The sequence below is a fragment of the Helianthus annuus genome, chromosome 6 (assembly GCF_002127325.2).
Source record: "Helianthus annuus cultivar XRQ/B chromosome 6, HanXRQr2.0-SUNRISE, whole genome shotgun sequence".
Lineage (NCBI taxonomy): Eukaryota > Viridiplantae > Streptophyta > Magnoliopsida > Asterales > Asteraceae > Helianthus > Helianthus annuus.
Window position 1 is genome coordinate 13,714,708 of NC_035438.2, and position 72,089 is coordinate 13,786,796.

Sequence of the window (72,089 nt, forward strand, 5' to 3'; positions counted from 1 at the left end):
GGACCAAGAAGTCCTTTGATCGTCTGATTCTTGATGTCCAAATGCCCCCTGAATATGGGGCCTTTTACCCATCGGAGGGTGACACCGGTGCCGATGCTCCGGCCGGTTATGTGACCATGTGGGCAGACTTTTTTGGTGACTGTAATCTCCGGTTACCTTTGACTGTTTTTGTTGTTGAGGTTTTGGAGTGGTACAAGGTCCACATTTCTCAACTGAGTCCGTTTGGTATGATCCGGATTCGAAATTTTGAATCAACCTTTCGTGCTCTTAGCAGAGAGCCTACCGTTGGAGATTTCCGATGGTTTTATCAAATGACGGTGTCCTTGGGTTCTTTTCTTTCCGTCAACGAGAGGGTAGTCCCAAACTGATGACTCCTCCCAAGGGGATGACGAAGTGGAAAATGAAGTTCTTTTACATCAAGGCTGCTACGATTGTTGCAAATATGACGTTCCGGAATGTGACCGAGACGATCATATCAGAGACCATTGCAGTCCCTAGCATGAAGTCGGTGGAGTGGTTTCCGCAGTTGCAGACCATTGAGTCGGTGAAGCTGAGCAACACACAGTTGTGGGTGTTGCGCATGATGGTGACAAGGAGGAACAAGAAGTCAAAGCCCGTGGTGCGGGAGAAAAGTGGTGGTACGTACTTTTCATTTGTTTAACTTTCTTATCCCCGTATGCGTTACTGACTTGTGCGTTTGCCCCGGATTTCCAGGGTCAGGTTGAAATAGTTGTTTGTGCGGATGGCGAGGAGGAGTTTAATGTTATCATTCGAGATAACTTCCGGGTGCCTACTGAGGCCGCATTGGCAGTTGAGTTGCCGCGGGGCAAAGGTATATTTAGGAATCCTTTTTTCTTGTGATAACAATAATGGTTGCACTGACTCACCTCTTGGATGGTTTTCATGCAGGTGATCTTGGGGCCTTAGGGGACCCTGACGCGAAGGGTGTGCCTAAGAGGCAAACGGTGAAAGGCGTGCGCTTTCGCCAGAAGAAAATATCGGAGGTCACTGTTGTGCCTCATCTGGTGCCGCAGGCGGCAGGTATCTCTCACTCTTCTTTCCGTAGATACTTGGATTATGTGATAGTATCTGATACCCTTGAGGGTTTGGGTACAGCTGCGGGCTCGCAGTCTGGTGCTGGGAAGAGGCAAGTAGAAGAGACGGCCGCTGGTGCCGGTGGGCCGAAACGTTGGAGGTTGCAGTCTAAGAGGACTGGTCCAACACCAAAGAAACCTGCGGATACTGTTGGTAAGTGTTGTATAGCTTGTCTCAAGTGTTATGTACAACTTGTGTTTTGATAGCTATTTGACTTTGTTTTGCAGAGCTTCAAGATAAAGATTTTTCTATCTTTGATGCTCCGGCGTCACCCCCGCATGCCACGGGTGCGGGTGTAACTGAGGAACCTTCGACACCTCCTGTAGAGGTGGTGCCTGAGTCAACCGTGCGAACGGAGGGTACCGCGGAGAAGGTTGCGACCCAGATTTTCGATACCGTTGATTCCTCCAACAATCTAATCTTTCCCAAAGAAGGTGATAATTTGGATCTACGGTTTTCGGATTCTGTGAGACAAAAGTCTGATGCGGAGGCGCAGAAGACTGATGATGAGCCGCAGAAGTCTTCTGCTGGTGTGAAGGTTACCGGTTCGGGTACCGGTGGTGCGGGTTATGATGGGCCTCTGATTCAGCCTGGGGAGTCTGAATTGGAGTATTATTACCGTATACCCAGGGTCGAAGTACTGTGTATCACCGACCCCCCTGGACTGTTATGCAGGGGGATGATATTTCCAATGACCCTTCTGCGTGTAAGGAGATTCTGGGTGGTCTGGGCACCCCCTTTGAAGTTGAACGTGCCCGTTCTGCACCCCGTGAGTTGCGGATCAACCAACTTTCTACCATGCTAGTAGGAAATTCCATAGTGGCGAACGCCATTTTGGAAGACTACAAGGTGTTAGGCCGCAGGGAGGAGGAAGCTGCTCGCTTGCGGGCCGAAGCGGAAGAGTTGGTCAAGGCTGCTCGTGCAGGTGCGAAACAGCTTGAGAAGGATAGAGCTGCTTTTGAGAAGCAGAAACAGACCTCGGAGTGGGCTGCCACTGCTCAGCTGAAACAGGTTCGTACTCTTGCCAAACTTCTTTCTGATGAACGCAAGAGTTGGAATGAAAAGTATTCCAATGAGCGCAAGAAGTGGAATGAATCTTGGGCGAAGCAGAATGACAATCTGTTTCGTGCTCGTCGGGAGTTGACGAATGCCAAGGCAGCGAACGTTGCCTTGGGCAAAGAGAAAGTTGCAGCTGAGGCGATTGCAGTTAGAGCGCAGCAGGCAGAGGCCGAGGCCGTAAAGGCGCTTGCAGAGGCCAAGGAAGCGGGGGCGCGTGCTGCGAAGGCCCTTGAGGAGGCTAGAGAGAGGGAGAGCCACTCTTCTAAGGCTCTTGACGAGGCGAATGCTGAGCGCACCCGTTTGGATAAAGTTGTTGCCAGCCTTCAGGTATGATTCGTTACCTCTGTTGTATATTTTTCCGCCTTTTGAGAATGTTTACTGAGTAAACTGTTTTCTGCTCTTTGGCAGGCTGAAGTTCAGGCCCGGGAGGTTGCGGTTACGGACCTTACAGCCCGCGTGACTGCAGCGGAAGAACGGGCCAATGTTGCCGTTGAGGCCAGAGATGCTCTGACCTCTTCGTTTAACCAACTGGAGGCTGACCGTGAATGGATGCGGAGGCATGGTATCGCGCATGTAAGTATGTTGTGATGTCTGCGCCAAAAGTTGACCATATGCTGACTTTATTATCCTTGTGTTGCAGATTGTTCAGGCCATTATGGATGCTCCTGAAACCGCAGCTAGTTTGGACTTGGTCAAGCAGCGTGCTCGTGACGCTGGTTTTAAGGCTGGTTATAGCCGCTGCATTGGTCATATGAATATTATGTCCAAGGGCGGTTATACTGAAGAGCGGTCTGGGTTCCATGGTGTGGATACCGAGTCGCTTCTTGACGCGGCCGTAGCCTCCTTTTACGATACGTCCCTTTCTTGCGTGGAGGAATTGGACGACTGTTTAGAGGCTGCGGACTATGTAGATCGGCTGCGGATGCTCTATGCCGATGCAGAAGAGGAAGATCCCGCTGGTGGTGCTGGAACCAGTGGTACAAAATAGGGTTTAGGTTGGCTAGTGTGCCCCCTTTTTGTCTTCCTCTTGTATATGATAGGAACTTTATATAAATCCATTAAGCATCGCGTGGGTGCTTGAACTTTTTGAATATAAAGTTTTTTGTTCAATTTGTACAAGTGTTTTTAATTCTTCCATGTTTGAACGTATGTATGCAAATCTCTACCCATTGTGAGTGGGGTCGAGTGTACTCCATACTGTTGCGGTATGAGTACGCGTCAATTCCGTTATTTACCCCGTTAGGGTTTTAGAATTGTGTAAGCTTTGTAAAAACTTATATAACCGGAACTCTACCCATTTGTGAATGGGGTCAAGTATACTCCATACCTTTGTCGTATGAGTACGCGTCAATTCCATTGTTTGCCTTTTTGGGCTCAGGAATTGTGTTAGTGTTAACAAAAACTTGTTTATCCGGCCGGATAAATATGCAAGTGTTTTTGCCTTTTGCTGGCCTATTACAATATTTGTGTGTGGTTACCACTTTGTATGGGTATCGCGAATGAACATTTTGCCAATCTGTTTTTGGGATACCGCAAAGTGGACACGCATTTGTAATAGTAGTAACAAACAATAATGTATAAAATTGCTTATTTATTTATTTGCCAATGGCCTGCGGCCCGATATGTTACATAGAAAATGTAGGAACATGGCTTACATATAACAGCGTCGAAGCTGTTGTGCGTTCCATGTTCGTGCGATAGGTTCGCCTTCTAACGTTTGTAATTTGTATGCGCCTTTCCCTAAGACCTCTTTGATGAGGTAGGGTCCTTCCCACTTGGGGGCAAGTTTGCCTGGGCGCTCAGCATTAGATGCTTCGTTGTCGCGTAGGACGTAGTCTCCTGGATTGAAAGTACAAACGCGGACGCGCGTGTTGTAGTACTTTTCCAGTTTGGATTTGTATTTGGCCTCGTTGATGGCAGCGTTTTCGCGCCTTTCTTCCAAGAGGTCCAAATCAATCCTGCGTTCCGTGTTGTTGTCTAGTTTTTCAATAGCCAACATTCTAGGAGAGGGGAGACCTACTTCCGCGCGGATCACCGCTTCTGAACCATAGACTAGGCTGAAGGGTGTTTCTCCATTGCTCGTTTTTGGGCTTGTACGGTGAGCCCATAAGATACTTGGGAGTTCATCGACCCAGCCACGCCTGGCCGTTCCCAACCGTGCCTTGATGCCTTCGACTATACTTTTATTGATACTCTCGACTTGGCCATTCCCTTGCGGGTGTGCTACTGATGAGAATATGTGCTCAATATGTAGTTCTTCTAGCCATTTTTGGAATTCGTCGGCAGCGAAGTTGGTGCCGTTATCGGTGACAATGCACATTGGTAAACCGAAACGGCAGATGATGTGTTCCCAAATGAATTTTCTTGTTATCATAGCAGTGGTTGAGGCAAGCGGTTTTGCTTCTACCCATTTTGTGAAGTAATCAACCGCTACTATGATAAATTTGACCGCACCCGGAGCGTCAGGGAAAGGTCCCACTTGCCCATTTCTGAAAGAGCCATGCGGTTGTGATGGGGATTAAGTTGTTTTTTGGCCGCAAAGTTTTTGGAGCATGACGTTGACAGTCAATGCATTTGCGCAACTCTTTGACGGCGTCCAGGTGCATGCGGGGCCAGTAATACCCGACATTCATGATTTTGGCCACTACCATGCGTGGTCCGGCATGTATGCCACATATGCCCTCGTGTATCTCTCGGATGAGGTATGTGGCATCTTGCGGGTTGACGCATCGCAGGAGTGGCCCTAGGTATGATTTTCGGTATAAGATACCGTCTCCCATTTGATAGTGACATGCTTTGTGTTGTAACTTGCGTGCCTCTGACTTGCTTTCGGGAGTCACACCTGATTGCAAATATGCGATAATAGGTGTCATCCATGATGTTGTACCGTATTGAATGACGTTGACTTGGCGCAGGGGTACCGAAGGATTTTGCAGAATTTCGATGCGTATCTCCTTTGCCAAGTGTTGGAAGCTGGTGGATGCGAGTTTTGATAGTGCATCCGCTGACTTGTTTTCACTTCGATTAATATGTCGGATATTGAACGAAGCGAATTTGGATGTGAGTTGCAGGGCTTGCTCGAGGTAGAGGATCATGATGTCCCCTTTTGCGGCATAGTCGCGGCGTATTTGTCCTGCAACCAATAAAGAGTCGACGTGTGCTTCCAGGTGTTGCACGCCGAGTTTGACTGCTAAGCGTAGTCCCGCTAACAGGGCCTCATATTCTGCCTCGTTGTTTGTGCTTTTGAAATCGAGGCGGATTGCATATGTAAGCTCTTGGCCGTCAGGGCTGACGAGTCGCAGACCTGCGCCCGCACCTTCCTCGTTGGAGGCACCATCGGTAAATAGTGCCCATGTTTCTGAGGAAGATGGCGTTGGTGCAGGATTTTGTGCTTCTTCGCATTCTTGGATGCGATTCACCGGTACTTCGGCGGCGAAATCAGCTAAGACTTAGCCTTTAATTGCGGGGCGCGGTTTGTAGTGTAGCGTGTGTGCGCCCAGCTCTATTGCCCATTTTGCTAATCTCCCAGAGATGTCCGGTTTGGATAGGATCGGGCCGATCCTGTAATTGGTTAGCACTATGATGACGTGATTTGCGAAGTAGCGTCGCAACCGTCTTGAAGCGTGCACCAATGCTAGCACCAACTTCTCCATTATTGAGTACCTTGTCTCTGGGTCGTTGAGCATCTTGCTGATGTAATAGATGGGTGTTTGAACCCCCTCCCGTTCCACTATCAATACTGCACCCACCGCGTTGTCCGCGGCGGATAGGTATAATATGAGTGGCTCATCCTTGCGTGGTGCGGTTAAAGTTGGGAGTTGTATCAAACACTCCTTCATTTCCCGGAAAGCGTTTTCAGCCTCTGCGGTCCACTGGAATTGTTCTTTCTTTAAACAGTTCCGCAGGGTCTTGATGAAAGGATAAGACTTGGCTGCATGGTTGGCTAAGAATCTGTTGAGTGCTGCTAGCCTGCCGGCTAGTCGTTGCATCTCTTTCATCGATGAAGGCGATGGCATGCGCTCAATCGCCTGAACTTTCTCCAGATTTACCTTGAATCCATCTTTAGTCACGATGAACCCAAGGAATTTGCCTTCTTCCATTCCAAACGAGCATTTCCCTGGATTGAGCTTTATGTTAACGCTTCGCAGAGTCTGGAATGTTCTTTCAATGTCTGTGAGCATGGTATCTTCCTCCATGCTCATGACGACTAGGTCGTCCATGTAGATTTCGACACTTTTGCTTATTTGGCCGCGGAAAGTGTCGTTCATCAGCTTTTGATAAGTTGCGCCCGCGTTGCGCAACCCAAACAGCATTTTTGTATAACAGTAATTCCCGGTGGGAGTGCGGAATGCCGTTTTGTCCTCGTCCTTGACTGCCATTTGTACCTGATGGTACCCTTTGTAGCAATCGAGGAAGCACTTCCATCTGAATGGTGCGAGATTATCGACTTTTTCGTCGATTTCTGGAAGCGCGTAACAATCCTTGGGGCAGGCTTTGTTAAGGTCTTTGTAATCGACGCACATGCGCCAGCCCCCGGACGGTTTTTCTACCATGACTGGGTTGGACAACCAAGTCTGGTATTTAACTTCCCGCAGGATGCCTGCGGAGAGCAGTTCTTCGACCTGCTCTTGCATCGCCTGATTTTTAGCGGACCCAAGGTGGCGTTGACCTTGGATCACCGGCTTGATACCTGGTAAGGTATTCAAGTGATGTTGCGCAATATCACACGGGACCCCTGTCATGTCTGCGGGTGTCCATGCGAAAATGTCTTGGTTCCCGAAGAGAAGCTGCTTCAGGTGCGCTTTTGTGGTCGGGGACAAGGCGTGACCCAATGTAACCTTTTGTTCTGGGTATCTCGCGTTGAGAACCCATTTCTCTGGTTGGTTGTTGGGGGTAGGCCTTGTGACCTTGGTCGGACGTACTTCGTCCGTCACCATGACGTCCCTGCGGGCATAGATTATCGCGACCCCTGATTCGGTTGGGAAACCGACAGCAGAGTGGGGGACGGATGTAATCATATTGAAATCTCCTTGGGATTCCCTCCCAAGGAGTACGTCATATCTGGAGGTGTGAGGTAAAACCATGAAGTTTACCTCTTCTGTTCTTGTGTGCCTTCCGCTGGTAAGACGCACAGGAAAAGTGATCTGGCCTAGGGGAAAGACGGTTTCCCCTGCGAACCCGGCCAATGGATAATCTACTGCTTGCAACCGATCTTTGTCCTCCTGGTCGAACTGGTTGAAACATTGTTCGTAGATTATATCAGAAGTACTGCCCGGGTCGATGAATAGACGCTCGGTGCAGTAGTGTGCCAGTTGGCCTGAAATAACGACGGCGCGCCTATCGCGCGGTCCGCCTCGGACTTTTGGGAAGACGACTTGCTCGTCTTTCCAGTCATTGTCCGGCCTTCTCGCCGCTTTGCGCGGCCTACCTTTGCCTCCGTTGATCATGTGGGTGGAAGCCACGTACATGGTTCTCTTCCCGGAGGAGGTACCTTCGCCATGAGGGGTGATGCGCTTGGTGGGTTTTTGTCCACCTGGCAAAAGATGTTGCAGCTTCCCCTCTTTTAAGGCCCGCTCAATCTCCAGCCGGAGACTGATGCAGTTGTTGGTGGTGTGGCCCGAGTCCTTGTGATACTCACAGTAGAGTGTGAGGTCCTGATTTTTCTTGGACTTCATTGGTTGGGCCGGTCGCAAGAATTGCGGGTCTGTAAGAAGGACCTCGCTTGGCGACATGGTGATCTCGGTCCAGTTACGGTCCCGAGAATCTTTCTTTGGTGCCCGGTTGTCCCGTTGAGGACTGCGTTTCCTCGGGTCAAACGGGTTGGTCCGCGGGACATATGGTTTGGAAATATCGCTATTCCCTACGTCCCGGTTGCATTTATTGTTACGCTTGGACCCTTGGTTGGAAGTTTCGGCCTGTTGTTCTGCCTTTGCCATATGCGGCTCGAGGGACCGCTGTGTCTGGGCATATGTCTTGACTGCGGCCATGACATCTTCCCATTTTTTAGGCAAGCCTTCTTTGCCGGAGATGGTCATAACCATCTGCTTATCTTTCACGGCCTTGATGAAATGGTTCCGTGCCATTTGATCTGCCACGTCGCCTATTTCTAGGCACTCTTTATTGTATCGGACAACGAATGCTTCTAGGGATTCGTTGTCTCTGCGCCAGATATTCATAACGTCCAACGAGTCACGCGCGTGACGTCGTTGCTGGCTGAAATGAGCGAGGAACTTTGCATGAAAGTCCTCGAATGAGGCCAGTGATGCCACTGGCAAAGAATCGAACCAAGCCCTGGCCAGACCCGTAAGGGTCTGGGGGAAAAAATTACACCAAGTGGGTTCGTCCCACTGGCCATTGCACCCTGCGCCTATGAAAATGTTCATGTGGTCGTCCGGGTCGGATGAACCACTGTATTTCCCAACGTTGAATGGGAATTTTGTTGTGGTGACATGGGCGTGGGCTATTCGCGGGGCGAATTTGGAGTTTTCGGCCGCAACCTTTGGTCTGTAGGGTTTATTCTCAGGGCGCTTTGCAGCCCTGAGGTATGTACTGCGGGGGTGAGTGGGAGGAACATAGTTGCGTCCTCCCGGTCTGCTGCAGGTGTCATGCGAATCCCCACAATATGTACGGTCGTCCGGGTCGGTACGACCATACCCTTCGGTGTATGGTTGTGGGCCCAACCGGCTTTGAATTCCAGAGCCATGTCGGGATGTGGATCGTTGCCTGTCCTCGACGTAAGGGCCTAGGCGAGTATGCACTGGTCCCCTGGTGTGGGACCCGTATGCGGAATCGTCCTCGTTGATTGTGTGGACCGAACAGTAGGATGATCCGCGGTCTTCACGTCTGCTTCTCGAAGCTGGACGTGAATGCGCCCTGCCTTTGTATTGTAAAATACGATCGGCAGGGGTGTGCGGTGCTGGGGTCGGCCCAGCTTGTATTTGCGCTTCCGCACAAGCGCGGTTGTATGTTGCGGCCAGTAGGGTGGCCTGTTGGTCATACCAGGCATGGGGGTCCATGTTCGGGGGGATCACAGATGCGTATTGTGATAAGTCGTGTCCGAACGTTAGGGATGGACCCCGTTGCGTTGATGTGCCGACGTGTCCGGGTTGCGATGTTGAGGGATTGACCCTAACCGGACTTAGATTTGTGGGATTTTGGTTATCCCCAGTGTTGTTTTGGTGATCAGTCATGATCGTGAGAGAGGGAAAAGGATGGTTGGAAAAGTGCTAAGAGTAGCGGTGGGCGCCAACGATGAAACAATGGTTAACCGGGCAGGGTTAACACACTGGTCTCGTCAAGAAGGGTTAATCCCTTCCTCTCGAGGATCGCTGGCTGGATCACCGGTGGGTTGATCTCCTGCACAAGGAAACAAACCGTGACTCGTAACAAGGAGGATGGGGTGGGGGGTGCTCCTTGTTACCACTCTCCGGCGTGAGAATCAGTAGTTTGCTTGGGAAGCAAAGTAAGATAGTAGTAGTAGTGAGAGAGTTGTGAAGAGATACCTCAAACCTGGTTTGGGGTTGGTATTTATAGCCGAGGAGTGAAGGAGGAGGTGGAAGGATAGACTGACGGCATGCTGCACCTTTGCAGGTGTGTCAGACATGTCGGCCGGGGAGACGACGCCACGTCAGTCTGTCGCTTACGTAGACCTGACAGGTGACTACCATTGGTTCCACTTGCACTGTGGTGTCAGTCCCACTTGTTGAGCGTATAGGATGCGGTGCTAGCCGCATCGCTGCCTGCGGTAACATCTGATGTTATCGCGTCTCTTGCTTGTGATCAAGAAATACGCGAGATGCGGTGTTGGCCGCATCATCGCCCGTGGTGACTGTTGCTGTTATCCAGCTTCCTTGTATTGATAGAAGTGTTCACTGGACGCGGTGCGAGGCCGCATCGCTGTGAATACTTCCGTTTTCATACATCAGATGTGATGCTATGTCGCATCACTCTACCGTTCTCATGTTCCATGTAAGTCCTCCTTCATCACTAGATAGATTGGATTCAACCCTTGTGTCGACGCGTTCTCGCATGGGCACAAGTAGGTTGTTAGCTGGTGGGGGTTTTGATAAGGGTAATGGTTACTCGCGGTCGATGCTGACGCGAGATCTGGGACCATACCCCTTCACGCATTATCTTCGGAGAAATGGTCTTCCGGTCCTAATGGGTTATAACCTATTGGTTCTTGGACATAATCAGCCGGGTTAAATCGGCCTTGAAAGAAAGGAGTAGGATCGCCATAGGAACGGTGCGAAGCAGATCGCTGGAGAGGTATAAACGAAGGTTGAGGGTTACTGGAATCGTTCTCCGAATTTGGTCCAAAAGAGTGACGGTATGAAGGTGTCGAACTGTGCGAGGTAGAATGTCTTGCAGGCTCAAAGAGGTTTCTTCTACGTCTCTGAGGTTCTTCACTCCTTGTACTGGAAGGAGCTCGCATGTTCGAAGGCCCGGCCTCGTGATCATTATGAGTAGTGATCGGCCCTTTGCCTCTTCCTCCTCTTCCTCTTCTAATTGCTGGTGGCATATTTCCTGCTTTCAAAACTTTAAATCACAATAAAAAATAAAAGACAAACTGGAATAACAATTCGAATTTGTCCTATGTTCTTGTCTACACTCGAATATGTGCAATTGTGTCATTGAGATTAAACACAAAAGACTAGTGTTTAATTCACTCAACGTTGGCTCTGATACCAACCTGTCACACCCCGATTTCCACGTGTATCACCGATGGGCCCGGTAGGGGATTACCGTGACGTAGTTGGCAACAATATAGTCAAACCACACAATATATAAATGCACAGCGGAAGCATACAGATAAATATATTTCAACCTTCGAATATATGTCAAAGTATTACGATTGTTGAAATATAATCCACAGAGGATCAAAATAAAATATAAGTATTGTTCAACAGACGTAGGCATCTTAAGCTTGCGAGACTCTTTATTGATGCTAAGGAGAAATATCCAGCCAATTACGCTTAGAACCTGCATTTAATCTTTTTAGGGAAAATACGTCAGTTTACACTGGTAAATACATTCAACCGACACTTTTGTAAAATGTTTAATAAAATTGATTTTAATGCACAAGGCACAAACTCTTTATAACTTGGGATAATTTATAATTAAATCTTGTAAAAGAATTACATGTTACTATGCGTTCGGTCGCCCGGGTCGTGTCGGGTTTAAGGTTAATAGACACGCCACAAAGCATAAAGTCGTGGCGGGAAAACCAATGGTTATACCTTTAATAATATAGACACATTACGGGTGTACGCCTACACCCGTGTGTCGGGGTCGTGGCCATTTCGTAAAATGATGCCAAGGATATCCGGGACATGGTCATTAAGCTCCCAAAGGCGTAAAGCCAACAAAACAAGTTTTTAAATGGGTCACATTGATAATACCCAACTACTAATGAGTTGGGGTCAATTGCCCGACCAAGCGGTATTTTAAATACCGTAACCCAAGCCCGTATGACGGAAAATAAGTTAAAAGTATTTATCTGAGCAAGTATTAATCCTTAATAAACAATGCAAGTTTCTTTTACTGGTCTCCTATTCTGGAACGAAGGTTTAAATCAACCTATTAGAATCCTAACGGGTCTTTAATTTAGCCTTAGCTTAGACCGGTTAGTTTTTAAAGGATATTTACGGTTTAATCGTGTGAAAGGCGAAAACCGGGAATGGAATGTGATTCAGGCCCGACAAGTTTGAAGACTTGTTTTATGTGGGTAATATAATCACACTCTGGATTTTGAGGTCAAAACAATATGGTTTGACTCGTTTCGGCTTAGTTTATTTAAACTAGTTACATAAGCCGAACCGTGCGCGCAAAAGGCGTAACGGGTAACCGTAAGAGTCCTACACAAATTTCCTAAGTCAATATGCTTTAAAGAAGTTGTGGTATCAGTAGGATACCTTCCATAATGCCCGTAACGAGTTTTAATCCAATATGTGCCCGTAGGGGTATTTCGGTCATTTTAAAGATCATAAAAGAGGTTTCTGAGTTCTACAGGAAATCTGAGTTTTCCGATCAGTTTATAAAGTCCAAAATACTCTATTTATTATTTAAAATCAGTAGCAACTGGAATCGGGTCAAAATACTTTGTAGAACTCAAGTTATGCTCGAAGAGGGTATATTCGGTATTTACCGAACCGATGCCATAACCGCAGGTTATGAGCAGGTTAAAAATCATTAAAAATCTTTAAAAATCTCCAAATATTATTTTACATCAGTGGGTAAAAGGTTTGGTGCCGAAATTTGGGTTTAGATAGGCGTTATGCTAATTGCGCCATTTAATTACTAAAGTTTTCGTAATTGCGCTATTTAGCATAACTCCCATTCTAGACCTCGGATTGACGTGAAATTTTAGGGACATGCTTAGAAATCAGTAACTAAGATTATTGTCCTTTCACATGTCCAAAATTCTCGTTTTAAAGTGAAAAGGGCGTTACAGTCAACTTTGAAGCATTTAAAGGAAATGTGTTAAAGACTTGGACAAACAACGAACCGGTCACAGAGGGTTATACCATCATGTAACCTGGTCCTAAGAGAGTCCTAAGGCATATCTAAATCATACCATAACGGGTCAGAACTGAAGTCAAAGCAAAAGTCAAAGTTTTGCGACTTTCGGTTCCGAACCGGGTCAAAACAGTAAATGGTCGGATCAAACAAACTTAGACTAGTTAATATACTTATTATCATGTTATATGAGTGTTAAAACAGGTTACACACCATCTACATTCCTGATTATGCATAAAATCGTAAAATAGCATTCTGTTGACTTTTTCTAAGCAAGTTTGACTCGACGTTCGGACTAGTTAGAGTGGGAATCAGAGGGTGCCCTTTTAGGGGTTTAAAGCCCACATAATTACCAACATATAACTACCTTTGATTCGACAAACCACTGGACCATTTGTGATTTATCGTAAAGTCAATCGTTAATTACGACGGATTGACTTTTAAGCTAAAACTATGGAGAACTAAGCCACAAAGGGTTAGGCATACTTACAGAAGCTTGGTGCACGGCCAGAGATGTTAGAAGAATGCTTTTGAGCTCCAGAAATGAGCAGATGAGTTGTTTGAAGGTGTGATGAACAAAGGTGCACTACATTGCCTTTTATAGTGAAATTTTGGGCATAAGATCATTACAACTCATCCTATAATTGTTCATGGATGATCAGCAGCTGTCCCTGAGTGTTAGGGGACATGTAGGGGCGCCCATGCTTCAATTAATGCATCCAAGGTCGGTTACAAGCTCAAACAGTGAACCTGTCCCGAATTTCTGCATCTGGCACCTTCACGCGGGCCGCATTAAGGATCAGGCTAGGCTCACGCGGGCCGCCTGAATCCTTATGTCAGGAACCGGATCTTCATATGGCTCGCGGCCCGCATAAGCTTCCTTGATTCTCTAACGCGGGCCGCCTGAGGCATGTAATTCAAGATTTTCAAATCTTTTGCCATTATTAGTCTGACCTTTCGGTTTCGAAGGGGTAACTTTGCGATTTGGGCCTCGATTATTTACGAATAAGGGCCCCTTGACTTTTACCCGCGCCGATAAGTCCCCGGTTAGTTTAATTACTATCCGAAAAGCCTTATCTTTTATTGTTGACGCTTCTAACCCCTTGCATACGGAATTGATCATAACTTTCTCGTTTTAAAACGGAACTTCGCGAAATTTATATCGTATGTTCTAGTGAGCGTAATTTACTGTTACAAGGCCTCGGGTATGTTAAAGGGTCACTCAGAGGTATAACTTAAACATGTTGACACAATTAACCCCTGTAGTTTGTAATCTCTCACTTCCTTCTGCAATTCGTTCCGTACGATCCATGATTTATCCATTTGAAGGTACGAGCATCATTTAGGGTTACTGTACAGTGTATTTATCCCTCGTTGACGTTTTTAACCCTCGAATTTACATACTTTCCATGTTTGTCAACTTTAGTCCTTTATTCTGTATTTAATACCACGTGTAAACTTAAGACAAGTGTCAATACTTTATTGAACGCAAAAATTTTCGAGGTGTTACACATGTGAAATTCGTCTTTTCTTGGTCTTCAGGTGCTATTGGAATTTGAAAATAACCTGAAAAACCATCCAAGAAACAGTAAAATTTATGACCGGATAGTCGTTCTAACATTTGATCAGGGCAAAGGAAAGTGATCTTTCCTCGTTGCTTCATTTAATCGTCTATAGTCTATACAAACTCTCCATCCTGTGACGGTTCTTGTTGGTATTAATTCATTCTTTTCATTAGTTATAACCGTCATACCTCCTTTCTTTGGGACTACTTGGACGGGACTTACCCATGGACTATCGGAGATTGGATAGATTAGTCCGGCGTCAAGTAGTTTGATGACCTCATTTTTAACCACTTCTTGCACATTGGGATTTACTCTACGTTGTGGTTGTATTACTGTTTTGTAGTTATCATTCATTAAAATTTTGTGCGTGCACATGGAAGGACTTATTCCTTTGATATCTACAGCTTCCAAGCGATCGCATTTTTGTGTTTTCTAAGAAGAATGATTAATTTTTATTTTTCTAGGCTACTTAATTTAGATGAAATAATTACAGGTAAATTACCATCTTTGTCTAGAAAAGCATATTCCAAACCTTTCGGGAGTTCTTTGAGCTCAATGGGTGGGTCTTTAGAAGACACCTTATTTTGTGGCTCATCTAGGTCAAGAACTTTAAAGGTTTGTTCTATGGCGACCTCTTCTTCAACAAAGTGGTCAACTTCTTCACTTGTATCGGGTGGCTCATCTTCATCTTTAATTAGGGGGTCATTGTTGCCAAAAGGATATTTCATTGAACGCTCAAGATCTATGCTCCTTTTGAATGCCCGTAACTGAAGAGGTAGATTATTAAATTTCCGGTTTTTCAAAGCTTCATGAGTTTTTACAAAAGGTTTTCCCAAGACTAGAGGAGCGTCATCGAGGATAACGAAGTCGGTTGGAATAACCAATTGATTTGTTTGAACCAAGACGTCCTCAACCACACCGATTGATTTTATTACTTTCCGATTAGATAGAAAAATGGGTATTTGAAGTGGAGAAAAATCACTAATACTTAATTTTTCAAAAATGTAGTTAGGCATTATGTTAACACAAAGATCTTTATCAATGGTGACATTACTAATAAATGAATTTTGAAAGAAACATGGAACCAGTGTAATGTTAATTTCAAAAGGATCTTCTTTTACTAGTGAAGTTTGATCATTAGTTAACTTAACACTTACCATTTCTTCAATTTTAGTGTTAGTGTTTAACTCTTTTAGAAACTTAGCATGAGTGGTTACAAGAGATTAATTTCTTCAAAATTAGACTCTTCTTGAAATTTAACGTTATCGGCCTCACCTTTCTAGTTGTTTAGCTCATGTGTCGGTTTTTCACTTATTTGTTCTTCCATTTTTAATTCCTCAATTATCGTTTCTTCCTTTTTTAATTCTTCTCTTGCGCGGGACTCCTCTTCCCTTGCGCGAGATTCTTTTATGCATCTTTCGATAAATTTGAGTTTTTCTATTATCCTATCGGCTATGTCGGTGATAGAGTAAGAATCGGGATCCTCATTGCTTGAATCCGGTTGTTCGATCCTTGGTTCCTCATAGTACTCATATGAAGTAGATGGTTCATACCATTGTTCTTCATTGTAAGCATATGATGGATAAGGGTCGTAATTTTGTTCTTCATAGTGCTCATATGAGGTGGGTTGTTCACGCCATGATTCCTCATAATAAGTGTATGAAGGTGGTGGCTCATATCTTGATTCTTCAAAGTATGAGTATGAAGGCTCATACCTTGGTTCATCAAAATATAAGTATGAGGGAGGAGGTTCATACTTTGGGTCTTCATAGGATGTGTATGAAGTCGATGGCTCGTACCTGGGTTCCTCATAATGGTTATATGAAGCGGATGGTTGAAATAAGTTACAATATTGTACCGAGTGCGGGTTTCCACAATTAGTGCAATAGTCTCTCATATAATCATCCTCCTCATAGGTGTAGTTGTAGCCTCCTGAGTATTGATCCATAAGAATCACTCAACAGACCACAACTGAGTCTCGGGACCAGAAAACAAAAATAAAGACGGAAACAGAGGCTGGACACGGCCCCGTGTTCAGTGGACACGGCCTCGTGTTCAGGATCTGTATCTAGGCATTTTTAATTAAAGTTACTGGTCTCGTTGGACACGGGGGCGTGTTCAGTGAGCACGGCCCCGTGTTCAGACTCTGTATCTGGGTATCTAACTAAAAATATGCAGCACGGGGGCGTGTTCAGTGAGCACGGCCCCGTGTTCAGGTTACTGTAAATGCAAACTAAACTAAAATGCAGAAAAATGTGCGCGCGTTTTGAAAAGGTTTTGAAAAACTGATTAGGCCATCGATTTTAAGCTTTCTTAAAATCCTTGTGTCCCCAGCAACGGCGCCAAAACCTTGATGTGCGTTGGTGTGTATATATTTTAGATATATATTTTAAGCCCTTTTTACACTTCTTAGCCAAGTTTTAAATTTATAAAACACGATATTTACTAACACTAAACACACATATGGGCAAGTGCACCCATCGTGGACGTAGTATAGTGTTGGTAAGATACCGAGGTCGTCCAAGGACACAAGAGCTTTTAGTACCGGTTTATCCTCAACGTCTAATCAAATCAAAATGTTAGAAAAAAAATTTTAAACTAAGAAAATAAAACTAACTAAATGCTGAAAAATAAAATAAAAATAAAAACAGATAGACAAGATGAATCACTTGGATCCGACTCGTGTGTTAGTATAACCTTTGATTATTTCCGCACTTTTGCACTTATTTAAGAGATTATCTTAGTTATTGTAGTAGGCCCCTCTTTTGAAGGCGACGTTACCCTCAACCCAGTAGTTTGAGTCAGCAAGGATACAATCCTAAAGGGTCGGATTATTGAAAGATAATTAATTAAGTTATTAATGCAAATTATGGTATGCCCCTCTTTTGGAGGTGACGTTACCCTCGACTAAGTAGTCTGAGTCAGCAGGGATACAATCCTAAATAGCCGGGTTATAGTATTAATAGTAGTTAACTTATGAGGGGATCAAAGAGTTTGGACCCCTGCCATCCAATACCTTTGGGTATTGAAGGAGGTCCTACTAAATTTGACCCAGGTCCCTTGCAGGACCTCTAAACGCTAAACAAGGGCAAGACCCTTACCAAACCGTTCCCTTAACCCCCGACCAGGTAGCCAACATACCTCCATATAGACCGTGGAGATATGAATGGTGAAAATATTTTATTTTATATAGACAGTAAAATAATGCCAAGACACCACGGACAAACGATAAGGAAGAATCACCTTCAACAAAAGCAACTAGTTATTAAAGTCATTAATACAAAACCAATTAAGAAGTGCAAAAGATTAAAAATAAAAAGTATTATACTAAACACTTGTCTTCACCAAGTGATGTAAGAGACTTAGGCAAACATGGCCTTGATTGTCAAGAACTCTTACGATCAATCTTGGATCCCGAGACGACTCACACACTCTATGATGGACAATGGATGATGGTGGTGGATGATGGTGTTGTGATGGTGGTGGGTGGTGGATGAAGTGTGAGAGAGGTGGTGTGCCAAGGGATGAGTTGCAATGAATCCAAGCACTCCTATTTATAGGCTGAACAGAGGCCTGGGCACGGCCCCGTGTCCGCTGGGCACGGCCCCGTGCCTGTCTGACACTATCTCTCCTCATTAATTGTAATTCGCAATTACAATTAATGCGCCTGCAGTACTTTGGGCATGCCCCCGTGTTCACTGGGCACGGCCCCGTGGTGAGCAATAGAAGCTTCTACAGGTTTGTCTTTTCTACTGCTTCTTGGGCATGGCCCCGTGCTCGCTGAGCACGAGGCGTGTTCAGCCTTCTGTTTTCCTTGTTTTGCTTGGGAGGATGCTGTCGAGGGGTCGGGCAATCCACTTTTGATACTTTTCTTGTATTTATGTTAGATTTAGCTGTCTTTTTGCTTCTTTTGTTAATTTGAGCTCATTTAATCCTGAAAATACAAAAGGAAGACAAAAACACACTTTTTCCAACATTAGTACTTAAAAAGGGTTAGTTTTATGCCTCATTTGATGTAATTTATATGTTGCATTTTACACACATCAAGAAGCAGTTGTGGTGAGATTTGGGGGGTGGAATTTTGAGGAGATGTAGAAATGGAAATTGATTGTGTGGTGAGGGGTAACCAAGTGTCGGGTGAGGGTGAGATTGGGGTAGAGGTTTGAGAAAGGGATTCATAGGGAAAGATGTGGTCAAGAAAATGGACATGACGGGAAGTGTAGATCCGATGAGTAAGGGTATCAAGGAGATGGAAAGCACTTTGAGAGGATGAGTAGCCGATGAAGATACACGGTTTCGATCAAGACTTGAGTTTATGTTTTGAGTAGGGTCGCAACCAAGGGTATGATAAGCAACCGAAACTATGAAGTTTTTCATAGTTTGGATAGATGTGAAAAAGGCGAAAATAAGGAGAATCATTTTGCAAGGTGGGGGTTGGTAATCTATTTATGAGATAAGTGGCGGTGGTGAAAGCAAAGGGCTAAAATTTGAGAGGCATTTTAGCATGAGAAATTAGAGATAGGCCAGTTTCAACGATGTGGCGATGACGACGTTCGGCATAGCCATTGTGTTTGGGTGTGTGAGGAGGAGAGGTGAGATGAGAAATGCCACAAGAGGCTAGGTGAGAGGATAGTTTGATGTATTCTCCACCATTGTCTGAGAATAATTGCTTAATTTTGGTTTTGAAAAAATTTTCAACAAGTTTTTGAAATCGAATGAAAGTATGAAGAGAATCTGATTTGTGTTTTAATGGATAAATCTAAATGTATTTTGTGAAATAGTCAACAAAAATTATGTAATATTTGTAACCATCAAAGGATGTAATTGGAGAGGATCAAACATCGGAAAATATTAATTCTAGAGGTGTATTAGAGTTTAAAGAAGATGAATGAAAGGGGAGTTTGTGACTTTTATTACTGCAACAAGAATTACAAGATTCATGCTTGCTAGAAATAAAAGGGACAAAGGACGCTAAATGTTGTAAAACACGTGAATGTGGATGTACTAGACGGTGATGCCATGAAGACTTCTTGGTGGTTTGCAAGTGAAAAGCTTGAGGAGACTTGGTTGAGGAGAGCTCGTAGAGATCATGACTAGTGATTCCCCGAAGAATGGTTCGGCGAGTGGGAAAGTCCTTGATGACAAAATAAGAAGAAAAAAATTTGATTAGTATGTTGTTATCAAGACATAAGCGAGAGATGGATATGATGTTACGAGAGATAGAAGGAACACAAAGAACGTTTTTAAGAATAATAGGAACATTAGAAAAATAAAGAGTCATGGTGCCAATATGAGTAATTTTAAGAGACGAACCATCACCGATGATAAGTTCCTCGGTACCATCGTATGGGCTATGCATAGAGAGTGCACTAAGATCATTGGTAATGTGATGAGAAGCACCACTATCCTTCAGCCAGGATAAATCAAAGTCCACGGTTGGGTGTGTTGCCATCATGTGTGCTTGGGGTTTATGTGGGTTATTGGATCGGTTGTAGGTTGGAGGTGTGATTGAGGGATGGACTTTCTTAAATGATGGGCATGAGGTTAATGAATGTCCTTTGGTAAAGCACCATTGGCATTTGCCAAGGAGCGGTCGTTGGCTAGGGGCAGAAGTGGGTGTGGGAAGCAGGCCAGGGGTGTTGGTGGGTGGTCGTGAAGACCACGGTCTAGGTGACTGATGGGTGTGGGCCGCAAAGGCAGTGGCGGGTTGGTGGATTGAGGCGGAATCGGGTGGGTTTTGGGAGATGGAAAGTTCGTGGTTGATGAGTTTTTCATGTAGTTCATGAAAGGAGATGGGATTATCACGAGCGTGGACTGATTCAATCACGGGTTTGTATGTTTTGGGGTCTAGGCCTTGAAGGATAATGTCCGTAACATCCTCGGGATCCATGGGTTTCCCAAGGATGGCTAATTCATCAACAAGTATTTTTATGGATTGCATAAAATTGGTAATGGGTTGTTCAGGAGTTTTAAGGGATTTTTTGAGGCGATGTTGGAGTTGTTTGATGTGTCCTCGAGATGGGGAGGCATAGGTGGATGCCAAGAATTTACAAGCATCAAGGGAAGTTTTGGCATTGGTGATGAGGGGAACAATCTCGGCGGAAAGGCTGTCGACAATGGCACCGAATAGGAGTCGGTCTTGGCGGTACCAGGCGGGATAGTCGACATGTGGGATAGAGGAGCCGTCGATGTTTTTGGTTGGAGAAGGAGCAAGGTGAGAACCATCAACGAATTTGAATAGGTCCAAACCTTGGAGGATGGCTTCTAGTTGGGTTTTCCAACTAAGGTAATTAGTAGAAGTGAGTTTTAGAGATGAAGGGAAATTGACCATGGTGATTGATTGGGTGGTTGTGGTGCCGGTGGTCAAAGTGGTGGTGGTAACGACATTGTCGGCCATGGAGGAGAGAATGGTTGTGTTTAGGTTTTGCAAAACCTGGCTGATGCCATATAAAAGTATCAAACTTATTTGGTAGGAGATTCGGTTTTGACCGAATGTGTTCTAATACTTACAAGCCCTTATCCATTGTAAAGTTGTGTCCTTAGGAGCCCTTAACATCTATGCTCTTTCACAATGGCTTTGTTTTTCTTGGTTTTTGTATGTGGGTAGCCCTGAGGTCGGAGGGTATGGGGGCGCCACTCTTGCCATCTCAGCCTCTATGGCGCCTGGGTGGTGGCGCCACCCCACACCGTTGATTTTAACTTGGGGCGCTATAGGCTCCTCGCCAACATATTAACGTTTTGAAATTGAGAGGATCGAGGTGGGTGGTCAAAGATATCCGTTGCCAACGTTCGTTTTAAAAAAAAAGTTTTTTTTATTCAAATATAAATACAAACCTATCCCAAACTAAAACACACACCAATCACAACTCAAACACACACCAATCACAACTAAAAAATATCATACGATTCTTCGAGCTCTTCATCCAACGGTGTTCTTGACGATATGGTTATCGCAATTACGCAGGAGGCGATTAATTATTTGCGAGAAGAAGCTCAATCCTCTACATCGCGTACCAGACAACCGGCTCTTGAACAAGATCGGTTAGGTGCTCATGAACGTCTAGTGCAAGATTATTTTCGTGAAAATCCGTTGTACGATGATGGTCAGTTTAAGCGTAGGTATCGTATGAGCCGTCGTCTTTTCGTGAAAATTTCTAATGATCTTGCGGGCGAATTCCCTTTTTTCACGCAAAGAGAAAGTGCTAGTCACAAAGTTGGTTTCTTTGGAATACAAAAGTGTACAGCAGCAATTAGGCAACTAGCGTACGACACAGCGAGTGATACGTGGGATGAATATTTAAGGATGTCGTCAAAAATGTGTCGTGATTCTCTTGAAAATTTCTGTGAATGTAATTTTTATTCTTTATTCTTATTGTTATTATTTTATCTACATTGTTATTATTTTTATTTACATTGTTATCATTTTTTTATTAACACTATTTTATTAGGTGTTATCTCTCTGTACAGGAGACGATATTTGAGGATGACAACCGACGCCGACGTTCCACTTCTATACGAGGCCCCTCAGCGCATACACGAGTTTCCTGGGATGTTGGGTAGTCTTGATTGCATGCACTGGGATTGGGCGGCATGTCCAACCGCTTGGAAAGGGCAACACCATCGTGGTGACCATGATGGTCCTACCCTAATATTGCAAGCGGTCGCTTCTCAAGATTTATGGATTTGGCATGCGTACTTTGGCATGGCCGGTGCGAACAATGACATCGCGGTTTTAGTGTCCTCGAATCTTTTCGACGATGTCATAGACGGTGTTGCACCAGATACTTCATTATATGCAAACGACGTGGAGTATAAGTATGGGTACTATCTCACAGACGGTATTTATCCCGAGTGGGCGACGTTGGTAAAAACTCTTTCGTGTCCAGATGACAAAAAAAGATTGTATTTCAAGAAAAAAACAAGAGTCAGCAAGAAAAGATATCGAGCGGGCTTTCGGTGTGTTAAAAAAGAGATGGTCTATCATCGCCTAGCCGTCGAGGATACTTGAAAAAAGTAAAATGAGAAACATCATGTATACGTGCATCATTTTGCATAACATGATATTGGAGGACTCGGGTAGAGCGTTTTGTGGAGAAAGCTATAATGAAAGTAACCAACCGACGAACCCAATACTAACATACGCTGAAAAAGAAGCTATCTGATCGAAGGTACGAGCCAGGAACACACACCATAACCTTCGAGCTGATCTGACCGAGCACCTATGGTTTTATCGTGAACAAGGAGGAGACGACGAAGACGACGACTGACTTTGTATTTTTTTTTTAATTTTAATTATGACATTGTATGGTTTTTATTTAAATTATGGCATTTTATTTATATTATTTCAATTATGTCATTTTATTTTTATTATTTAAATTATGAGTTATAAATTAATATATCAAAATTAAATAATTTTTAAATTCAAAACGAAAATAATTAGGTAATGATGACAGGGCTTTATCCCACACCCTGCAAGTTAAAGGAGGGCGTTATAAAGCCCCCTGGATGACGTGGATCCTAGATGGCGCTGACGTGTCCTGATAAAGCCCCTAGGGGCTCCATCCCACACCCTCTAGCCTAAGTAAAAGGTAAAAATGTTTTTTAAGATGGGTAAGAATATTTGTAGGGTTAGAGATCAAATAAGAATTTTTAAGGATTTGTAAGAATATGATCTGATAAATGGCGTGACATCTAAAGGAGCCTAAAAACGCACATAACATTAAGGATAGACTTACTCAAAACTTTCTTTCTAAGATATCCTTGCCCCATTATATCCATAATATAACTTTGTGTAATAATATTTGACATACTCCATAGAACCCGTTAAAAGGTTGCAATGTAATGAAAAAAAATCAAGTATATGTTCAATGTCAACATACCAATGGGGTGGTGGTCAACTGATAAAGTCAAAACTATTAAATGTCTGGGTTTAGAAGAATGAAATCTTAGGTTCAAGTCCCACAGACGAAATGGATTAAAAGAAATTCCTCGTTCAAAAAAAAAGTTCAATGTCAACATCAACATAGATATAAGTTAGTATGTTAACAATGGCGCAGCTTTGAAGGGGCCGGGAGGGGCGCCCGACCCCCCGAACTTTTCGCCCAGTAGTATTATATATGTAGTTTTCGTATAAAAATTTTTAGGTATGTACGTTTTCAACCCCCCCCCCGGTCGAAAACGTCAAACTTCGCCACTTTATGTTAAGAACCAATCACTCAAGATTCAGGTAAAACTAGGTGAATTTCCACTATAAATGTCATTCTCCCAACTCCCCATTATGAAGACTTAATCTCATCTATATATAGCCCATGTAAACAAAGAAGTCAAGGATCTAAGGCATACAAAAAAAGAATGGGGCAAAGTATTATTTTGGTCACTCTTTGTTTATTTAGAAAACTCAAAATGCTAAGATTGAAGAAACATTGACCTGAACGGTAAGGCTCCGACGAATACTTCAACTCTTGGCGATCCAAACAGCTGGATGCAAAACAGAACACCGTTAGGACTCGTTACAGGAATGGGGTTATTTCTGTAACCACCCTCCAACGTGAGAATAAGTCTCGGTATTTGGGAGTAAGAAAGTATGTAGAAAGATAGAGAGTTGGTAAAAGCAGAACGTTCATACCTTTGATGTTTACCTCTATTTATGGTTTACGATTAGGGTTTCCCGTAAGTTAGGAGATAATCCGGTGAGTTAGGGATTTACATGATCTTCCCAAAATATTGGAGATTCGGTTACTTGGTTTATCCATGCAGAATGGAACATTCTAGAATAAACGTGAATATGATTAATTATTTATAATAAAGTAATAAGTAATGACCGGGTCGGGTTAGTCGGTCCGGGTCATACCTCATCATGTCCCCCTATTCCGAAGTTATGAAATGAAGTTATGAAATGAAATAAATGAGATCGGACTTAGAAGAAGAAAAAAGTCAAAATGCACAATGGGTACATATTTCTCAAGTAGAAGTACAACACTTTTTTGAATATGGCGGTGATGTGAAAAGGTGTGTCAGTTGGTCATCATTTAGATGACACTTGTACACACCCCGAACGGCCACGCGTCGCCATTTCGTTGGTGTTTCCTTTTGAATTTGAAAGGTTGTTTACCTTTTCCATAAATAGTCATCCCATTAGGGATTCGTATCATTTCGTTTCTTTCTTTCACCACCTTCAATTTTTTGATTGTGTGCAATGTCTCCAAAAATCAGCGAATCCTCCAAAGCAGAATCGAGTTCGGATGTTCTTTACTGCAAGTGGGGGACGATATCATTCAATAACCTTCTTCAAGAATATGATATCAAGCCGGAGTGGCATCCGGTGTTGCCGTCGGAGAAAGACACGGCGTTTTCCTTGAAGCGGGGGAAAATCACTCTGTTTAGTGATTTTTTCAAATTTTGCAATTTCCGGCTTCCCATTACCAAGTTCTGTAAGTCCGTTCTTGACGAATATCAGATTCACATCTCCCAGGAGCATCCCCTTGGATTGGTGAAGCTCCGTCACTTTGAGTTTGCCTGCTTAGGGTTGGGTTATATCCCTGAGATCTTGGTTTTTAGGGCCTTTTTCATTCTTGTTTGGAAATCCCCGTTTTTCACCTTCGATCGACGGGATATCGCGTTTCTTTCCTGAGGAGTGTTCCTTCAAGCTCCAGGGATAAAGATTGGAATAAAAAGTTCTTCTATATAGATGTTGGCGTCATCCCCGGGGAAATGCACTAGCGAGAGATGGCTCCTAAGGAGAACTTTAATGATGACAGTCCTCCTGCCGATGCATACATAGAGAATGCCTTGTTCAAGAGGCTTAGTCAGCACCCCTCCGAGTGTCAGGTGATTCCTGGGGGTGCACTCGTGCTAGTTGGAATGAGTTTGCTGTGGCGTGATAGCCGATTATACCCATCCTTTCAGAGGTTTGATAATGGTAAGTGCCAGTTCGCTGTTAGCACATCTACAAGTGATGTTTATTCTGATGTGTTGATTATTTGGGGTGAAAACAGGTGATTGGTCTTTGTTTGACTTTGTGGACCTTCCCAGAATGCTGCTTTGAGGTCCGCTGATCGCGTGGTTGGGGAGCAGGAAGCTAGTGTGCTGAAAATTCATATTGAGAATTTCCTCCTTCCCGCTATCACAGCGGATTCCTCTGCCCAGCTTGTTAGTCCTCCCCCCAGGGGTGGGAGTGAAGCGTCCCTTAGAGGGACCAAGAAAACATCCCGTATAAAGATAACCGGGAAGAAGAGTGCTACCATTGAGGCGACCGCCTCGCCTATTGATCGATGTCGTAAGGTCGGTCAAAAATATAATTAAAAAGTGTCTTGTTCACCTTTTACTATTAAATGGCAAGTAGGGTGTCGAATCCATAGGGAATTAGTGGAAAGTATGAAAGGTCGTTGTCTTAATGATCATCTATTTCTAAACTAATTGCTTTTTTGCAGTTGTGCGAATAATTATGAAAACAAATGTAAACTATGATTGTAAACAATTGTGAGAAGAGGGACCAATCTCCAGGTTTTCAGGTTATGTAGAAAATCGGGTTACTTAGTTACGACCAGTTGGAGTAACTAAGATTGAAGAAACACTAACCTGAACGGTAAGGCTCCGGCGAATACTTCAACTCTTGGCGATCCGAACAGCTCTGGCTGCAAAACAGAACACCGTTAGGACTCGTTACAGGAATGAGGTTATTCCTGTAACCACCCTCCAACATGAGAATAAGTCTCAGTATTTGGGAGTAAGAAAGTATGTAGAGAGAGAGAGAGAGAGAGTTGGTAAGAGCAGAATGTTCATACCTTTGATGTTTACCTCTATTTATAGTTTACGATTAGGGTTTCCCGTAAGTTAGGAGATAATCCGGTGAGTTAGGGATTTGCATGATCTTCCCAAAATATTGGAGATTCGGTTACTTGGTTTATCCATGCAGAATGGAACATTCTAGAATAAACGTGAATATGATTAATTATTTATAATAAAGTAATAGGTAATGACGGGGTCGGGTTAGCCGGTCCGGGTCATACCTCGTCAAAGATCTTCAATGATCATAAGAAGAACTCGGAAAAGATTGTGGAAGATATAAAGACGAGTTATTATGTGTGGATTAACAATAGAGCAAAATTTCAACAACTAGATTAGAGAGATTAGCATACTTTCAACTTTTATTTGTATAATATTATCACTACCTAGCACCTTGCTAGTCTTGTGAATCATTAATAAATTTACCTAGTCGTTAAAAAAACAACGTAAACGTGGAAATACCTTTTATCTTTTCTCGATTTCAACTTCTTATATTTAAAGTAGTTATTATCTTTTAATAACTAAACCTCTTATATTTAAAGTACTTATTACTTTTTAATAACTAAACCTGAAAACTTTTAATAGATGTATGATGCGAATTTATATTAGTAAAACCAAAGGGGTGTTCGCATGATGCGGCGAGGAATATAGACACTGATAATCATGTGACATGTTAATTTTTTTTATGTTAAAAAAAATTGTAGCAATATCGCACTCAGATTAAAGATGATAAAATGTTCATTTTTATTGTGTATTAAAAAAGTATTAATGCATTAAAAACTATGCCCGTTTAAAAGTTATGGGAAGTTAGTTTTAAAGTCAACAATATGTTTAAAATTGTAACTACATGAAATTTTATAATTATGCCTTATTATCCCCTTTATATTTATTATAATACAATATAGGGCGGGTTTGGCTACAAATTGTATTTTGTCTAAAAATTGTAATAACCGATGTGGACCTCTATATTAGAATAACTTATGGACTGTTATGGTTCGAATATGGTGTTTTAATAATCTTCACGCTTGATATGTGGTCGAAAGTCCGGTGTTATACGTATTTAAATTTGTGTTTTTACGCGAATGTGAGTTTTCGAATGATCTACTTTGATGTGATTTGTGTTTTGCAGGTCTCATCGAGTTTAAAGAACAATTGGAAGTTTTACGAAGCATCGGGGTGCGACTAGGACCAACTGAGTGCAAAAAACAAAGAAAACGAGCAACGAAATCTGCTAGCCGCGTCGGTGACGCGACCTTTGGTTGTCGCTGATGCTTGCTGTGTTAGCTGAAACCCACGTAAATAGTCAACATACGCGAAAGCACTGATAGCCGCTTCGTCGACGCGGCGTTGGAATTTCTCGCGTTTTGGAGTTGTGTTTGACCATTTTGACGAGTTTTGGGGTTTTATTATTGTTTTTGAACGTAGATTTTGGGGTACACTTCATACTAGGAGCCAAAAATTGAAACACAGACTCTCTTGATCATCATCCATCAAGACACATCAATTGACCCATCCATATCCATCTTCCTATCATCAATCATTATCATCCATCATCATAACCCTTATTCCAAGTTGTTTGGAACACATCACCAAAACTCTAACCACTCCATCAATCATTCTTTTAAGATCAAGGATTCAATGGGTCGTTCGTTGTGTTCATCATCCGGTGATCAAGCATCACATACCATGAGCGACTAATCTCCTAGGGTTTCACCCTGGTGTGGAGTTTTGCAAGATTCTAGGGTTTTAACAATTGTTTATGATTTTAATTTGTGACTAGTTGTGTGAAATATTTGAAGTTTATATTAATTGTTTTGCATTTGTTACGAATTCATAAATTGCTGAGCGAATTATTAAATTTGACTTTGTGAAATGGATCCAAGAAACTATAATTTATTATAAACCAGGGTTTACATGTTCTAGGTAACGAAGTGCATTTTTGTTCGTTCTCTGTAACGTTGATAACTATCGGCACCTAAGCCTCTTAACACTAAACCCGTTAATAATCAAATGCAACTAAATTAAGTCTAAAATGTGTAGGAACTCTAGGTCTTGCGATTATCGAACCAGGTGTAAACCTTGTTCCAAACTATCGTTTCAATCAAGTAATCAAGTTTTTGTTTTCATAATTAAACAATCGTTTTCATAGTTAGTAGTAATTTGTTGGTTAACTCCGACATCCTTTCAGACCAATTAAACAAACAACTATTATAAAAATAGCAAGCTTCATAATATGTGCCAAAAATCAATAATCATCCGAATCCTGACACAGACCACAAACTCTTCGTGGTTCAACGCCCTGACTGCCACTTATTATCTGTTTGGGGAGTAATTTGGCTATTATAAAGTATCTTTGACCAGACCCTCGACATTCAATCAAATTTTGCTAGTCGTACCCCGATGTTCCGTAAAGCTTTCGAATTGTTCCTTAAACTCCATAAGATCTGCAAAACACAAATCACGTCAAAGTAGATCATTCGAAACTCATATTGCAGTAAAACACACAAATTTAAATACGTCTAACATCGGACTTTCGACAACGAATCAACGCTGTTATCAGTGGGTTTAATTTTTTTGGATGATAAGCTTCTGATTATTAAATGACTGACATTATAGTGTTTTATTTTGAGTATCATTGTGGTGTTATTATATTGATAGTTGTAGGATGTTGTGTTTGAAGTTTTTATGGATTGTTAGGAGTTCGAATATGGTGTTTTGGTAATCTTCACCCTGTTATATGTGTGGGTTTGAGTGTGTTTTATGACTAACATCATGATGTTTTATGGCTTCTCACTCTATTATATGCGATTTTTTTTGTTATGGAATGGAATGGTTGGGTTACGAAAAAAGTTAATATCTTAGTTTGGAAAGCAGAAATGAACCGAAACACAACCCTTTTTGGCGTTGACTAGAAGGAACATTAATGTGGGATTTGTGGTGTGTAAATTTTGTGGTGATTACAAGGAAACAAGTGAGCATTTATTCACTTTATGTCACTTATATTTGGTTACATGGCAATTTATTAGCAATTGGAATGGAGCACCACCTATCTTTGCGTTTTCAGTTCGGGATTTGCTTTTGGTTCATAAGAATATGAAGATGGGTCGAGTAAATAATAAAGCCCTACAAGGTATTATTATGACGACATGTTGGTGCATCTGAAAAGCGAGAAACGAGCTCATATTCTCTAAAATCATTACGATATTTGTGGATGGAAAATATATCTCCTTGCAGTTAAAAAAAGATATAAGAGTGGACAAGTCGTTCCCGTCGAACCCTCCACCCTACCAACCATTTGTTGACATCTCTCCTCCCCTCCATGAACTCGACAAAATGGCAAGTACCGACGCTCGTGTTATCGAAGGTACCCGTCCCCTTGCGTTGTTTCCAAATAAACAAAATACTAATAAGAGTACATTACAAGTTTTGTCCTTTGTGTTTGTCTCAAATTTCAGGCGATGTCCTTTAACTTCAAAATTGACTAGTTTTGGACTTAATGTTAAAAAATCTTACACGTTATGTCCTTTAGGGCAAACCCAGTTAGAATTTTCTGTTAAGTTATGTCACGTGCATTGCACGCGAGGATAGAACTGTCATTTCCCCTCCCCACTTGTGTTTCCCCCCTTTTAAAACCCTGATAACATAACATAAACATAAACATAAACAAACACAACCCAAATACCCAATTCACCAATCAACACACCAATTCATCATATATCATAATAGCTTATTCACAATGAAACAAACCCCAAATCAAATCAAATCAAAACAAAAACATAAAAAAAAACAAAATCAAACCCCCAAATCCCGATGGGCGCACAAAGCTGAAGCAGATTAGGCTGAGACATAAAAATCCGTCTAGCGTCGACGAGGCAAAGCCGCCGGATCTCCGATTCCGATAAGTGCACTTGTTTCCCACCTTTACCATCCAACAATCTTTTAATAATATCATCTAACACACCCTTTTCCATCATACCCTCCATCACGATCATGCCCATTTTATCGTTGTTGTGAATATATGTCTGCAGGATGAAAAGGGGTGAATTAAGATGGATCGGTGTGCTTGATATGATGTGTGGGTGGATGAAGATGGATAAGATATGTGAGGGGTTAAAATGGGGAAATACAAGTGGGGATGAGAAATGACTGTTCTATTCTCGTATGCAATGCATGTAACATAACTTAACAGAAAATTCTAATTGAATTTGCCTAAAGGACATAACCTATAAGGGTGGAGGGTGTAGTCAATCACCCTAGGGTGTTTGAGTGAAATCTTACCCAATAATATTATGCCATGTCAACTCTCAATTCCACTCCACATTTTGCACTCAATCAGGGGGTATGGTCAATCATTCTAGTGTTTGAGTAGGTTAAAAAATAAAAAAATTGTGATTGGTTAAAAGGGGTTGGGACCCACCATTTTCTTAATCACTCTCTCTCAATCACATTCGGTGACTACACACCAATTTTGGTCACCTCTCTCCTACTCACCGAAATAGATCAACACCAGGGTATGGTCACCGAGCGGTGACTACCCCTCCCTGCATGACTCACCAAAGACTATACCCTATACCCTAAATTTTTTTAACATTAAATTTAAAACCAGTCACTTTTAAAGGTAAAGTAAAACGCGGCAACCATAAAAGATTTTGTAATTTACTCTAACAATAATAACAAACAAAAGCAGCAAATGACGTTTTCACGCGCTTTTTACACGCACACATGTTTGCCATTTCGTGCCGACTCATCGTAGTCGTCGTCATCGTTTCGTAACAAACCAAAACCCCCAATTCTCATCATCAAACCTCTTCAATCACTCTGATTCAACATCCATTAATGGCCGAATCATCTAAACTCACCACAACTCTACTTACAGTCGCTCTAATTTTACTAATTTCCGGCGATTATCCTGCACGCGCCGGCGATATAGTTCACCGTGATGATAAAGCCCCTACTAGACCTGGATGTGACAACAATTTCGTTCTGGTAATTCTTAATTTGATCGTTTTTACTCGATAACTTGTTCCGAAGTTCAGAACCTCGTTTTAGGGTTTTTAGGTTTTTGTGATATTATGATTGGGGCGTATTATTAGATTATTAGAATTTGTTAATTAATTGATACCAGAATATGACATGATAGTGCTGAATTGATCTGATAATAGTGTAATTTAGTTAGTCTGATTATACCGAGATATTTTGTAGATTATTTGAGCTGAAATTTTGTGGCTGAAATTAATGTTAGTTTGGTGTACATGTTTGTTTAAAATATAGACATATGGTTATGTTTTGCAAAATGTTATTATTTATTTATTAGAAATTAGAAGTTAATTGATACTAGAAGATAACATGATTTACAGAACTGATCTGCTAATAGTGTAATATAATTAGTATGATTTTACAGACATAATTGGCAGGACTGGAATTCTGGAAATATTTGAAATTTTAGGTTATTTAAGCTGAAATTTTGCAGCTGAAATAATATGCGAAATAGTTGTTAGTTTGGTGTACATGTTTGTTTTAAATATTCACATATAGTTATATTTTGCAAAATGTTAACATGATTATTACTTGTAGGTACAGAATTTTGTGAAATATGATAGTATAGAATTGATCTGTTAATGGTCTAATTCAATTAGTCTGATTATACTGACATAGTTGACAGGATTGGAATTTTGGAAATACTTGAAAATCATAGATTATTTAAGCTGAATTTTTATACCTGAATTGAAACAATATGTGAATTAATGGTCAGTTTGATGTACATATTTGTTTAAAATATAAACATAGTGAATTAATGACATATAGTTATGTTTTGCAAAATGTTGACATGATTATTTCTTGTAGGTATAGAATTTGATTCAAGCCCTGACTTGTTAGAACTTCTTTATCAAGTTATTAAAGCTTTTGATAGAACTTGCATTGTTTTATTATGTAACAGGTAAAAGTTCAAACATGGATTAATGATCGAGAAGAAGCTGAATTCGTAGGTGTTGGTGCGCGGTTTGGTCTCACTTTGGAATCGAAGGAGAAGGATGCTCATAAAGACAGGATTGCTCTTGCAGACCCTCCTGATTGTTGTACAACACCTAAAAATAAGGTTTACTCTTTTTTTTTTTTGTTTATATGTTTTACCATCTTTTGGAAACAGTTTAATGACTACTGCATTTATATGTAGCTTACGGGTGAAATTATCCTTGTGCATCGAGGGAACTGTAGTTTTACAACCAAGGCAAATGTCGCTGAGGCTGCTGGTGCTTCAGCAATCCTTATTATTAATAATCGCACAGGTACATTATTAACGTATGTTTTGTGAGAAAGTTTAAAATACAAAAGTCCCTTAACGTGTGAAGCATACGTGACCGCCAAATAACGTGTGTAGTTATGCATATAACATGCGTAATTAGGTTTTACTCATGCGTGAATTGTGTGACCACATGCGTAATTAGGGGTTTCTCATGCTTGATTTTTGCATTTTGTTCATGCGTGATTAGGGTTTGAGTTTTATAACGTGTGTGATTTACAAATCAACATGCGTAATTAAGCCGCCTACCCTTCGCATGTTAAGGGGCTATTGTACATTAACCTTCCCCTATGTTTTGTATCTGAAACGGGTCACATAGATCCAATATATATACTAGCCTATAAGGAAAAGGGTCAAGTGGTCTGTTTTAACATAGAACACAAGTTTTAACTGTTTTTTGATTCAAACCTGTTTTGACCCGTTACCCGACATGAGCTCCCCGCTCTGTACTTTGCCACTTTAGGTTATTATGATGGTTATACAAATATAATAATCTTTATTTTTTTACAGAACTATTCAAGATGGTGTGTGAAGCAGATGAACCCGACGTTAATATTGGCATCCCTGTAGTCATGCTTCCACAAGATGCCGGTGAAAGTTTGAAACAGTCTCTCCAGGAAAAAATAAATGGCACGGTTCACTGAACGCTTTATTGAAATTATTAATTAAGATTTAAGAAGAACGAACCTTGAATTAATTGGAAATTCCCATGTTTTCCCACAGTTTCTGTGCAGCTATACTCTCCAAAACGCCCATTGGTTGATGTTGCTGAGGTGTTTTTATGGCTTATGGCTGTTGGTACCATTCTGTGTGCGTCTTACTGGTCTGCTTGGAGTGCCAGAGAAGCAGCTATTGAGCAGGACAAACTTTTAAAGGTAGCGATTTCGACCCATTTTACTTGTGAACGGGTTGATTTGGGTTATATTTTTTCGGTGGGTCTAATGGTTAAATATATAAGATAGCTAAAAGTGTATTTTATTTCATACATCTATTTATCATTCCTTAAGTTCATAAGAGTAAATTGTAAATTATTGATTAATATTGAAATTCACAGGATGCTTCTGATGAATATCTGAGTACGGAGGCTTCTTACTCCAGTGGTGTCGTTGAGATCACCACCACATCAGCGATTGTGTTTATTGTGGTTGCATCATGTTTCTTAGTTTTGCTTTACAAAAAAATGTCATACGTGTTCATCGAGGTTTTGGTTGTCCTATTCGCCATAGGTGGGGCCGAGGTATGTAATCATCCACATAAGAAAATAAAGTATTTTCTTTGATTTGATTGCCTTTAATGAATTAAGTGAGCTCTTTTTCCTTTTTCTTTTTCTTTTTCTCTTTCTCAGGGTCTGCAAACGTGCTTGGTTGCTTTATTAGCATGGTATATATGTATCACATATTAGCGATAGATCAGAATACAATTTATATATTAGTCCTCAACTAATAATTTCAATAAATGTAGTTTCAGATCGTTTGAAAATGTTGCAAAATCATTTATCAAGGTCCCGTTTTTAGGAGGTGTGTCGTATCTGACACTTGGGGTTTCTCCATTTTGCGTGTTATGTGCTGTTTTATGGGCTGTTTACCGCCGGCACCACTTTGCTTGGATCGGCCAAGATATACTTGTAAGATTCAATTTATAATCGGTTTTGAGTTGGACGAGATGAAATAACGGCACTCTATAAATTTTAACCTTTTGTTTTCTATGGTAAATCAGGGTGTTGCATTGATAATCACAGTAATCCAGATAATTCAAGTGCCTAATCTTAAGGTAATCATGGTTCATTTCAGTTGGATTCTAGTAGTCAAATGCTGAATAACATACTTATTTAATATCTCGATTTTTTTCGCTTCAGTTACTTTTATTGGATTTTCATTATCCAATGAGTAAATTACTATTTTGGCCCCTGCGGTTTAGCCAGTTTAACCCTTTCAGCCTAAAAAGGAATATTTTGTTTTGACATATCAGATCCTGAGGTTACATTTTGTAATGGTTTTTTCCCCTATCACTAACTTTTTAACCCTTTCTTTTCAGTTAAGTGTAAGGGTATGTTGGTCCTTTTATACCTTAGGGGCTGTTTATGTAAATTACCAAGTTCTTTTAGTATTTAAGAACTTTGTAATTTACATAAATGGCCCCTAAGATGTAAAAGGACCAAAATACGCTTACACTTGACTAAAAAAATTAACGGAGTTAGTGTGAGGGGCCAAAACCATTACAAAATACAACCTCAGGGTCTGATATGTCAAAAGATTCATTTTTGGGCTGAAAGGGTTAAACTGGCTAAACCACAGGGGCCAAAATAGCAATTTACTCTTATGGAATAGTCGATCCAAGACTTCTTAAAAAAAACATACAAAATCTTCACATAAGTATGAACTTTTTAAACCTTAAATCTCCCATCGTTTTATTTACTCATGTAACCTGAATATGATAACCTAACAGTCACAGAATTAACTTAACCTTCTGCTATTCAGTTTTTATTTTATTTGATCGTCTTAGGTGGGAACAGTTCTCCTGAGTTGTGCGTTCTTGTACGACATTTTCTGGGTGTTTATTTCCAAACGGATGTTCCATGAAAGTGTGATGATAATGGTGGGTAAATATTATTTTAAATTACAAAATTTATTCGTTTTACTTATCACGCAAACGTCACTTTTTTTTATTATCAATACAGGTGGCACGTGGTGATAAGAGCGGAGAAGACGGTATTCCCATGCTACTAAAAATTCCAAGGATGTTTGATCCTTGGGGTGGCTACAGTATCATCGGTTTTGGTGATATAATTTTACCAGGATTATTAGTAGCATTTTCTCTAAGGTTTGAACGCTCTCTTTTTTCATCCAAACTAGAAATTGTACTCCGCTCACTGTGGTTGGAGTTTGATTATCAGTACAATACTGACGCTCGGTGTAGCAACAGAAAGAGACAATGTAAAACCATGGGGAAAAGAACATCAAAACGTTAACGTACGTATTCGGAAAATCACTAGAAGACGAAACAGTAAAAACACAAAAAATATATATATACCGCCACCGGTTCTGATAGTACGAATTCCGGTAACGATATGGTTCGGTTGGAGTCGGGTTGGTTCGTCACGTTAGCGAGGGAAAAACACTAGAAGGCAAAATACAAAAAGGAGTAAAAGTAGAGGGACTAAACATGTATATTAGCAAAGTGAAAGTAGAGGGTTTAAATATGTATGTAAGCAAAGTTAATTTACGAAGGGAAAAACTTTATTAAAGTAGAGGGGCTAAACATGTATATTAGGAACGTTAAAGTTGAGGGGTTGCATAGTAAATATAGTAAAGAGCAGTGGGTGTAATTAGAAATCCACTAAAAGACAAAACCCTTGTCTACTGTAGCTAAGGGTTGTGTTTTTAGTAAGTAATAATAGTGATCGACCTATAGGTGGCGAAAGGGGCGGGTTCAATAATGGGTCAAAACAGATGGTATAGTTCATCAAGTTTAACATCATATTTTTTTAACAGGTATGATTGGTTGTCCAACAAGAGCCTTCGAGAGGGATATTTCTTATGGACAATGATTGCTTACGGATTGGGTAAGAAAACGCTTATGCATGTGGTTTATTTGCATTACGGCTGTAAAAATTAATCACTCTTTATATAAAATGCAGGTCTGCTTATTACATATGTAGCTTTGAACTTGATGGATGGACATGGTCAACCAGCGTTGCTTTACATCGTTCCTTTTACATTGGGTAGGTTCTTTCTAAATACAAGTATTATGTTTGATGAGAAAGTGTAGAATACAATAGTACCTTATCGTGCGAAGATACGCGAGCAAGAGATTGAGAAGCGTGCCATTCTTTTTTTTGACACCCACCCGATAACGTGCGTAATTATGCATATAGCATGCGTAACTAGGGTTGAAACAACCCATGCGTAATTTTGAGTTTAACATGCGGAATTTTCATGTTTGGTGGCATGTGGGTTCTGGTTTAAACGTGTGTAATTATGCATTATAACGTGCGTAGTTAGGGTTTAGCCCAACACATGCGTAATTATGCAAATAACGTGCGTAATTATGTCAAGTTAATTACTATAGTGCCATCACGTTCAATTGAAGGCCTAGGGTGGGTCTGATGTGCGGTTGAGATGCTCGCGTACGCTTTGCATGATATGGTGGTCTTGTATGTTAATTTTTCTCTATGTTTGATATGATTGTATAATTTATAATAAATTGTGGTTAATGCCATATTTGCAGGTACGTTTATAACGTTAGGAACAAAACGAGGCGACCTTAGACATTTATGGACAAAAGGCGAACCCGACAGGATTTGCCCGCATGTGCGGCTTCAATCTTCTGAAGAGTAAAATCTAGAACAACAACCTCACAACTTTACCTACGAGAAGTACAACTCACTAATGCATTACATATCTATTTTCTTAACAATAAACTACAAGTTTGCCCCCAAGTGTGATTCGCAACTCAAGTTTACCCGAGCAAAACAGTCAAATCTTGAGCGATGGATGCGTTGAGAAGCTGTACGTGTTGCTTTAAAAGTTGTATATCGTAATATATTTGTTTGGTTATGGCTTTACAAGACATGTTTTACCTTTTGTAGTTATTGCTTTTATCCTATTAACGTAAATAGCAAATCGTAGAGCAATAATGTATTAGAAACCTGTACAAATTTATTGCAGTGAGTCGGGTATTTGTTTATGTATCATATATATATTGGGTTGATCAATTATGAAAGCTCGGTTATGGTTCGGTTTGGTTTGGTTTTGTTTTGTTTTGTTTTGTGTTGTGTTCCAGGTTTGAAGCTGTCATTTTGAACAGGTTTGAAACTGTGTTCTATGTTTGAAGTTGCCATTCTAGGCTTGAAGCTACTAATGTAAGATGATTTGAGGTAAATAGAGCCGGTAAAAGGTTCGGTTCTTGGACACCCTTAACAATAACCATAATCGATTTTGTGGTTAATCACAAAACCTTAGCCATAATCATTGGTTATATCGGTTAAATTCGGTGGTCAGTTAACGATGGATTATGATTAAGGTTTGCTCACCCCTATTTACTTGAAAGTATGGGGATGGCAAGTTAATGACACCTAGGGGCTGTTTGGCAACATCTGAATCAATAAGTGCTGAATGAATAAGAGGTCTGAATGGGTAAGAGGCTCTGAACCAGTAAGTGCTGAACCAGTAAAGTGCTGTCTGGTTGCACATCTGAATGACGGTGTAAAATTACATTTTTACCCCTCAACCATAAAGAACCATATTTTGTCATAAAGAACCCATCTGTCATTCAACTTTTCCCCATCTGTCATTCGACTTTTTCTCTTTTCCCACTAACCATAAAGAACCATTCCTTCCAAAAAAAAAAACCATAAAGAACCATATTTTGTCCAACTTTTTTCAAGAGATATGATCATGGGTGGTGGTGCCACCAGTAGCTCTTCATCGGACTTCCAACTCTACCCTTCTTCACCGGATACTCAAGAGATCTTCCGGCCATCATCCCACTTATCTGGCGGCGGTGTTACTGAATTCTGGGTCTTTGTTTGCTACCATCGGATGTGTTGGTGATGAGAGGTGAAAGGGAAAGGGTGGAAGAGAGGGAGGAGGAGGGCGGCGGCTGGCGGGAGGTGGTGACGAGAGGGGTGGGGGCGGAGGTGAGGTGAAAGGGAGAAAGTGTTGTGTTTAGGGTTTTGATACAGAGGTGAAAGGCAGATGTGTTTAGGGGGTACCAGGAGTCTTTTTTTTCATTCAGCTTCTTTTTATCTCTGTACCATACAGCGCTGAACTGAACCATTAAGAGGCTGCTATTTAGCCAACCAAACAGGCCCACCTCTGTCCGAATAAGAGGTCCACCTCTTAATGATTCATTAAGAGGGTTGCCAAACAGCCCCCTAATGTTTAAAAGATATGACTCAAAATTGTAGAGTACATAATAATGGGATATGCTTATCATAGTGATGCATATCGTTTTCTTGTGCATTATTTTAAAGATCTAACACACTATCTAATTCTACTCCTAAATCTATACATTTGTCTATCATGGGACTTGAACTTTCAAGCACATAGGAAGTTACACATTTTCTACACACATTGATAACGCTAAACCACATGCACTTTGCTTGTTTTCTTGTTTTTCTTGTGCATACACAAGAATATGATAATGGAATAAAGGAATGCATCATTATTTGAAAATGTATTTCCTTGTTTAGAAAAATGGAACACACATGCTTGCCAACACCCGTTGATGAGATTAAGAAGTGAATGGAATGTAGCCACTAAAACCAAGGAATAATGGATTTTAAGAATCTCAAGTAACTTAAAAAATGATCAAGGGCGGTCTTACCTTTTCACATATTGTAAACCAATGGATCTTTACTAACATAAATGGAAAATAGGACAAAAAGAAATTAAAGTTCTATTAGTAAATGTCCATTAGTTTACAACATGTGAAAAAGTGGGACAACTGCTGGTTATTTTTTAAGTTGGGACCATTGTCGGGCAACGACTAATAGTTGAGATTATTAAAATTCATTATTCTTAAAAATCATCATCATATTCAGTAAATCCCACCAATAGCAAAGCTAAGGTAGGGTCTGAGGAGGGTAAGATGTAGACAACGTTACCTCTACCCCGTAGAAATAGAGATGTTGCTTCCAGTGAGACCCCCGGCTCGATTCATTATTCTTAAAAAGAGAATTGATTATTTTACAGATCATAATTGGGATAGATTTTCATCTAGGTTGTGCACCAATTGAATATCGTTCGATATTTCAAAAATATAGAAGTAAATGGTTGTATTGGCCAATGTGGGGCTAGCCCACTTGATAGAGACATATGTTTTTTAAAGAGGATGTCACATGTTCAAACCAATGATGAATATTTTAGAATAATTAATATAATAGAGTAGGAGCAAACGTTGTCTTTGATTGTATTGATAAATACAACACAATATTAGTGATCAACTACCAGACACAATCACACAAAAGAAAGGTTTTGTTGTTTAACATATATGAATTATGAACCCAAGGTGGAGGACCGTACACAAGTAATGACCATATTATCAAGGATATTATTAACCCAATTATAAGGTTCCTCACTTATAGTATTACTAGTGCCCAACTGTGGAGAGCTCTACAATACAGAGTGGCTTCAAAAACGGGTCTTTGTCACATGGGTGTGTCTATTTCGAATGTGGATATGAAGTCAAAACTGTGGAGCATATTTTTGTAACATGCATTTTTGCTCGAAGTATATGGTGGATATTTTTCTTGTTTGGGTTAGAATTCCAATGCCCAGTACATTAAACTCCCTCAATGAGATTATAAAAACTATTCAGGAGAGTCCGGGTACGCAACGATGGAAAAAAGAGTGTTTATATACGGTTTGGAGTATTTAGGCTGCGAGAAATGCAAAGGTTTTCAAGGGGAGATTCATACCGGTTAGGAGAATGATGGAGCCTATAAAAGAAGACGCCTTCGTATGGATTAGTAATCGGTCGAAGTTGCCCACACCCGACTGGGATAAATGGATGTTGTTTGATGTCTCGAGTCTGTTGTAATTGTTCAGCATAGATCGTTTTGTACTTTTTCCCCAGTCCCTTGCTGGGCTCTATATAGATATAGTGTGTTTGCGCTAAAATAAAGGTTTAGTTGTTTAAACATATATGAATTATGAACCCAAGGTGGGGGACCATACACAAGTAATGACCATATTATCAAGGATATTTTTAACCCAAGTATAGGGTTCCTCACTCATAGTATTACTATCATAAACCACCTCAATAGCATTATTAATAACAAAATAAATGGAAACAAGTTGGACCAAGGTTGAAACGCAATGCGATTTACAAGCAACATAAGTTCAACAAAATAATATCATAATTAAAGACTTTTAAAATTGAAGACATTAGTATTATATTGTTATTACTTTTCTTAATATAGAATTAAGATGTTAAAAAACTTAATATCATAATTTACACAATAATCATCGCTGGATAAGATATAAATATCATGATTTTGTAAAGAAAAAAAAAAACTTGACTCGGATAGTTCTTATGAAAAAAGTAACATATATTATTTCCCGGACATGACATATGTAACGTGTTATAAACACAAAAACATTTACTTTAAATAGAAAAAAAGATAGAGCAAGTGAAACGTAATGCCAACCATTGTTTTTATGCCACAAAATTCCTCATCCTCATTAATTCCGTGTAAAAGTTTATACCTTTATCAAAATTGATTTAATCCATTAATTTTCATTACAGTTTTTGATCGGGGTGATAGAGGCTCTTGTATTTTATGAAGAAGACCAAATAACATTAATTCAAATACAAATTAAAATGGTTCACTAACTTATTATATCCAGGGTAGGGTTCTAGCGTGAACACTCTCCCAAGAGTGAACTGTGTGAACTCGTATGGACCGTTGATCTTCATCATCTTGAGATTATAAGAAAATGGCAAGATTGTAATTATTGGGCTAAATTTATATATTTAATTAAATAAAAAGGGTATTATTGTATATTTACAATTAGCAATTATGGAATCTTGTAACCGAAATTCTTAATTTGTTGAATATTTCATAATCTCTCCTAAAAAATAGTGCACTTTCAGACTTTTTCATTATCTATCAATATCTCCTCAATTTTTTTTATTATCAAAGAAAAGAAGGCAGATAGACATTGTGGGCGATGAAGAAGAGTAAAGGGCGACGACGAAGAACACTGATTGCCGTCATCATCATCTTCGTCGGAAGCTGGAAAGGATTAACAAGCGACCAAGGTACACCGATGTCATCCGCGTGTTTATTTGATTTTCTGCCGTCGATTTTGGATTCTTCAATATAGGGATTGAACTCCAAATTTTGAAATTTTTTCTGTTGCACTGATCTACTGGAGTATTAGGGTTCCGATTTAAGTTTTTTGGAGTTCAATTTTTTTGGAAAAAAATTGTTTGGATTGTTTTGATGTTGAATGGGTAATCGCCATTGTTATCAATATTGTGTTAGGGTTTAGTTTCTTTTTTTATACCATTTGTACACATCTGTATTCCAGTTACAGGTATTGTTTTTTTTTGGGGGGGGGGGAATATGATAAAGATTGTACACTGGGTTGTACACATATGTACATGGTGTTTTTTTAGTTAATGTACAGGGTTTTTAAGATTTATTAATTATATGTTGTAAAAGTTGTTCTAAAGGTTTCTTAATCACAAGTTTCTGGTTGATTGATCGTTTTTGGTCAGTGGTTTTTCGAGTGCATGTGTAATTATTTTCAAGTATAGGGTTGATTTTACAAATTAGTTGTTGTTGCTCTATCTTTATAGGTGTACACATATGTATTGGAGCAGGTTTTGTGGTATCTCAGTATAGGGTTGGGTTGATTAAAGTCGTTGATGTGCACTTGTGAATTATGTTGATTTATATTGAATTGGGGGAAGAAGTTTTATTTGTTTTTTTTTTGTTGCGAAAAGGGACTAGTGTGTGTATTACTGTTCGATATACACATGTGTACAATGAATTACCGGTGTACACATGTGTATGTTCAAGTTGTACACATGTGTATTGTGTATCGTACACAGGCTAACTCAAACACCATTCAGTGTAACGTACTTTATATTTTTATTTTTCTGCAGAAAAACATTGTCGTAAAGTTCTTGAAATCAGTTAATCATCTGAAGTGGCGGGACTTTTATGGGGCATTGCTATGCGATTGTTTGATATTCGGTTGATTGTGGCGTTTTTGCTATGCGACAAATGGAGACTTGGTTCAGGGTAACAACAGAAATATGGGATAGTAGACTTGGTTCAGATGAAAACAAGCACCGTGATCAAATCCTGAAAGAAGCGCTTGCATACGACAAGGCGAATAGGACTTTTGAACAGTAGATTTTGTGGTAGACAATAATATGTGTAAGGCACTGGTTGATGACGACACAAACATGGTTGCTTTCTTTATAAGTGGTTAAATGTTTTGTTGATGTTGGTACTTTGAAATTTATTTGGATAAGTTAAAATGTTTTTTGGTTTGTGTTTTATTTTATTTGGGTTTTTTTGCGGTTTATGTAACTTGTGTACAATGCTTTACTGGGAATTTTAGGTCCATGCTCACACAGAGTATATGTATGTTTACACTTGTGTATTGATCGTAAACTCGTTTAGTTCTGCACCTATTTTATATGTGTATACGTGTGTTTGTTAATAAAATACCCATATGTGGAAAATAAAGTGATAAATCAGTTTGTTGTTTAAAAAACATTGTTGTAATTAAATTGCATAAAAGATGAAATACATATGTTAGTTTCTCTCTTTGAAGTTCCCAAACACGTACAAAAGTCTGCTAGTTGTGCGTACTCCTCATACATTGCAATTGCTTCCTCCATTGTTCTAAATCTAGCTTTTAGAAATGGTTTGAAACCGAGGTGGCACAATTGGTATCCAATACCTTGTCCCATTGGGACTTTCGTATACGTTACTTGCAACCGACTCTACACATTTAGAGTAAAAAGTAAGTTAAACAAAATATTGTAATTATGCACATTAGAATGATTATTATAGCAGCCAATAAACGCATTTGTTGTAAATATAAGTATGCATATGTAAAAATCGATGTGTACCATTAAAACAGTAAGGGCACCTATTGAAGCAAATTTCGATGTACACATGTGTATAAGCAACCATTAACCAAAAGTCTGTAAGATTTAGAAAGAAAAAAACATGAATTGTACATATGTGTATAACCCGGGGATAATATAAAACCAAGAAAGTTATGAGTATTGTTATCAATATACATCTGTGTATATAAGTATACAACATCATCCTTCTGATAAAACATAATACAAACATCCCGACCATTTTTAATCATGATGACAAAATCTGCAAACCTAGAATACATATACACAACGACGAAATCAGCATGAAGCAAAACCGAATACGAACACAAAAGGACATTGTTTTTTTTGAATGGCTAACGTTGCACACCATGGGGATTGAACCCCTGACCTCTCCTATCCTAAGCTCTATCTAAACCCACCAACACCACTGAGACATTGTTAAAATACGAAAATCGTAACATAAACGAAAATTCAAAAATCAATTATTATCCTTCTGAAATGCATTCGGGTCAACCAGTTTGAAAGTAGATGCAGTCAAACTCATCCCATCTAGTGTTCTTCTGGATCAGCAATCATATTTCCAGTGTACAAGGGACCCGTTTGAGATCATTGTCATGCACCCACGACGTTAAGCAACAAAACTGAAACATCGAAAAGCATTTTTTGATAAATAAAAAAATAATCAGATACAAAACAAAAATGTACACCGTGCGATAATATGAAAAAAAAAACTTGGCCAACAAACCTTTGAAAAGGTGTTTAGGGTGAATTGGATATTGTGGCAAAATTTGTTTGCACCGATGAAGAAGAATTGATTGATGTTGATGATGATGATTTAATGATGTCATATACAACCAACAATTGTATTTTTTTAAAGCTCTCTGCTGTAAACCAAAATCCAAGTAAATGTTTTTTCAATTCTAAAACCAAATTGAATAACGAAGAAAAGAAACTTGCGATTTTGATTTTTTGCTTAATTTCTTGCATTCGAATCTTGATTCATTTGAGAGAAATATTGAAATCACAATATTATAGGAATTAGTTATCATGTTTGGTAACTGATTGTGATAAATCTCTTTAAAAATTGATATATAATTTAAAAAATAAAATTAACTTTATATGGTTAATGACAATCCTACCCCTTACCATCTAAAACAAAATCAAGGGCCAAAATTAGTTCACGCAGTTCACTCTTGGGATTTTGTTCACGTTTGAACCTAATCCATTATACCTAAGTATAAATTTGTTAATGACAAAGACTTATGCATTTCAAAGTCAAATTAAGATTTATGTGTAACAAACTATAGTATTCTTTAAATAAAAATATTTGCAAATCTGATATATTAACAAACTAGTAACAATCTATATACTGTATAATAAAAGAAACCAATAAAAGGACACTTGTCATTATTCTAGACCATCTAATATTAGATAATTATTATTTAATTTAAATTATTAAATTTAATATATGTTTCAAACATTTAAGAAATTACGGATAAAGTTCCATAAATTATCTTATTATTTATTTATAGAGTGAATTTCAAGGATTGTCCTTTATCTTTATACCCATTTTCAGGCGCTGTCCTTTATGTTTAAAATTGACGAGTTTTGTCCTTTATGTTTTCATATCATACACGTTTTGTCCTTTAGGCCTAACCCAGTTAGATTTTTCAGTTAAATTTGGTCATGTGCTTTGCACATGAGGGCATTTTTGTCAATTCAAAGGTTGTAGAAGCTTTGTGCTGTAAATCAGTCGTTAAACTTACCTTTGAATTGACAAAAATGCCCTCGTATGCAAAGCACATGAACAAATTTAACTGAAAAACAAATTGGGTTAGGCCTAAATGACAAAACATGTATGATATGAAAACATAAAGGACAAAACTCGTCAATTTTGAACATAAAGGACAGCGCCTGAAAATGGGTATAAAGATACAGGACAATTCTTGAAATTATTCCCTAGAATAATCACAAGAAGGATTCTTTTTTGGATTACCATAATCTAAAACAGGGTTGTTTAACGATTGAGGAATTTATAACGTCGTTTGAACAACACCGATTGAGATGTGGTATTGATGAAGAGGAAGAACATGTAATTGCTCGGTTTTTGGGGGCTATTCGTACGGAGATTGCGGATGTCGTAAGCCTCCAACAATATTGGTCCTTTTCGGATGTTTGTATTCTGGCTCAAAGGGTGGAAAAACAACTAGCCGTCAAGGGTAAGTCTACTACCCGATTTGCTTATTGTAGACTATCTACTCTTACTTAATTGTAGATAATTATTATTTAATTTAAATTATTAAATTTAATATTTGTTTCAAACATTTAAGAAATTACAGATAAAGTTCCATAATTTATCTTATTATTTATTTATATTTATATTTATATTAATTACTAGGTTAGAAATTATATCTTAATAATTGAAACAAATATCGAGCATTTTCATAACGAGGGTGGAGGGAACGATTTTCTTATTTATATGAATTACTAGGTCAGAAATTATATCTTAATAATTGAAACAAATATCGACCATTTTCATAACGAGGGTGGAGGGAACGATTTTCTTACTTAACAAATAATTTATTTATTTAATATATTTAAAATACAAGAAGAATAATAACTACATTTATCAAACTAATAAATTTATTCAAAAACAACTATCCTTTTAAGATGTAACTCAAGTCCATATACTTAGAATTTAAAGTTATATAACTTAATAATTACTGATAATTTATACTTATCTAATTAATTTAAATATTATTTTATAGCTATAAGTTTATCTAATTGGCTAATTGCTATATGTCTAATCTAAACATTTCAACAATATTTTTAGAACTAATAAATTAAGACCACTGTTATTTAAATAAAACTTGGGTTCACGTCGTGAGAAAGTCGATAATACAGTTTGTCTTCTAATCGGTGATTCAAATGCTTTCATATTTATAAACTTGACAAACATCACAAGTTTTGATCATACATAAAACAAATGTTTGTTCGGATATGAGAAAAGTGTCTTAAAATATCATTTTATAATTGTTAAATTTTCGTTATTAACTATTTGATATTTTATTTACTTAACATGTGTAATACACGGGGTTATAACCTAGTTATAATATATTTATACCCACCGAAAACTTAGCTTTTATTTGCTTAATTTTTTTTCTTTAATTAATGAAATCCATTTGCTTAATTTTTTTTCTATAATTAATGAAATCCATTGAGTTATTTTTAAAAGTTGGGTTCAAATATAAAATTTTAACTTATTGCAAAAAATAAAAAATCGTGTAACTTACTACCTTACTTTCACTTTTAGAATAAAATTTAATTTCTTTTATTGTGTTTTTTTTTTTTTTTTTTTTTGTAATTTTGCAAGTATTTAAAAATATATTAGACCATGATCGCTCTTTCTACAAACGGAAATGAACAAGACAAAAGGCAAAGGAAAGTTGTAGATGAGCTAATAGTTGTTCAACAGTCGGTGACTGAAAATGTGTAATGATAAGAGTTAGGGCATGTTTGGCTAAGCTTATTATAGTTAAAAAGGACTTTTGGAAAAGGACTTTTTGGAAAAGGACTTTTTAAAAAGGAGTTTTTAAAAAAAGTGTTTGGATTAGCTTATTGATGTAAAATGACTAAAATGGACATTCTTTTAGATATAAGGGGGTAAAGAAGGGGTATATTGGTAATTTTTAGTTTGAAAAGTTAAAAGCTGGCCAAAAAGTCACAATATTATGACTTCTTGAAACCTACTTTTTCTTCTTTACAAAAAGCCATTTCTAAAAGGACTTTTGGCTTAGCCAAACACAAAAACAACTTATTGGCTTTTTGATAAGTCAATAAGCCAATAAGTTGTTTTGAAAAGCTTAGCCAAACATGCCCTTAATTCTATCATAATTCCGGTTTCAAATGTGTTATAACTATTGGAATTTCTACACGGCATCCACTAATTATTCCATATATAAGTTTGCAAGTGCTTTGGGAGTTTTTCAAAAAAAAAAAAAAAAAAAAAAAACTTGATTTTTTACTTTTAACCCTAAGGTTTTTACTTTTTCCAATTTTAACCCTACATAATTTGTTTTTTAACTTTAACCCAAAACTTTTCATTATTTGCAATTTAACTTCGTAACTTTTGTCACTTGTACTTTTCATCTTTGTCACTTATACTTTTCATCTTTCGCAAATTTTCATTTTACGTATAGTTCTAAATTTTTTCGAGTTAATACGACGCAATGTGCATGTGTGGTTCAAAGTTTTTACCTCTATTTTCCCATGTTTGACAGGTTCGTCGCAACACGCATACCTTAGGTCGAGTCAGTGTTGGTGGTCGATGACGGTTGTGTAACATTAGTACTATTTGACATTGTTTTACGTCCCGCCGCAACGCGGGGTGTGCTTTGGGGGTTTTCAAAGAAAAAATAGTTATGCATATGGTTGTCGTAACGTTAGCGTTGGGGGTTTTCCAAAAAAATTGATTTTTTTTTTACTTTTCACTTAAAAGTATTTCATAAATTACTTTTAACCCAAAACTATTTGTTTTATTACTTCTAACCCAAAACTTTTTATTTTTTACAATCTATCAACGTAACTTTTTTTACTTTCAAATTGGTCCTTTATAGTTTTCACTTTCCGCAAATTTTTCGCTTTATGCTTGGTTCTAAATTTTGTGACTTAACACATCGCAACGTGCGTCTTTGGTTTAACGTTTCGTTCTAATTTTGCGAGTTAACACGACGCAACGTGCGTGTGTGGGTGAACGTTTTTACATCGTCTATCTTTTCCCCGTTTGACAAGTTTAACATAACGTGCGGGTCCTAGATCGACTTAGTTATAACTAAAGATCCCCTGCCGCATTGCGGCGGGTCGCAATCCTAGTTTGGAACTTAATTTAAAAGCCATATTTTGATCCGGACGTTTTCAAGATGCCGCTAATAACCAACGAATGGCATGTGCTTTTCCTTGTGTGGATCCTATTTCACTGGGAACTTGATGAGTCGATCCATCTACAAGTCTTGCTTTTACTGATATACCCGGAGTTACTCCATTCTACCTACATTCCACGAAATTGTGCACCACAAATTAGAGCTAATAAAAAGACCCGTGATCCCATAGAAATACATCACAATTTGTGGTGAAAAAAAAAAATATCCTGAGACGGATTTTTTACTTTTAACCCTAAGGTTTTTACTTTTTCCAATTTTAACACTACATAATTTGTTTTTTAACTTTAACCCAAAACTTTTCATTATTTGCAATTTAACTTCGCAACTTTTGTCACTTGTACTTTTCATCTTTGTCACTTATACTTTTCATCTTTCGCAAATTTTCATTTTACGTATAGTTCTAAATTTTTTCGAGTTAATACGACACAATGTGCATGTGTGGTTCAAAGTTTTTACCTCTATTTTCCCATGTTTGACAGGTTCGTCGCAACACGCATACCTTAGGTCGAGTCAGTGTTGGTGGTCGATGACGGTTGTGTAACATTAGTACTATTTGACATTGTTTTACGCCCCGCCGCAACGCGGGGTGTGCTTTGGGGTTTTTCAAAGAAAAAATAGTTATGCATATAGTTGTCGTAACGTTAGCTTTGGGGGTTTTCCAAAAAAAATTGATATATATATTTTTTTTTTACTTTTCACTTAAAAGTATTTCATAAATTACTTTTAACCCAAAACTATTTGTTTTATTACTTCTAACCCAAAACTTTTTACCTTTTACAATCTATCCTCGTAACTTTTTTTACTTTCAAATTGGTCCTTTATAGTTTTCACTTTCCGCAAATTTTTCGCTTTATGCTTGGTTCTAAATTTTGTGACTTAACACATCGCAACGTGCGTCTTTGGTTTAACGTTCGGTTCTAATTTTGCGAGTTAACACGACGCAACGTGCGTGTGTGGGTGAACGTTTTTACATCGTCTATCTTTTCCCCGTTTGACAAGTTTAACATAACGTGCGGGTCCTAGATCGACTTAGTTATAACTAAAGATTCCCCGCCGCATTGCGGCGGGTCGCAATCCTAGTTTGGAACTTAATTTGAAAGCCATATTTTGATCCGGACGTTTTCAAGATGCCGCTAATAACCAACGAATGGCATGTGCTTTTCCTTGTGTGGATCCTATTTCACTGGGAACTTGATGAGTCGATCCATCTACAAGTCTTGCTTTTACTGATATACCCGGAGTTACTCCATTCTACCTACATTCCACGAAATTGTGCACCACAAATTAGAGCTAATAAAAAGAACCTGTGATCCCATAGAAATACATCACAATTTGTGGTGAAAAAAAAAAAGATATCCTGAGACGAAAATAAAGATATCAAATTTCTACCAAGATAACTTGAGATTGCTATTGAAACTAGGTATACGCCCAAAACATAAAATATTGCTTACAATAGTATCAGATCTAATCAAATAAAGTTGCAATTTACAAAGTTAAGTTGCAATACGGTATCATTTCAGTATCGGTAGTTACAAAATACTGACACTGAATGAATACCGCTACCGATATTGTTTGGGTGGTATCGGTTTGGTAAAAAAGTTATGAAAAAAAGTTATTTACAAGGGTTTAGTTACACAAAAGTTGTTTCATGTAACCCCAAAAAATAAAGTCGTGATATGCCCCAAAGGATATTAAGACGTGTTTTGTACATAAATTGATAACTACAAAAACGAGATACCGACACCAAGCTATGATATCACCTCGATGTTGTTCGTTCGGTATCAGTTAAATTCGTTACGATACCACAAAATACCTTATATTGAATACAACTCTGTTTTCAGTAAAAAAAAAATTCAACAAAACTGTGCATTTAGTTGTTAGGTATAAGCGGTAAAATGAAATTTCCACATGTGCTTAATAGAATTTGTGAAGGACATCTATTTTAAGAACCAAAACTGTTACGCTTGAGTAAAAGCGAGAAGCTATGAGTGTAACTTATGAAAACTTGAAATCAAAATCATAATATCCTCTTTATCATATGGATTATCCGTGTAATTTACTCCATAATATTACTAATGTTTTAAACATATGAAATTTATCTTTCTAAAAATAACTAAACATGTCATATTTCTTTAACATCAAATTTGGATCACTAACGGGCTTAAATATATCATATTAACTTTATGAAACCCGATGAACAAAAGCCAATATCATATGAACATTTGCAGTTGTCCATGTGGAAACTTGTTTTATTTGAAATGATTGTTTGAATTATTACTTATTTGTTCAAAATATATGGTGATAACCAAAAGGTCAATAATTATTACTTATTTGTTTGATAAAATGAAGGTTAAATGAAATTTATAAGAAGGGATAAGAAAGTTACAAGGTTGAGCTCGGTCACATGTGTTGTGTGTTTCATTTGTTGGTACAACAACTTGTGTATGTGTTCGTTGTATCTATATAATAAATTTTGCATTGATAGATTTCTGTAGAAAGGACGCAAGTAACTACCCCATGAATTCGTGTTGGTCTATTCGTAAAAGCAAAGTCTTTAAATACCTGAATTTAGGAAGAGGATGGCTAGGGTTCAAGTCCCACAGACAACTCATGAAGTCAAAAGCATTTAAGCTAAACAAAAGTTAATTGTTTTTTGCAATAACAGTAGTGGGACAGGTAATGGGACAAGTTTTGCAATAACATAAATCGCCGCTAATAGTTGGTTGCTAATAGCCACGTGTCGTCGCTAAAAGTTATTGACTTTTCACGACGACTCTTTGACTTTTAGTGGCAGCCAGGTATATTATTATACTATATATTAAATTACATCTTTAGCTAAATTACATGGCAAAACCCTCAATTTCTAATTTAATTACAACATTGCCATTATATATTGTAAATGAGTATGTGTATTGACTAGGTGTAGAAATGTCATACACGGTTACACACCTGCGCAAATTTTTAAAGCTAACTAGGATTTCCCCATCGTGCGTTGCGACGGGGAACCTGTGTACGAACCAAACAGTAAAGAACAGTTTTTTAATCTGATATGAAACTGAGATAACTAGTTCCCAGTCTAATTGTCGTCCCTAATTGCGGGATCAACATTTGACAAAACTCAATAGTGCTCAAGGAAAATGACTTAAAAGTTGAGGGGATAGTGAATTTCGAAAATATGACACAATATAATACGATACGAAACGATATGATTTCATGCTTTTTATGACACTACACAATATGATTACGATCCATTAAGTGCATTGACCATGGTATGAAATGATCGTACTACTTATGGCATAATCAATATCATTGTTTAATAATTCAAGCAAAATATTAAATTTAAGCGTAACCAATTGCTTTACGACTTGATGTCAATGAACCATATATGTTGAGTTACCTTGTTAACCTAAAACTCGATTTTCAACTTGGTTGATGTGTGTTCTGTGCAGGAAACTATATATATATATATATTTGTTTTGAAAGATAAACTTCATTAATAAAAATCGACCGGTCTGGCATAAAAATGCAGAACCGAACTACACCAACTACAACATGTACAAAGGAGAGGGAAAAACTTTATATATTATAACGCCATAAAGAATGTTTTGAACCTTATAATTCCTTTATGACTTTGATTATTTTATGATTACCTACATTATTACTTTGATATTTAAAATTTTAAAAATAACTCTTTTGACTTTTAAGGTATCTTGAAGAGGAAATTATGAAAAACAGTCGTTGACCACCATGACTTTTAAAAAAGACCATCTCATGTGTTCTTGGAACGATCTTTCAAGCACCTGAAGCGTCCATATGCAGACCTCTCAAACACCTAATAAAAAATGGACACATGACGTTTCAAATGTTACAGGTGGGCCCAGACGCATCCCATGCCCTTCCAGACGCAGAAATGAAGGGATTTCCAATGACGGATCCCGTGCACTTCCAGACGCATCCCGTGCATGATGCGTTACTCCAAGGACGTATAAAGTGACCAAATCTGAAAGTAGTTTTGATAAATGATCATTTTTATATTTTTTTCCTTTTCAACGAGAAACTCATATACCTCTACAACTATAACCTAGTAACCCACAAACATAACTGAACGTAAATCCTCACCACTTTAAAATATAAATACAGCATATATTTTTTTTTGAACGGTCGGATTCTATGATTAATAGAACAGGGCCAGCAAATGCTGTAAAAACCCAAAGTACAAAATAAAACACACAGAACAAAACGCAACAACAACTCCTACCTTATACTACATTATTTCACTATATCTCGAATGTTAAAATCCACCCATCTCTCCCAAACTAAGTCTTGAAATATATCATATATGTATTAATTTCTACCATTTTAATCCTTATTAAATATTTGTTTAACAAATAAATATCTCATAAAGATATAGCTACATTTTACTCTATTTAATTTATTTGAATGTAAAGAAAATGACAAGTCAAACTCTTAAGTCAATGTTCCCACCAACGCAATTAAACCGCTCAACCACCTGAGGACACTCTAGTCATTTCACAAACCACCCCGCCAACTTTCTCACCTATATTCAGTGGCAATTTCGTCATTTACTCAAACCCTACCACATTTAAAACCATCACCTTCCCCCTTCTCCCCTTCCATTCACTGATACACAATTCTAGAGAGAGAAAGTCAGTTTTAGAGAGAGAAAATGTCGTTACCGAAACCTGAATTAGGTCACAAAACGTTCCCGCCGATCGAGAAATGCGTCGTATCCGCCGTTAACCACCGGTCAGTCGCGGCGGATCTCGACGGAACTCTGCTGAAATCGTCGTCGGCTTTCCCGTACTACATGCTCGTAGCGATCGAAGCCGGCAGTCTCCTCCGCGGCCTCGTTCTGTTACTCTCGTTTCCGATCGTCGCTATCGCGTACATTTTTGTCTCTGAAGCTTTAGCGATCCAGATGCTGATTTTCATCTCGTTTTCCGGTCTGAAAGTGAAGGATATCGAACTCGCGTCACGCGCCGTCCTGCCGCGGTTCTACGCGGCGGATGTGAGGAGTGATAGTTTCGAGGTTTTTAATAGGTGTGAGAGGAAGGTTGTTGTGACGGCGAATCCGGTGGTGATGGTGGATGCGTTTGTGAAGGATTATTTGGGAGCGGAGAAGGTGTTAGGGACGGAGATTGAGGTGAATGAGAAGACGAAGAGAGCTACTGGATTTGTTAAGGAGCCTGGTGTTTTGGTTAGTAAATGGAAGAAGCTAGCGGTTTTGAAGGAGTTTGGGGATGATTCGCCGGATATTGGACTCGGTGATCGGAAATCTGATCATGATTTCATGTCCGTTTGCAAGGTTAGTTTGATTTGGATTCTAGTTTCTTCATATTATTCGTATACCTACTTGCCTAGCATATATGCAACACACATCTAGGGTTGCAAACGAACTGAACGAACACGAAGAAGCCTAGCTTGTTCGTGTTCGTTTGTTAAGGAATAAATATGTTTGTGAACTTCGTTCATTAAGGAATAAATGTGTTCATGAAATGACGAACTGTTCCGGAATAGTTACTGAACGAGATTTTCTGTTAGTGTGCATAGTGTCCGTGTTTGTTCATTAAGAAAATGATTTTTTCGTGTTCATCTGTGTTCGTACGCTAATTTTAGGTAACGAACACAAACGAACGTTTACAGTTCGATGTATATGATATATGTTCAATTAAGATTTTTAAATCGCTTAACCCAGGCTATTGACAGGTAAAATTTTGTATTTCTATCATTGCCGAATTATTAGTTAATGCTTCTGTTTATAGTACTCAATACTAGATAATAAAAGAAAGCCTCTTTGTTATCCTGATGGAAATATGTTACTATAAGTTGTAGATATTACTTCAATGGTCACTTAACAATCATCCTGTCTGTTTGTCCAAATTCATTGTTTCAAAACTTCATTTCCATATCAGTGTAAACCATCTTAGGTACAGTTTTTAAAATAATTGACTCCATTTTATGTCACTTCTATTTATGGATCCATTGCTACAAAGCTAGAATTGACATGTCTCCATGTTTATGCCAAAACACTATATAAGGATATATTATTCTGAAATGTGTGAAGATATTCTTAGAATATTATATAATTGACTAGAGTTAAAGCAAATATTGTTAGACAGATGTAAAAGATGATAATACTTATAGCTAGCTAGCTGATGATGATCTGTTTTTTCGGTGCATTATTGTGCCATTGACATATATGATATATGATATGTCTGTGTTTATCAAACTACACGCATTTATTTGTGTAGCAATACATATAGGGTGGTAGTTGGAGATCTAATTAAATCATGCTTTTAATACCCTTGAGAAAAACAGGCCCACTGTCATGCTTTTTAGCAGAGTCCATGTGGTAGTCCCTTTTGTAAATTATGAGAAAAGGACAGAACTATCCTTTACTTAGACCATGTGTAGTGGTAACTTGTTATAATGCCCCCACCATGGGGCATTATCCGACACGTGCCAACCCAGTCAGCATGGGGCATTATAGCATAAAGTGGTGTAGTGGGGATAATGCCCCTTTCAATCCTTAAAAAAAAAAACAAAAAAACAAAGTGATTTCTCATTGGTGGGTCAACTCAAGTCATACCTCTAACAAGTGCAAAATGGCGTTATAATTATAATGCCCAAGCAAATTTTTTTCCCCCATAATGCCCCATAATGCCCTATGTAATGGAAGAGTGGGCGTTTTTTTTTTGTTATAATGCCCCCATAATGCCCCATAATGCCCCACTACACATGGTCTTATAGAAATAGATTATGTTTATAAAATCAGTTGTTGTATAAACTAGAGTAAATTACTTTTCCAGTTGTTAGTGTTTCAGTGATTTTAATTATTTGAGTTCAAAATCAAAAAGTTTAATGTTCCGAGTCTTTAACCGGTCATTTTATAATGTTTTGAGTCCGTGCGTTTTAGTGGTTAACCACTTGAGTCCGAATTCAAAAGTACAAGTGTTAAAAATTGGACTTAAAATGTTATAAAATGAGTGGTTAGAGACTTAAGGCATTAAATTTTTGATTTTGGATTCAAGTGGTTAAAATCATTAAAACACAAGAACTCAAAAGTAATTAGTCTAAACGATTATGACAAAATTGCAGGAAGGTTTCATGGTGCCAAAAGATAAATCAGCAGCCATAGTATCACCAGATCGCCTTAAAACCCGATTGATCTTCCATGACGGTCGCCTGGTCCAGCGGCCCGACCCGCTTAATGCTCTCATCACCTACATCTGGCTGCCATTCGGGTTCATTTTGTCGCTTATTCGTGTCTACTTCAATCTCCCATTGCCTGAGCGTATAGTTCGTTACACATACGGCATGCTTGGAATCAAGCTTGTGATTCGTGGGACCCCGCCGCCTGCTCCATCACCCGGGACCCCTGGAAACCTTTACGTGTGCAATCACCGCACAGCTCTTGACCCGATAATCATAGCCATTGCACTTGGGCGCAAACCGTTTTGTGTTACTTACAGTGTTAGCAAACTCTCGAGATTCATGTCACCAATTCCCGCAATTGCCCTCACTCGTGATCGTGAAGCGGATGCTGCCCGTATCAAAGAGTTACTCCAGAAAGGGGACCTAGTGGTCTGCCCGGAAGGCACCACTTGTCGTGAACCTTTCTTACTACGGTTCAGTGCCTTGTTTGCTGAGTTAAGTGACAGGATTGTCCCAGTGGCTATGAACCTTAAACAGAACATGTTCCATGGTACAACGGTTCGCGGTGTTAAGTTCTGGGACCCGTATTTCTACTTCATGAACCCGAGTCCAACATATGAGATCACGTTCCTTGAGCGTTTGCCCAAGGAAATGACAGTTAAAGGTGGCGGAAAATCATCTATCGAGGTAGCGAATCATGTGCAGAAAGTGTTGGGTGGTGTTCTTGGATTTGAATGCACCAATTTGACAAGGAAAGACAAGTATCTGTTACTTGGTGGGAATGATGGGAAGGTGGAGTCAATGTATGGCAAGAAGTCAACATAATTCAAGTTAGTCAAGTAACTTGGTGGTGGAAGGTGGTGGTGGGTGGGTGGGTGGTGATGGTTATTGGCTAATGACTACTTTACTTGTGGTATTATATTTGAACTTGCACCGTGAAACACTCTTTAGATTCTTTTAAATGTGATGAAGTTGCTTTTGGTATTATATGGTTGTTCATCCATCGTATTGGGTAGACGAGCAAATAAAGATTCAATATTTTGCTTTCTTTTTTAATTATTTTTATGGTTTAATATTTTTATTTAATGAATCTTGTATATCTTATAAACATAAAAAAATTGTAAGTCCTATTATGAGAAGTTAAAGTCACCAACTAAATGTGTTGGCCTTTGGGCCTAATTCCCGGACGTGAACCTATACGTTCCCGGGTTTGGGCTGATTGGAGCTAAGGAGACCAACCGATTCATCTGAGTTATGTATTTTTATTTACACATCTTACATGCTTCTAAATAGGGATGAGCGTGGTACCGATACCGAAAATAACGGTACCAAAATTCGTCAAAACTGAGTAACAGGACGGGAAATTCGGTACCGGTACCTATACCCAGTATCAAATGCCCATCCATACTTCTAAATTACACCAAATAAAACATAATATACTCTTTATATGGAATTGAATTCAAGACCTCCACTAAGATTGGGGTATGGGGCTTGGGTTGTGGGTTGGGGGAAAACGACCAAGCCACCACCCCGGGTGGGCTTGGGTTGGGGCGTGGCCCTTGGGGCTTGGGTTTGAAGTCGGGCGTGGGGCGGGCTTGAGATTCGATGTGGCGGCCTCCTATTCGCTGTCCACCGCCATGTCATAGCGGGTTTGAATTTTAAATTTCAACCGTTTGGCCAAGCCAAGCGGTCACCCAACCCCCAACATCCCCTATAAATGTAACCCGCTACCCCACCGGCTACCCCATCCCAAACCGTCGCTGTCCACCGCTATCCCACCGGCTAACCCACTTGATCCCACGAACCCGCTACCCCAACCCGAAGAAGATGGCCTCTTGGACCCACGAAGAAGAATTGGCTCTCGTCACAAGCGTCGTTGACGCTATGAAGGGGCGGCAACCCGGCCAAACACGATATTGGCCGGAAGCATTCGCAAGCTACCGACATAACGTCGGACACGACCGGCACAACCTCAACGCGTGCCAACACAAATGGCGCGAGCTACGGCCCAAGCTCGATCGTTTCAAGGCTTACTACGAAGCCGTTCCGAGCGGCGAGTTAAGCCACGAGGACCGGGTGGCGGTGGCGAACATTGAGTTTCGAGGCAAGGAGCGAAAGGCGTTCGACAAGCTCGCCCTTTTTGAAATTTACCTAACGCTCTAGGTTTTTTTTATTTTGTAATTTTTAGGAATTATGTAATTTTTAGGATTATGTAATTTTTAAAAATTTAATAAAATTTTAGGTTTTTTTTATAAATGTTGTGTGAATATTTTAAATTTTTTGTAATTTTTTTTAATAACCTGCCAACCCAAGCGGTGCACCCACGCTCCGCCATACCCCACGGACATATCACTAGGCGGTGGAGGGGCTCGAACTCCACGTGTCAACTCATGCATCCAACCCAAACCCCACCATACCCCACAGTCTAAGAGACAAAAGCCTCTACCAAATGAGCTATTCCACTTTAAGATCTGAGTTATGATAGGGTTTTTATTAGATACCATCAAAGTATAAATGGGTGACTATTAATTGTTAATTATGTTATTATTTTAAGTCTTTAAAAGGATCAAAGGATATTGAGTATTTGGGTTAAATGATTGACTAATTAATAGGTTAATAGTAGATGGTTATTGTGTTATAAATGGATCCCCTTTTGAAAATTTATACCAACTTTATAATTCTTTTATCTATATTAATCGATCTACACTACCTACATGATAAAAACAAATTTTGGGTTTCTAATTCATTAAACTAGAGAATATAAAAAATACAAAAATATATATATATATATATATATATATATATTTTTTCACCCTATAAAGAGGAGATGTCGTCTCTATAGGGTAACCTAAGTCAAAAAGCACAAAACCCTTCTAGAAACATATCGTCTCTATAGGATAATATATAGAGACGACTTATGTCCTCTCTAAAGGTGTCGGCCCTATAAGGGATTTTTCTTGTAGTGTATAACATGGCCTTACATGGTCACTCACTCTACACACCCATAAATACACACGATTTGTTGAATGAGTTGTAGCATCTTGATCTAAGCTGATATAAAAATCAATTAGAGCACCTAAAACAAACAAATTTCCACCTTTGTCATATAAGATTCACAATCCCCTTCAAATTCTATGTTATGTCTCATAAAAAAGTTGCTTCCATATTAAAAAAACAAATAATAAAAGCTTTTGAACACAAATCAAAGGTTGTAAGATGTAGGCACTGTATAGTAAAACTATTCACCATAACTATTATACTTTCATAACAACTCAGAAGAGTGTAATAACAAAAAACTTTTAGTTATTAAAAATATTTTTCATTATCACTTTAAAAAAGCAATTTTAATTTTTTTTTTAAAAATAAACAAGATAAGTATATAAACATACAAGAATATCCAATACGATTACAAACTAATGGTAGGTAGACGAGCAACAAGCTAGAATGATTTTATTAATAAGTTTCCAAATTATGAATTGGGGACATTGTTTTTGCAATCTAGAATGATTTTATTAATAAGTTTCCAAATTATGAATTGGGGACATTGTTTTTGCAATAAAAACACTAGTACAATAGGAATATCCTTTTTTTTTGGAATATCCATATCTAAAGTCTAAACCACCCTTCACTTCATTTCCACTGCCAGCATTGCAAAATACCAAGGGTGAAATTCAGTTTAGTTGATTCGAGACCGTTTAAGCTTAAATCCGGTTCGTGTAATTTACAAGAGTTCAAGCTTAAAATCGTCTCATTGAAGCTAAAGTTCGATATATGTTCATACTCGTCTCGTTTTTTTATTTATTTGATATATAACTATTTTAGTAATATACATATATAATTATATTTTTTTTTTATTTCTATGCACAACTAAAAATACATACATAGTGTGAGGTTTAAAGAGGAACCTTAAAAAATGGGAATCGAGGAACAATACATTTAAAATGTTTAATATATAGGGAAAGGATGTATAGAAAACCCACTTTAATTTAGAAAACCCGGGAAACTCAAAGCTCCCGATGTTTTTTTGTTTTGAAAAAATTTACACATTTTATATGCATGTTTTTAAGGGTTTTGGGCAAAAAAAATCAAAAAAGCGCCGAGTAGATATTTTTTAAAAAAATAAACAAGTTTTGGTGTAACACATGTTACATTCATCTGACATATTTGTAACATGTGTTACGCCAAAACTTGTTTATTTTTTTAAAAAATAACTACTCGGCGCTTTTTTTGATTTTTTTTTTTGCCCAAAACCCATAAAAACATGTATATAACATGTGTAAATTTTTTCAAAAGAAAAAAACATCGGGAGCTTTGAGTTTCCCGGGTTTTCTAAATTAAAGTGAGTTTTCAATAGATACTTACATTATATATATATATATATATATATATATATATATATATATATATATATATATATAAAAATTTCAATTTAACATGTAAAAATTTGATTTTTTTTTTTAAATTAAAGCTTTTGCATATAAAGATGTGTAGAAGTTTTCTAATAGAAAAATTATTTTGTATATTTTTTTACCTTTTTAATTGTTTTTAACCTGCTTTTTAATGTTTTTTAGTTTTTGAGCTTTTTTTATTAGAAAGGCTTCTATATATATTTATATGCAAAAACTCTGAATTTTTTTTGAAGAAAATAAAATTTTACATGTTAAATTGTATTTTTATTATATATTTAACATATTAAATGTATAATTATCCGGTTCTCTATTTTTCGAGGTTCCCCTTTGAACCCACCCCTACATACATATATGTTATTTAATTATGAACTATAGTTTTATATATAACAATATATATTATATGGGTAGGGATATGGTAAAAAGTGTCTAAAATGTGAGAAGGGTAAGAAGTGTTTTAAACCATTGGATATTTGATCTAATGTTGAGATCAATAGGGTATAAAAATATAAATTGTGTTTAAATTAGAAGGACCTTATGTAAAATTGAAGGGCAATAGTGTCTTTTCCAATGTTTTAAATATGGTAACCGTATCCTACACAACCAAAACCCCCATTAATCTCCTAAAAACTAGCTATTCAAATTTAATTGCTAAATTATATCGATTCTCAATTCTAAAAATAGAAAAATATGTAACTGCTACAAGAAACGTATAACACTATACATCCATCATATAACACTATACATCTATCATATAACAATATATAACACTATACATCCATCATAGACATGCTACTAGAAAAATATAACACTATATAACAATATGCATCCATCATCTAACACTATATAACCAAAGAACACTATATAACACCATGTAACACTATATAAAAAATATATAACACTATACAGTTCTGAATAGTAGTTGCACTACAGAATTAATAATTTATGGTGTTATATAGTGTTTTTTTATGGTTGCGCTACAGAATTATATAACACTACAGAATTATATAACACCAAAAACCATATTATAACACCATATAACACCAAGTAACACTATATAACACTATATAAAAAATATATAACACTATACAGTTCTGAATAGTTGTGGCACTACAGAATTATATAACACTACACAAATTCGTAGATTAATTCCTAAATTCGAATTCCTATAATAAAGGGTGGCGGTTATTTTGGGCAGTTATCTTTTAATCAATTAATTGAAAGAAATAGAAAATTACTAATTCACCCTTTTGAATTAATTTAAATATAGGACACTTGTCATCACCACATTATTTCTCACCCTTCTCACAAAAGTAGGACTTTGTACAGGATCCTCTACCTATATTATATAACTTTATATATAATATAAATAATATTTAGAATTATATAAATAATAGGCTATTTTGGACTTGTGAGCATATCCAATAATCTTAATATGCAAAGCTCGGACTTGGACTCATTTACCGAATGAGTTAAAATTTAAACTCAGACTTATTTAAGCTTGACTTGTTTTAAATCTTTAACGAGACAAACTCGAGTAACTCACCACCTGCAGATTCATACATATCCCATTACAAAGTCAACGTAAGTATTGCAACAATCATTGTCAATTTTATACTAAGGGTATGTCTGGCATGGAACTTTTAGGAGCTTTTATCTTTAAGCTTTTAAGAAAAAGCTCATACTCAATAGAAAGACTTGTTTGGTTGAAAGAGCTTGAAGCTTTTAGGTTAGGAGCTTGAAGCTTTTGGTTAAACGCTTTTAGGGAAAAATGACTATTTTAACATCCAAAGATAATGAACTTTTTATTGCACAAACTTTTTAAATTTTTAATTATGTCCATTTTTGTCATTTTATACATTTTATTAAAAGCCAACGATTCTGGCAAACACCAAATATATCTAAAAAGCTACAACAACTAGCTATCAACTACATCTACTAGCTACCAGCTTTCAGCCACCAGCTTCCAACCATCAGCCACCAACTACTTTTGTCAAACATACCCTAAAAATTCAAAGAGATCACGAGCCTCTTGTTTTTTGTTTTTTTTTTTTTTTGGAAATTAAGATAAGATGGTAGCAAGTTGCTAGATGGCCAAAATTACATCATGCATTGTTCGAATGACTTTTAAAACTAAATTAAGACCATATTAAGTCCACTGTTTTCGACCTATGTTTTACCCAACAACAACAAATCTACCCAGTTAATTCCACCTATAGCTATTAGAAGCTATTGGTAGGGTCTGAGAATGGTGAGATGTAGACGCACCTTAACTTTATCATTGTAACATCCCGAAAACGGGTTTGGTAATCAAACCCCATTAATGCTAAAAGACGGGTAAGTACCGTTAATGGTAAAACTAAACCGGTAAATATTAGGATTTTAAATAAATAAACCTAATATTAAATAAAAATAGTATAAATGCTTTTGATAAAATAATGTTTATAAAAGGCCCGAGTTAACGGGACTTAAAATAAAGTGAGTCATAAATTCCCGAACCCACTAAGTTAACTAGGAATGTTTAACCTAGTTAATAAGTGGGAATATCGTTATTAAAATAAGTAGGTTGTGGCCTACTTAATAAACGAACCAAACACGAGGGGTTAAATAAGGATAACTTGAAGGTTATCTTGTAAAAAGTAAATATCTAAACCAAACACACACACAGTGTGTGTTGGAGATCGAACAGGGAAGCTCCCCATGGAGCCAAAACCCTAATCTTCACGAATCCATCAGATTGAAGGGCCAAATGAAGCCCAAATTCACAACCGAACGTGAATTAACGATCACCTGAACAAGAGGATCATAAGGTATGTAAAATCTTGATGATTCGTGAAGTTGTAAAAATTGGATAATCATCCTAATCCCGAATTAGGCATGGATTAGAGAAGCTATGGCTAAATTAGTGATATATACTTGCTTAGGAACAAAACCCTAAGTGAAAATCATACATAACATGCTATGAATTGAAGGATTGGATGATTTACCACACTAGATTAAGTGGGTATTAATCATATGATGAATTTGATGATATAATGATGTTTAGAATCATCATGTTAGATAGTAATAAGGAACTACTGAACAAATTGTGTGTTTAATTATATATAATCATACTTACTATGAAATGGTTTTTGTATGATAAGATGAAAATCGATGATATATTCATGTTGAATGATGTATGATATCATTATGTGTTCAAAATAATTAAAGTTGTGTTAAATTGATGAAATTCGATTACATGAAAAAGTGGTTAAAAACGGTAGCATAAGAATGATGCTTACCTGATAATTGACCAGGTAATTAAACGAGTAGTTGAGCAACCTCGTGTAATTATTTATGTTAATGGGCAGTTGACTTTAAAAAGTCAAACTGACCAATGATATGGTCGAATGATGAATTCGACATAAGAAGTGTAGGATGGAATAGTCGTGAATGATTATGACTAGTCTAATCATTTTACAAATTACAATGATAGTTTGACGCTTGACGAGCTAGGTGAAAGCTTGGGAAGGAAACGGGTCAAACGAATCAAGAATGAAGGAAAAGCGTAATCTGGATGCTAGGTAAGTAAAGCTGACACTCTATTTATTTAATACCTATTGAATTTATAGGTTCTGAATAATATAAAGTCTTGTTTGAATTCTGATGTTCCGACACGACATGTGCGGTTCGGAACAAAAGACAATAAAGATAAACCATGTTTAATGGTTAAAAAGAGCTAGTACGGTTATTTAGTCATGAAAGGACTAATAAATAACGAGTTTTGAATAATTACCTTATAAGGTAAACTAATACAAATAATAAAGGTAAAACGGTAATTCAATCATTCGTAGACGATTACCATTAGTTTGTGAAAGACACTTTATAGCGTAAGTTATAACGGGTCAAAAGAATCAATAAATGATTTATAAGCAAAATGATTATACAGTGTAACCGGGGCGAGTCATGTAGATAAGATGGTAATACATATCATCTCATAAAGATTCACGGTCATTTAGACCAAACGGGTCAAGAGGTGAAAATATCACCCTTTGACGATATCGACTAATGACTTTGTCAAGTGTATGATTACAGGAATAAATATTGAATGGATATTTGTATTGCTATTACTTAGTGATTATTAAGGAAAGCATTAAAACGGGTCAATATATTGATCCGGATCAGGTATGTATAATGATTCAACTCATCATTTAGAACTTGAAGTTCTATAAGAGTTAGACAAGGTCAAAATGAACATTTGGTTACATTTTAGGTAAACCGAATAATTTAAATTATAATCATAGTGTCTTTAGAAACATAATGGTTTCTAAACAAGATTATAGTGAAAAGTAGGATTTTTGGTTAAACAAGTACTTCATAAGTCCTTTGTCGTAAAAGAATGACTAAAATTGACCAAAACTCCCTTGTAAGCTAAATTGAGCAAACGACCTTTAAGGGTTGTTTGGAAACAAGTTTTATGATTAAACAAATACTTAGAATAAGTATAGAAAGCGAAAGATGCAAATTTTTGGTCAAATGACTCTATATGAGTCTTTGCCGTAAATTAACAATCCGAGTAGTAAAACTCGATTTATATAGATCACCACATTGAATCCACCACAAATATAGTTGTGGTGGGAGATCATTTGATAAAAAAATGTGGACATATGAAATTGGAAGCAAAGGAAAGCAATTCGTGCTTAAAATATGCTTAAATACCCTTAACGGGTCAAAATAAGCCTATGGGCGAAAATGGGTTTAAGAATGTATATGAACCCGTGATTGGAACCTAATATAATAAACATTATTGAATTTAATAGGTTCATGAGAAATAGCGGTCAAACAAACTTGTTTGTTTGATAAATGCATGAATGGGTCGAATAATTTGGAAAACCCCTACTGTTTAGTGAACACTCCTACTGTACAGTGAACACTTCTACTGTACAGTGAAAACTCCTACTATTCAGTAAAAACCCCTACTATTCAGTGAACACTACTACTATTTAATGAACATTCCTACTGATGGGTGAACATTCTTTAGAAAGGGGTTAAACTAGAGCCCTCACGGCCCGCGGAGGCTAAGACCCATCTCGGTCGCGCCCCGCGACCAACCTAAATGACTGCAAAAGGGTGCTGGTTGTTAAAATGTAGCTGCGAACTCGTTTAGACATGTTTTAAGCGCTATATGACTAATTCATTTCATGTTTTATGAAATGTAGGTACTAATTGAGTTGCCGGAGGACGATCAAGCTAAACGAAGAACCGAACACATAAAGAACAAAGCTTCCGCGAAATGATTCGTCGTCACGTTTTAAACGACGAATGTTTTATAAAATGTGGAAATGTTTTATTTCTTAAAATGTTTTGACGAACCTGTATTTTTAGTGTATGGTTAACCGTAAATACACTATTATAGTCGAAATTTATATAATAATCGTATAATTGGACTAAGGGTCTTACAAGTTGGTATCAGAGCCCTGGTTTAAGAGATTTAATACGGTGGGGAAAAACTATGCTTGAACTTAAACCTTATGCTCTTGATAAAGATGGGTGTTCGGTTCGAGACTTGATCGCAAAATCCGGTAAGTTATTCTGTATATTAACGGTCTAGCATATAAAGTGTTGAAAACAACACATAGGGTTATCGTTTAAAACACGTTACCCCAAATAAAAGCGATAAAAGACCAATATGGTTAAACGAATTACGTGTGTTAACACGTGTCGTATAAAGAATTGTAGTATAATACGAGTGCTTGTTAATGTTGACGTTACTAATATGTGTAAACGTTTAAAGTTGAAGGACCCTCGCATTTGAAGATGACGAGAGTCTAAGGATCTATTCATCATGGTTGCAGAAATCGGCCTAGGCGGCCGATTAATCGGCGCCTAGGCGCTAGGCGGTCACTTACTGCCTAATTTTGAGCTAGGCGGTCAATTAATCGGTCATGGTCAAAAATCGGTCCTAGGCGGTCAAAATCGGTCCTAGGCGGTCAAAATTGGTCAAAATCGGTCAAAATCGGTCCATACTATCTGAAACTTGAAGTATTTATGTGAATTTTGAAGTATTATTTTTATATTATTGGGTATATATATAAAATTTTGAAAAAATACATACAAAAATCCCATTCCGATTAATCCCGATTAATCCTGATTAATCCCGATTAATCCCTAGGCTGTACCTCACCGCCCGACTAGCGCCCTAGCGCCTTCTACAACATTGCTATTCATATGATGAAGATACGGTTTGAAGAATGACGAGTAAATTATACTCGCCAAAGACATAAATCAAGAAATGATCTCAAATAGAGATCGAACGATAAGGAAAGTTTATCAGGATAAGTATCGATAAGGTACACGTCTTAAACTGATAGTACAAACAGTAATATGCAACAAATTATGCAACAAATACACAGTAAAAGGTAGTTGCATATAGAATATGAAACTTGGGAACCTGGATAGGTTATCTATCCAGGATGACGTTTCCAAGAGAAACTCAGTAGAGCTACGTATTATTCACAGTTGTGAATAATAAGATAATAACTGCATTTAGTTTAAATATAAACTTGGACGAGGGTAATCATCCAAGTAAGAAATCTTAACATAAATCCTATCGAGGAAGGTAAAGATCACATCAACGAGTGTGATTGTATAAAGGATTATAAAAAGGGACATTTTAAACGTTCAGAGATAAAACAGGTAAAACCAATAATTGTTAATTGACAATCAAATAAAGTTTTACCAAATAAAATAAATGAAGGAGTTACTTACATGGGGCGTGATATGGTAATTGTAATAAGATTGTGCGTACCATGTGTTGATCGCTTACTCTGGCCAAGTAAGTAGTGAACATATGATACCATGAGCTTATTATAATAAGCACAATTATGTCCAATGTGATAAGGTCGAGACAAATGAAAAAGTTAAAAGAACCTTGGGGTCAAGAAATCGTATGGGCATACTTGTATAAATGGCTTTCGAGGAAACCATAAAAACAAGGTATGGCGCGTATAGAAATAAATGACCCAAGTAAATAGTGAAATAAGTCATAATGGACGAAAGAGCCATGGTTGACAAAAAGGGGCATATAAAACCAAATGATGAATGACCCGCAAGGTCATAGAAACGAAGGTATTGCTCATACAAAAAGATGATTGAAGTCATTAACTTTGGTCGTAGTAAAGAAAGGATGATGATGATGATGATAATCATCATTCAGAATTTATAAGACTATCAAGTATGGTCACATAAAGAAGAGTAAACTGCTAAAATCGTCCCTGTGGTTTGACTCAAATTGCTAGATCAGTCCAAAATCAACTTTTTTTTTGCTAAAACAGTCCCTGAGCCTAGTTTCTCTTGCTATTTCAGTCCAATAAATTAACACCGTTAGAACCTCCGTTAATGAATGGGTAAAACTGCTAAATTCGTCCCTGAGGTTTGATTCAAGTTGCTAGATCAGTCCAAAATCAAGTTTTTTGAATTTGTTAATTATAAACTTATTTATGTATATAATTTTTCTAGACTTGCATTAATTTTTTGAATTTGTTAATTATAAATTTATTTAGATTATAAACTTATTTAGGTATATAATTTTTCTAGACTTGCATTAATTTTTTGAATTTGTTAATTATAAACTTATTTAGATTATAAACTTATTTAGGTATATAAATCATTAATATCACAAGAGAAAAAATCCTTTTGTTAGTTATTTTGAAAAATTATTTGTTAGTTATTTTGATTATTATTATTATTATTATTATTATTATTATCATTAAATGTTTACTAATTATATACTTAAGTATTTAAATAAGATACTACTTAATTTAATTTAAATAAAATTAGTTTTAAAAATATAAATGTAGCTTTTTTGAAGAGCGTAATTTAACCGGCCCAGCCTTAAATACTGATTTTATTTTGATGTTGTTGTTGTTGTTACCATGTAAATATTTAGTATTTATTTAAGGATTTAAATAAGACAACAGTTAATTTAAACAATATTTAGTTATGAAAAATACAAACATTATATGTAAATTTAAATATTAAGAAATTAACATAATTTTTATTTGTTTTTATTTAATTCGTAATATTTAATGTTTAATATATATCAATTATTTTAATTTAATATTTGTATTATAAAGTTCTTTTATTCATTTTTTCTACTTAATTAAGTGGTTTCTTATTTAGTAATACTTATCATTCAGGTGAGGTCGGACAACATGTCGTGCCCGAACAAGTCTCATAAAAAGGATTATTTTGGTTTGAGTCAAAACGGGTTCGGGTCAAACCAGTGTTTAAGACAGGTCAAATAAAATCGCGCTCTCCAAAAGAGCTACATTCTGTTTATATTTTTATAGCTACATTCTCTTGTGATATTAATGATTTATTCAACGAACATAAATATAACTGGACCCGCCTTAAATAAGTTTATAATCTTGTGATATTAATGATTTATATACCTAAATAAGTTTATAATCTACATAAGTTTATAATTAACAAATTCAAAAAATTAATGCAAGTCTAGAAAAATTATATACCTAAATAAGTTTATAATCTACATAAGTTTATAATTAACAAATTCAAAAAATTAATGCAAGTCTAGAAAAATTATATACCTAAATAAGTTTATAATTAACAAATTCAAAAAACTTGATTTTGGACTGATGTAGCAACTTGAATCAAACCTCAGGGACGAATTTAGCAGTTTTACCCATTTATTAACGGAGGTTCTAACGGTGTTAATTTATTAGACTGAAATAGCAACAGAAACTAGGCTCAGGGACTGTTTTAGCAAAAAAAAGTTGATTTTGGACTGATCTAGCAATTTGAGTCAAACCTCAGGGATAATTTTAGCAGTTTACTCCATAAAGAATAAAGGTTTGGTTAAATAAAGCGATGGATTTTGCTAAGAAAACCGAACAAGTCAAAACGAAGTCTTAATGCATACCTAAATGGTTGCATTAATGATGACTTTATTAAATCACCCGGTTGATAGGTAGGGAATCAAATAGATGCGTAAACCGAGAGAGGGAAACGCGGATTGAAAGTCAAAAGACTCGGATTATGATTTATGACTAAAAGACTATAAAATTTTGCAAACAGAAATTTTAATAATTATGTTCAACTATTGTGAGGTGGAACAAGGTGAATAAAGAACAAAGTTTGACTGTTCACAAGTGATGGATTTCACATGAACAAGTCAAACGGGTTAAATACAAAATAAGGTCGGATGGCATAAGAAAACGATTGTAGATACGGACTACAGTCACACTTAATAAATTTAAAATATGAAAACAAATGATTTTTAAACATAAAAAGAATGAGCTACAGGATTATCATAACCTACGGGTTATAAACAGAGTAAAAGTCTACAGGGCCAAAATGACCCTAGGGGTCATCCATAAAAAGGAATGAATTTTAAGGACCTTGTCTTAGCAAGGTGAAAATCTAAAGAAATAGCCCACGAGGCTAAGTGAAAGAACCTATGGGATACTTAGACAAAGCGGGGGAACCAGTTGAGAATCCCCGCATAAACCAAGGACTGTATAGAAATAAATGCCAAGTCATCAAAATTACTTAACATAAATTAAAGATAAAACGTTAAACTAAAACTTCAGTTTTAGTAAGAAATAATGTTTTTATAAACTTGAATTCTGATAGGAATTTAAATAGTAAATATTAAAGATACAGGTCTTGATACTAATAAGTACAAGACAATACATTCGAAAAGAGTATTTCGATTATAAACCGTTGTTATAAACTTAGACATGATGTGACGTGACGTGACGCGATCACGGACCAGAAATGTAATGTGAAATAAAATCACATTGTAGCCCGAAGGACGGGTATAAGATAACTGGACTAATAAGTCTAATTAGTGAGACCGATTAAGGTCAAAATTCAAATTAAGAATTTGTTTAATACGCTCTTCATTATGAGAATTAGCGTAGAATAAATATAATTTATAATTCATATTTCATATTTCATATTTCATATTACCAAGCGATAAATGTAGGCGACACAAGTGAAGTGTCGGGAAGTCAAATCGAGCAAAAACACGATAAACGAATAAAGCTATAAAGTATGAGTAATGCTTAGAAGGTTACTCAGTTTAAGTGCCTTGGTTTAAAACTCAATAAACTATGTGAGGAAGGTTTCGGGGACGAAACCTCTTTAAGGGGGGTAGACTTATAACATCCCGAATGCTAAAAGACGGGTAAGTACCGTTAGTGGTAAAATTAAACTGGTAAATATTAGGATTTTAAATAAATAAACCTAATATTAAATAAAAATAGTATAAATGCTTTTGATAAAATAATGTTTATAAAAGGCCCGAGTTAACGGGACTTAAAATAAAGTGAGTCATAAATTCCTCGAACCCACTAAGTTAACTAGGAATGTTTAACCTAGTTAATAAGTGGGAATATCGTTATTAAAATAAGTAGGTTGTGGCCTACTTAATAAACGAACCAAACACGAGGGTTCAAATAAGGATAACTTGAAGGTTATCTTGTAAAAAACTATCTAAACCAAACACACACACACAGTGTGTGTTGGAGATCGAACAGGGAAGCTCCCCATGGAGCCAAAACCCTAATCTTCACAAATCCATCAGATTGAAGGGCCAAATGAAGCCCAAATTCACAACCGAACGTGAATTAACGATCACCTGAACAAGAGGATCATAAGGTATGTAAAATCTTGATGATTCGTGAAGTTGTAAAAATTGGATAATCATCCTAATCACGAATTAGGCATGGATTAGAGAAGCTATGGCTAAATTAGTGATATATACTTGCTTAGGAACAAAACCCTAAGTGAAAATCATACATAACATGCTATGAATTGAAGGATTGGATGATTTACCACACTAGATTAAGTGGGTATTAATCATATGATGAATTTGATGATATAATGATGTTTAGAATCATCATGTTAGATAGTAATAAGGAACTACCTGAACAAATTGTGTGTTTGAGTATATAATCATACTTACTATGAAATGGTTTTTGTATGATAAGATGAAAATCAATGATATATTCATGTTGAATGATGTATGGTATCATTATGTGTTCAAAATAATTAAAGTTGTGTTAAATTGATGAAATTCGATTACATGAAAAGTGGTTAAAAACGGTAGCATAAGAATGATGCTTACCTGATAATTGACCAAGTAATTAAACGAGTAGTTGAGCAACCTCGTGTAATTATTTATGTTAATGGGCAGTTGACTTTAAAAAGTTAAACTGACCAATGATATGGTCGAATGATGAATTCGACATAAGAAGTGTAGGAGAGAATAGTCGTGAATGATTATGACTAGTCTAACCATTTTACAAATTACAATGATAGTTTGACGCTTGACGATCTAGGTGAAAGCTTGGGAAGGAAGCGGGTCAAACGAATCAAGAATGAAGGAAAAGCGTAATCTGGATGCTAGGTAAGTAAAGCTGACACTCTATTTATTTAATACCTATTGATTTTATAGGTTCTGAATAATATAAAGTTTTGTTTGAATTCTGATGTCCCGCACGACATGTGCGGTTCGGAACAAAAGACAATAAAGATAAACCATGTTTAAAGGTTAAAAAGAGCTAGTACGGTTATTTAGTCATGAAAGGACTAATAAATAACGAGTTTTGAATAATTACCTTATAAGGTAAACTAATACAAATAATAAAGGTAAAATGGTAATTCGATCATTCGTAGACCATTACTGTTAGTTTGTTAAAGACACTTTATAGCGTAAGTTATAATGGGTCAAAAGAATCAATAAATGATTTATAAGCAAAATGATTATACGATGTAACCGGGGCAAGTCATGTAGATAAGATGGTAATAAATATCATCTCATAAAGATTCACGGTCATTTAGACCAAACGGGTCAAGAGGTGAAAATATCACCCTTTGACGATATCGACTAATGACTTTGTCATGTGTATGATTACAGGAATAAATATCGAATGGATATTTGTATTGCTATTACTTAGTGATTATTAAGGAAAGCATTAAAACGGGTCAATATATTGATCCGGATCAGGTATGTATAATGATTCAACTCATCATTTAGAAGTTGAAGTTCTATAAGAGTTAGGCTATACGGTATGGGGGACGTCCCCATACCGTCCAGGTCCGGCGCCGCCATCAACACCATCCCGCCCCCCACGTCCCCGTCCTCTCCGGCGGAATCTAGACGATCTCGACGATCCAAAATAGTGGGCCCTCTGTTAAATAAAAAAAATGGAAGATTGATTTAGAATATTATTTTATCCAAGGCATCGGAAGAGTTGCTGATGAGTTCTCGAAGGAAGATCTACTTGTTGCTGTAGAAGGTGTTGATTATTAAACTCAACAACTAGTTGATCTCAGCCTGGAATGCAAACGTCTCTGCGTCAGCCATCTGTACCTCCGCCATTGCAGCAAATTAACTATAGAAGTTGTGAAACGATGGAAGATTGATTGAGAAGATTTAGAGAGATTGCGAACTTTTTGTAGAGAGAATTCATTGAATTTCAGTTTTGATGAGTAGGCGTATGAAATTGGGTGGCTTTTACAGTGAAGAAGGTGGTGTTTCTAGGTGCTTCTCCGGTGCCAGAGGTTCGGGGTGAGGTTCGGGTGGGTTCTGGATGCTTCCACTCCTCTCTTGTAGCTTATGATTTCTAGGTTCTTCACATGG

At 37.7% G+C, this 72,089-nt stretch overlaps 2 protein-coding genes across 2 annotated transcripts; both read left to right on the forward strand.

The window, feature by feature from the left end:
• The first annotated feature begins 30,693 nt into the window (after window positions 1-30,693).
• On the forward strand, window positions 30,694-37,058 carry LOC110864777 (signal peptide peptidase-like 4). Its single transcript, XM_022113920.2, has 14 exons — window positions 30,694-31,007; window positions 31,960-32,118; window positions 32,197-32,308; window positions 32,833-32,952; window positions 33,046-33,197; window positions 33,377-33,559; window positions 33,668-33,702; window positions 33,784-33,946; window positions 34,039-34,092; window positions 34,825-34,917; window positions 35,000-35,142; window positions 35,814-35,884; window positions 35,960-36,043; window positions 36,550-37,058. Exons 1-14 carry the CDS (start codon window positions 30,858-30,860, stop codon window positions 36,657-36,659), a joined length of 1,629 nt encoding a protein of 542 aa, XP_021969612.1. The 5' UTR covers window positions 30,694-30,857; the 3' UTR covers window positions 36,660-37,058.
• Window positions 37,059-52,478: 15,420 nt separating this feature from the next.
• On the forward strand, window positions 52,479-56,072 carry LOC110864776 (probable glycerol-3-phosphate acyltransferase 8). Its single transcript, XM_022113917.2, has 2 exons — window positions 52,479-53,184; window positions 54,978-56,072. Exons 1-2 carry the CDS (start codon window positions 52,546-52,548, stop codon window positions 55,857-55,859), a joined length of 1,521 nt encoding a protein of 506 aa, XP_021969609.1. The 5' UTR covers window positions 52,479-52,545; the 3' UTR covers window positions 55,860-56,072.
• Window positions 56,073-72,089: the final 16,017 nt, after the last annotated feature.

Bases quoted from the DNA above. Each gene is read 5' to 3' on its own strand.
- LOC110864777 (XM_022113920.2), top strand. From the start codon at position 30,858: ATGGCCGAATCATCTAAACTCACCACAACTCTACTTACAGTCGCTCTA. The intron at 32,953-33,045 runs GCACGGTTCACT...GTTTTCCCACAG, and splicing joins TCTCCAGGAAAAAATAAATG to TTTCTGTGCAGCTATACTCT. The intron at 33,703-33,783 runs GTATATATGTAT...CAATAAATGTAG, and splicing joins TTGGTTGCTTTATTAGCATG to TTTCAGATCGTTTGAAAATG.
- LOC110864776 (XM_022113917.2), top strand. From the start codon at position 52,546: ATGTCGTTACCGAAACCTGAATTAGGTCACAAAACGTTCCCGCCGATC. The intron at 53,185-54,977 runs GTTAGTTTGATT...ACAAAATTGCAG, and splicing joins ATTTCATGTCCGTTTGCAAG to GAAGGTTTCATGGTGCCAAA.